The 72,089-nt window shown below is 39.6% G+C and overlaps 1 protein-coding gene and 1 pseudogene across 1 annotated transcript; one reads left to right on the top strand and one right to left on the bottom strand.

Moving 5' to 3' along the window:
* Positions 1 to 11,297: 11,297 nt before the first annotated feature.
* On the top strand, positions 11,298 to 11,439 carry LOC115600493 (annotated as a pseudogene).
* Positions 11,440 to 30,806: 19,367 nt separating this feature from the next.
* On the bottom strand, positions 30,807 to 55,947 carry TMEM47 (transmembrane protein 47). Its single transcript, XM_030459294.1, has 3 exons — positions 55,484 to 55,947; positions 41,341 to 41,481; positions 30,807 to 34,580 (listed from the first exon to the last, which is right to left on the bottom strand). Exons 1-3 carry the CDS (start codon positions 55,707 to 55,709, stop codon positions 34,402 to 34,404), a joined length of 546 nt encoding a protein of 181 aa, XP_030315154.1. The 5' UTR covers positions 55,710 to 55,947; the 3' UTR covers positions 30,807 to 34,401.
* Positions 55,948 to 72,089: the final 16,142 nt, after the last annotated feature.

Raw genomic sequence — 72,089 nt, 5'->3', positions numbered from 1 at the left:
CCCACAATTTCTACTGCAATTACTGACAATTATTATTGCTCATGTCCTGAAAGGTGAGCTGTATGTTAAGTCTTATACATCCCACCAAAGGATATGTAAATGCAATGCAAGTGTATGTATATTCCCTTATTAAATAGGGTTTGGGTTTTTTTTTGTTTGAGGGGACAGTAAACAATCACCTATTAGAGTTCTCCTTAAAAACATTTAAGATAGGGCAATTATATTTTCCGTTTAGGAAAAAGAATGTCAAAGCCTCTAAATAAGGACAATCTGGATGTGAAGACTATAGTAGTTGTGTATCATTTCATACAGAGATCTCAATAGTATGAACCTACTTACTGCCTGCCTTTCAGCCAGCTTAAAGGACTCCATGGTAAAGATGTTCTGTGATGCTTCTTATGTGGTTTTATGACTGCCTTAAAGAGAAAGAGCAGGCATGCAAACCCAGTACAGACGCTTTTTCAAAGGGAACAACTCTGAATAGATTCTTCTCAATATGCATAGACACTCAAAAACAGAAAGAGTAATCTGTGTTGCAGACTCCTGACTCAGAGAGCTCTGGAGAGTGAAGTAATTTCTCTCATTTATATAATTTAAAGAAAAATTATATGGAATTTCTACACAGAAAAGCTCACCTCCCCCTCTCCGTTTATCCATTCACATCTGTGGAGGTACCTGTGAGTCACACAGCAGTTCCCTACATCTTGTGCAGCACCTCACAGAACTGTTTAGCCCAGTTACAGGCAAAATGTTTTCTTCCCACAGACTAGAGAGGGGATAACTTCTCTGAATAAATATGCACGCATGCAAGGCCTTTGCTGTGCTTTCATCTTCCCAAAAGCTTCTGCCCAGTCACAGTCACAAGTGGTGTGGAGAGACAGCCTGTGCATGCACAAACAGGCAAAAGAAAGTGTCATTAAGCTGTATTTACCAAGATAAACTTTGCTTTATGGGTTTCAAGGAAACTTACTGTGGGTATGTGAAAGCTGTCAACATTCTCACAGCTGTCTGCTGGGCTTGGAGTAGGAGCATGTTGGAGAGATGCAAGCAGGGCCACCCTTCTTCTTAGTATTAGTGAGCCACCTTAGAAGTTACACAGGAATGGGTGACTCACTCCACACTTAGATGTCATAGGTGGGATGCATCAGATTAACTATAGAGCTTTACAGCTGAGCTTTAAGGGCATTAGTCCTGAAAAAAAGCCTGAAGTAAAGCAGTTGGCCCCCCAAAATGTCACTTCTTTCCTTTGACTAGAAAGAGAATCTACTTTGTAAACCTCTGAAAAAAGCAAGATTAAGCCTGACTGCTGGCAGTAAGGATATACTTTTTTTGGAAGTTCCTATCCTTCTGTGATCTCACACTTGTTTTTTATAGTTACAGCTGTATAATGCCAAGTGTGATGCTTAGCTGCCTCTGTATATCTTTCTTTGAGCACTGGAGACAGAGTATCTTCATTAGACCTAGGTAATTGCTCAAGTGGTTCAAAAACACAAACTACTAATATAGCTTTAAGGTCAGCAGGTTATGTGGCTATTTCAGGAACCTTCAGCTGCTCTTAGTAAAACACTATACAAGGAACCAATTTTTATTAATGATTTGTGTGTGAAAATTATGATAGAGTTGAAATTATCTTCTGCCTGCATTTGAGGATAATAAAAAATACAACAGCAATTGTGGAGTACTTGAAGTGTTCTCTCTCTGCTCTGTGATTTTTCATTTCACAGACACTTATGAACTACCACAGTTATTTCACAGCTTCAGCACATGTCCTCAGCAACATTAAGAAGGGAATTTAATTTGCAACCTCTCTGTTATCATGGTGGGTACGCTCTTAGAAGGAAGAGGGTTCTAGTTATTCCTTAACATAGTGGTGTAGGGTTAACCTGAAGTACAGGAGTTCAAGAAGCTGCTGGTATACAATAATGCAGCACAGTTGTAGAGGTCCTTTCTCATCAGAAGTGGGCGAGTGTCAGACTCTAACTTAGAAATACCACAATAAAAACATTTCTTCTCAAGTTAATCCAGACCACAGGGCCACTATAGCAGTTTTCTGATTAACTTTTCGGCTGAAATAAATAGACAGGCTCTACTGCAATCCACTCTCCTATGTTTTGTCCTCAGCAGTAGGCCTGGCCCTCATTTCTAGATTAATGTTATATTGTGTAATCAAATTTTTTTATGTATGTAGGAAGCAACATTCCTTTTGTATGAGGAATGTGTAAATCTGACAGCATCACACTGCCACTAGGAGAAAACATATTAGTCCCATAACATCTCAAGCAGAACACCAGCATTCCTGCACTAAGAGCAGGAGGGAATTCATAGAGGGCTAAGATAAAAAAAAAAAGGATGAGCATTGCTAGGATTAGATTTCTGCCAAGATTCACTTCTCCTAAATGAAGGGATTGTAGCAAAGCAGGAAGGAAGATCTTTTTAGCAAAGCCTTTTCTTAGTCTCCCATTAAATTTAGCACAGATGCTTAAAGGTAGCCATTTCCTTTGAAGGTAAGCACAAATGTTCCTAAATCTGCATTTCCTACAGAGCTCACAGTAATTATTTGAAGTTCTTCTTTGGTAAGAAGTAGCTGTGGGAATTTGACAGCTTAGAGCATACTCTTGGGTCTTCATTTGAGCAGCACTGGTTAATATACCTCCTGCTCCCACTTCAGACAACTTCTGATATCACAGCTACAAAAGACCTCATGTGGATCGGTGAAAATATACTTGATCTTGATTAACTCACTAGCCACAAAGATAAAAAAAAACTTCTGCAGAAACTGTTTTTAGATGACTGGTATGATATTTTTGTGAGGCATCTGGAATTTTACTGCTGTGAAAAAAAACAAAAAACAAACAAAAAAAAATCCATAAAAGTCAGGGACACTTTCAGCAATATACAGATGTGCTAAATGAGCCTAGTTGAGTAGAGCCAAAATAAGTATTTTTCAACTGCCTTATTTTGAAAGAGGTTTTACTTAAAAGTCATCGGGGCAGAGATTTCTGAATCATTAAAAGAATGAGAAAAGTTTAAAAATTTCAAATCCTTAGACAACAACAAGAAACACCTAAAGCAAACAGTAAAATTGATCAAGCAATTAAAGCTTTCTGCCTATGCCAAATTACAGGCCAAGTTGAGAGAAGAAGATCTTGTTTGTAATATGGAAAAATAGGCACCCTGGAGCAAAGACAATGGATTTTAGTCAGTTAATTGGAGCAAATATTCCAATATAGCTTTTTTTGTTTGTTTGTTTCCTGAGATTTCTTTACGAAAATATTCTGGAGCTAAAAAATCCCCATACAGCATATGAAATTCAACTTTAGTAGGTATTGCCTAACAATATACAATATACCACTTGAGAAACATTTACCCCGCATTTGAATGAAGCTTGGGAGAACTTACGTTCGTTAAAAGCTCAATTAATTCAGTAAAATGTGACTTCTGCTTCAAAAGCACAACTGCTTGTACTAGAATGAACAAGCTGGCAATTAAGTCCTTACACCTTTGTCAATACAACAGCAGATTATGTTTTACTTTTCTAAAAAACAGGTATTTTCCATAAACATGGAAAATAATCAGACTAAGTACTATGAGGAGAATATAACTCTGGGGAAAAATCTTAATAAGTAATTATCAAAGCAAATTTTCTTTCCAGAACATGAAGTCCACATATATTTCTAGGTACAAAAAGACAGCTCAAGCCTGAAAATTTTGAAAGCAAGTGTATTTTGAAGATGTGACTTACTTCTATAGCTAGAGTCTAATGATTTCCTACTGAAAAAGACTGGACCATGGTGATTCCCAAAGACACTTCACTAGAACTGGAGGTATAGAAAATGTGACCCATTTGTGTTAAAACAAAGACAATGGAAAATAGGTGCCTTCACCTACCTCCTCCTCCTTTTCCACACCATCACTTTCTGAGCTTCTCAAAGAAAGAAAAACACACACAAAATATCATAATGGGAGCCACCGTGAACATCTGGGCAAACTAAAGAGCAACTGTAATGGGAATTATGGACTCTGGCTAAATCTCTACCACCAAATGACCAACTGAGTTACAGATGCAGAGAGTAGAAAAATCACAGTGCAGTCTGGTCTTCTGCTTGTTTTTCCAACCAGTGTGCATGTGTGACCCACCTTTTTGGTAGTCTCCTAAAAGAAAATACCAAACTGAGCATTTAGATAGACTCTGTGCCATATTTACAGAAGCAAAGGTGTCTGTGTTGTCACTACCTGGTATTTTGTTCATCAGGAAGCTGAACATAAGAACATCTGCTGCCTAGAAATGCATCAGTCAGTGAACCTTGCAGACATGCGAGGACATGCAAATGACAGATAAGGCAAAGAGGGAAAAATTATGGTGGGAGCTGGCACCACTTCATGGCACTGACATTGCACGTTTTAGGATAAGCAGCAGAACTTTGTTGCAGCAGCCAAACAGATCCATTTTTTCTCCACTTGGATAAAGTCACTCTAAAATGGCCACACTCTGGTGGGAAACGGGTAATGTGCCAGAACAGAGGGAGGTGAAGGGCTGAAAGTTTCACATCTTTGCCTGCAGATAACCTCAGGCAGGCAAGAAGTGCACTGAATTGGAGAGGAACAGCCAGGGACACAGCAACAGCAGTTCCCAGGTGACAGAGGTTGTCCTGGAGAAGTTGGCAGTGTCAGGCCAGAGTACAGTGTCACCTACTGCTTCTTTCATTTTTCTTCTCAATATCTGGTTATACCATTACTGTCATGTAGACATGGCTGGAAAAAGGATGCTTGCTGAGCAGGTCAGAATAATTCTTGTGAGTTCAACATAATTACCAATCTCATGGAAAAGACTCCTTGGTTTGCAAGAGATTCTGTGCCAAGCATGGCTCACCTTAGGTCCATATCAACATCTGAATCACGGTAGCACAGCTTCCAGTATTAATTACTGATTTTTCAAGTTTTATAATATTCCTAAGCTCTTTACCAGCAACAGTAATTGAAAAAAAAAAACCAACAAAAAACCAAAGCCAACAGCTGTATTGGTCTGGAGAGAGTAAAACTTGACACTAAATAATGTAACTTGACGTGTTATAATTTGAACAATTCAGTGCTATGACAGAAGCTTAACACAAAGAGAAAGTTTTCCTTCACCCCCATTAAACTGGATTGCCAGTCTTGCCCTTGTTTTTTTTCCCTAACAACCTAAGAAGGGCAGGTGAATGAGAGAATGAAGTAGCTTCAGCAGATAAAAGTTGGCTTGTACAATGGTTTCAGGCCTAAGTGAATTATTTATCAGTGACTCAGCACATCTCTTCTATGACATGGAATAGTGCAGCATTTGCAATGAGTATTGCTTCGGTTTTGCATCCAGGAAAAAATATCTGATTAAGATAAGGAAGAAAGAAACAAAGTTATCACCTCCAGCTATAAATAACACCTGCAAATGAACAACTACTGGCAGTGCTTCTTACAGACATTTTTAGATGTCTTACACTATCCCATTTAATCTGATTTGTATTATGCTACAGTACAAAAGTGTACAAAAGGGTTAATAGCATTAACTTCCCTTAAGTTTTCTGATGACCCATTTGCTTTTGTAAGTAAGGCTAGGATATAAACATCCTGTTTAATGTTTAGTGTGTTGTAGAAACAGCATGGATACTACCAAAATAAAGTTTCTTTGAATTTTTCTTTACCCCATAATGCTGAGGCTGTTTGAACACAGGGCAGCACAGAAGTATACAAATGCTCCAACACAAGTCGTTCCTTTCACATGTTAAAATGGAAAGTCTTATTGTTGAGACTTATGGAGGCTTTTAACCATGCTTTTATCTTATCTCACCAAATAAATTATTCACCAGCTAGACAGATATAGTACTTGACCATCCAGACCTAGAATATTTATGAGACTTCCTTAAAATGGCCAAAGATTCTTCTGTTGCATCATTTGCTTCATGAGAAAAACAAACTAGCTTAAGGCATTTGTTTTCCATTTTTTAAATTGTATGACACAGGTATATGACAGTTAAGTGAGGGCCCCAACAAGCTTCTGTGCTACAGAATGGCAAGTAAGGAATTTGCCCACATTCAGATTGGTTTGCCCTGTGGTAGCTGTTTTCCACAGGTCAGGCAGTCAAATGACAGAGAAAAATGTAGCATAGGGAGGTGCCCACATCCTCTGTCACCATTCAAGAATAGCACTTCCCTGTGATAGGTTATACAAACATAGAGGAAAAGAGCATATCTTTTTTCCTGGAAAGCTCATAACCCAAAAACTCAAGACAAAGACAGAGAGAAAAAAAACATGCAGATAGAGATGAAGTGGCTGACACAAAGAAGTGGTAACAGTGTCATTGCCAACATATGTTAAGCTTGTTGATTCTGAGGAGAGACCTGAGGAAACATTTTTATGCCCAAAGCTTGCCCTTTTTCTGGTCAAATAAAGTCTATTTGTAGACTTTTCCGTATAAACCTTGCCCTAATAAAATAGCTAAAACAAGCCAGTGGGGCCAGGCAGGGATTAAAGCTTTTTGGTTTACAGTCTAACACCATTCCATAGCTCCCAGGGTAACAGGGTGTCTTTTAAGACCCTGGACAGATACAACTGTGGATGAATTTATGCTGGGACTTAGACTTTCTTTCAGATAAAACTAACCATCCAAGGGACTCTATGTGTAGGGAAAATGGTTGTTTACATGTCTTAGCATCTGAATTGTAGTGAAATATATTCACTACAACTGTGGACATGAAAGAAAACAGAGCCAAGCTCTGAAACAAGATATCATGACACTCTCAAAGCAGGCAGTGACTACATCTAGTTTTAGGTTGGGCTTTCTCTCCCTCCTGTAGCACCCAGTGGCCCCACAGCTGCTGTTGTGAAGATTGTGTAGCCACACTTTGAACTAGACAGCCTGAGCACAGGCTGGCATCATAATCACAGCAGTAGAGAGCTCAGCATGGGCTCATCTCCCTAGCATTAACCCGACTTCTCAGGTGGGTTTTACAGCAAACTGTGCTCCTTGATCGAGCAGCACAGAAGTATCAGGAGCAGGAAAATTAGCTGAAAGTCAGCCTAGCCCCTAGTACTGTCATTATTGCTTCAGAAAGGAAACTTGATATAAGCTTGAATCATAGAATTTTAGAACCATGGAATTGTTTTGGATGGAAAAGATCTTTGAGATCATCAGGCCCAACCATTAGCCCAGCACTGCCAAGTTCCCCACCAAGCCATGCCCCTAGGCACTACATCTCCACGTCTTTTAAATACCTCCAGGGAACGTAATTTGACAGTTACCCTGGGCAGATTTCAGCAGAAGTTGTTCAGCAAAGGACTGTGAAGAGATGTTTCAGGAGCTCTTAAATCAGCTCTTAAAACCCAAAGTGTTGTAAAATAACAACTAAATACCCCAATAAGAAAGGGGAATGTACAGGGAAGCTGTTGGTGAATTTTTTGTGGAATTTTTTTAAAGCACAGCAGTACCAAACCTCAAAACTGTTGTACATGACAACAATAAACTACAGGCAACAGCAGAGTTGAACAATCCAGACAGAAACAATGACACTGTACAGTAAATTCAATGATTACACCAATGAATCAATAACTTTGTAAGTTACTTAGCAGAGCTGAAAGAAAAACAAGAACATTATGGAGAAATCATTACATTTACTTTTAAGTAATACTTGGGGATACAGCTGGTGAGGCAGGTATCCATAATTAGGCCAGCTCTCCAATTAAGAGCTCATTAAGCCTTGCTAGCAGAAATACTAGAAGAATAATCTAACACAGTGAATTTTGCAAGAATTGCTGGATAAAAATCATATTAAAGCAAAGTGATGAAAAGGGGATTCCCAGAGAAAAAAAACCAACTTTTTGGAGTGTTTTCATTATTGCTATTTTTAAATTCAGAAGAACCAATACATCAATGGAAGGGAGAAAAAAAGCATATGGAGTGATCATGACAGCTACCACTGGCTCAGAGGACAACGCTGTATTGATATACTGTATATTACCTTTTGTTTTATGAACTGGTTTAAAAGATTTGCACAAAATGCTTTAGGATCTACACTGAATTAGGATTGATTTGTTTAATGGCAATAGAAGAGGGAAAAAGAATGAGTCAGACAAATGGAGGATACCACAGACAGAATTACATTTTACAATACCACTTTCTACCTATAGAGTACTCCAACTTGCAGGCAATGCCAGTATTAGGTTTCAATTGATTTTTACAGTCTGATACGCCACTTAGCTATGAAAAGGCACCAGACTACACTGTACCAGACATATTCCCTTATGTGAGATTTGTAATGCTCCCAATTAAGTGAACTGTATTGTGTAGAAAAGTTCTGAGAAGTTATCGCAAATTACAGGAGTATTCCACTCAACAGAAGAGTTGAATGGTAAAGATGGCCTTTGCAAGATCATTCACTAGGAAACATTAATTTACAATATATCATAGGTCTAGCATCATCAAGGAATAAATATTCAGCAGGGACAAGTTACTCACCTGATCTGACAAGCCACAAAAACACTACACCAAAATTCTGGAAATCATTCCCACATTCTCTTCAAAATCCCATTTATTAGATAGGTTTTCAGAAGATTTAAATATTCATGGAAGAAAATAATTAATCTTTAAAAGAGGGAGAGAGAAGAGAGCTTCTCTTTTAAAAGAGGATAAAATTGAAACTGGACAAAGCTGAGTTTTCTTCATTGTGTTTCGTAGTCACTGGCTGCACTCTTCCAACATCACCTCTGTTTTGGGATTTAAAGAAGGAAAAAGTAAGCAAGCACATTTCTTTCAGGCACGTGGTGTTTGTTCAGAATTTAGAAAGACTACATCAGATTCTATAGATCCAACTGAATGTCTTAAGAATGAAATTTTATCCCTGCAACCTCATGGCAAAAGGAAAAAAAGATGGCAAAAAGAAAATGTACCCTTAGAAAAAATCTCTGTCTGGGACCTTGTTTGAGACAAGAGAAACTTTATCACTATCTTTAGGGAAAACACTCTCCTGTGCTACTCTGGAAACACACTAGAAGTCCACTGTCAACATATCTCCCACCGCTGAGACGACATAGAGCATGCTGGAGGGAATGTAAGAACTGTGGAGGAAAGCATACAAAGAGAAGAGTAACAGTGACATATGCTTACAAAGGAAATTTTTGCTAGAAACAGAAGTTCCTCTACACCTCTGCTATTACATTCCTCTTACATACAAACATAAAAGAGATGGAGACTACATGTTTAAATAAATTTACATAGAAAAATTCATCCAATTGTCTCATAAGCAAGCTATGCAATTTTGTTTCTGGTTTTAATTTGATTGTCCAGGCAGCCCATTAAATAGGCCATAAGTAGTTCTGATCTTTCAAAACTATCCCAGAATTCAGTGTTAAAAACGCAGCTGAATGACCAGAAGACCTCTGCCAGCAGTCATAAATATGAATGAAACCTTGTAGTTATTCAGGCATCTGTGTAAAATTTTACCTGATGCAGAGAAGCTCTTAATGAATACTGGCCAGGTGTTGCCATTTCCAGATCATTAGAGGAACTTTTGCTTTCCAGACTAAAGGTTTGCTAATGGTTTGTCAAGTTGGAGTGTTATTCCTGGATATTACATGAACAGTATCCCTTCTGTAGATCACTGCTTCTCTAAAACACTTTAGACCAAAACAAAGAGTTTTCACACTGAGTATTCCTAACAGACTTATGCTATTTTTGATACCCAGCTTGAGATCAGTCAGTGAGTTCCAGAGAAAACCATCTATCACTTTTAAAAGAATGCGTTTTCTTCACATCTCTTCAGCTGGGCTTCTAAGCTTTTACACCTGGAGTCAGTCACCAATGAAAAATTTTCATCCCGAATTTTCAAGAAAGAGTAACTACAGCAAGGATCTACCTATATTAACAGAACAATATACTGGGTTAGTGCAGTGGTGTTTTGGAAGCAGAAGAGACACAGAGTGGCTCCTGTGAGAAACTGCTGCGAACTCCCCTGGTGCCAATCCTGACCCCACCTCTGCACAACTCAACGCAGATAGGGGAAGCTGGATGTGCCTCTGGAGTAACATAGTCAAGAAAACCGAAACAAAACCGAAAAAATATTTAAAAAGAGACCTGCGGAGCAGGGGAGAGGATGAAGAAAGGGAGCATTGCCAGAGCAAAGACACCAGGATCAGTGCAGAGGGAGGAGGAAAGGTGCCCGAGCAGAGGTTTCCCCGCAGCCCGTGGTGAGATGGCAGCTGTGCCCCTGCAGCCCATGAGGAGCGCGGTGGGGCAGTCCCTGGAGGACCACGGGGGGGAAGACGTGCATTTGAAGTGTCACGCGTGGGAAGACATAGAGCCACAGCCCATACAGGCTCACGGGGAGGGTCAGCTGTGTCTATGCAGCCGTGTAGGAGTCCGTGTGAGAGAGAGGAGGTGACTGCTCCCGCAGCAGCCGTGACTCTGTGTGCAGCCCAGGCGGGAGCAGTCTGTGCCTGAGGGACTGCACCTGTGGGAGGGACTCATGTCCCAGGGGTTCCTGAAGGACTCTCCCGGGAGAGGGACCCCGCCTTGGAGCGGGGGAAGAGAGAATGTGAGGAGTCCTCCCCCTGAGGAGGAAGGAGCGGCAGAAACAGCGTGTGGAGAACTGACCCTAAACCCCCCCTGCCCCTCCCTGTGCCCTAAGGGGGAGGCAGCAGGGAAGGGATCCGGGAACGGGGAGAAGGGGGGGGGGAGGGAAGGTGTTCAGGTCTGTTCGTGTTTTCTCCTTCTCCTTGTAGATTAGTTTCTTTTTCCTTCTCAAGTTGAACCTGTCTGGTTTTCACCCGTTACCCTAACAGGGGAATGGAAACCTCCCTGTCCTTGTCTGGATGAAGGAGCCTTTGGGTGGGTTTTCTCCTCCTTGTCCCACAGTGGGGGTGAGGGGTGAGTAAGCAGAGGCCCGATTGGTACCAACTAAACTGTGACATGAGCAAATGTAAGAACTTTCTTATTAGTTCCTTAGACACAAAGAAAATTCACTCTCCTACAGGAAAAGACCATCACACCAGCCAACACAGCTTAAGTGATAAGGAAACACCAGCTGCACCGCTGAGAGGATGCATGGTCCACACTCCTGGATTACTCTCTGCTGAAAAATCTCGTTACAACTAAAGAAGGGGAGGGGAAAGCAAAGAGATGGGATTTGCAGTTGTGTCAATAACTTCATAATTTAACATGAGTTCCATTTAACTGGAACCTAGACAAGAGATGGATTTGTTTTGCTAAGGCCACCGCACAGCCATCTGAATGTAAAGATTTTTTACCACCTCTGACTTGTTTTTGGTATAAATAATTACCAAGCAGGCGATTTTCTCAAGGTGAGGCTCATGTCCTGCACTCCAGGTGTGCTGACCCCTGCAATTTCCCCAAATGTAAGAAACTGGACTGCATAATTTGTGGGCTTTTTTGTTTGCTTCTTTGTTTTTTATATTTTTTGTCTAGAGGGACCTTGACAGGCTTGAGACATGGGCCCATGCCAGCCTCATGAAGCTCAGCAAGCCAAGGGCAAGGTCCTGCACCTGGGTCAGGGCAAGTGCAAACATAGGTTGGGTAGAGAACGAATAGAGAATAGCCCCGAGGAGAACTTTGGGATGCTGGTTGAAGAGAAGCTCAGTGTGAGCTGGCAATATGCACTTGCAGCCCAGAAAGCCAACTCTCATGAGAACACACCTGGAGTACTGTGTCCAGTTCTGGAGCTCTCAGCACAGAAAGGATGTGGAGCTCTTGGGATGAGTCCAGAGGTGGGCCACAAAGATGATCAAAGGGCTGCAGCACCTCACCTATGAGGACAGGCTGAGAGATTTGGGATTGTTCAGCTTGGAGAAAAGAAGGCTCCCGGGAGACTGTGGGCTTTCAGTACCTGATTGGGGTCTACAGAACAGATGGGGAGGGACTTTTTACCAGGGCATGTAGTGATAGGACAAGATATAATGGTTTAAATTGGGAGAAGGTAGATTTAGGTTAGACATTAGGAAGAAATTCTTTAGTTTGAGGGTGGTGAGACACTGGAGCAGGTTGTGTAGGTAAGATATGGATGCCCCCCTCTTGGAAGTGTTCAAGGCCGGATTGGATTGGGCTTTGAACAACATGGTTTAGTGGGAGGTGTCCCTGCTCATGCTGAGGGCTTGAAACTAGATGATCTTTACAGTGCCTTCCAACCAAATCCATTGTGTGATCCTGTGATAAATCAGTGACCTAGTACTGAATGGCTCTGCTTTATGTTAACAAATCTTTGAAACATGCTGTTGCCTCACACCTGCAATTCCTTTCAGTTAGTGGCAATTCTTCACAGTCAGCATTTGCATTCACAGTGGCACTTATTTATGATAACTATAGTGTGTCAGAAGATTGAAGATTTTCTACCTGAAGATGCCTAGAGAGGTAGCAGCAGAGTTATTTTTACCTAAGAGAAATTAAAAAAATGCATTAGTTAAAAAAACACAACAATCTAAACAAGAAATCATTTGCTAATAAGGAAAAAAACCACATGCTCCATAACTGCACATACCTTTTGAATTAAAAACAGCAAGACTGTTCACTGCTATTTCCTAGGCAAGAATTGTATAAACAGATATAAATCCCACTGAACTCTTGTGAATTAGCCTTTAAATTTAGATTAAACATTCATATAATCCATAGAATAAGTCATGCAGGAGTAGAACTGGAGTGCAAAACCTGAAGTAATTCATAAGATGTTCTTTGTACTTCATAAGGTGCAGCTGGCAGAATCGTGTACCACCGTAGCAACTTAAAGAGAAAAGGAAGGGTTTTTGCTTCCACCCAGTCTCTTTTGAATATACTTGCTGCAGAAAGTGGGACTTGTTATCCTGTCCTGGCTTGAGCCAGTATAGAGTTAATTTTCTGTCTTGTAACTATGCTTTCAGCTAAGTCTCTTGTAAGTATCTGCACTTGCTGAAATTAACAGCAAGTTTCTCAGTCAGTGTCTGCTTCTAGGACTGATAATATTCAATGTTTATAGTTACATTTAGGGAATGGTCTGCAGAACCAAGGACACTGATCGGTTCTGAGAAACATCTTGTACTCTGGAAAGAGAAAAGAAGTAAAGAGGTCAGACCTGCAAACTTCCTTTAGGGAGGAGTAGGCAAGATGAATGACCAAATTGACCAGAGTATTCCATCCCATGTGCGTCACATTCGATATAAATTTGAGGGTTCATGAGGGTCAAGCCCTTTCCTCTTTGCCTGCACCCTTTGCCCTTTCCTTTGGCTTTCTTTGCCTGTTCCTGTTTGCTTTGGCATCCTGGGAGGATTCCTTCCATTCGTCTGCCTGTGGGCCTGATCCATGTCCTCCTGAATCCCTGTGTTCCTGCCTTCAGCTCCCGACTGCTGCTGATCCAGGATTCCAGCCTGGATTTTCCCAGTGCTGCCCTGCAGCCTCGGTGGTGACGTGAGAGTTACTGGGGGAAAGGGGAGAGGAAAGTGGTATTGTTTTTCTGTATATTTGTATATATTTATTAATTCTTCCTTTTTGTCATTTCTGTTTCATTAGAGCTGTGTAGTTTAGTTTCCAACCCATAAGTCTCTCTCCCTTATTCTCTCTCCTTTCTTTATCAGGGAGGGGAGGGGTATTAATAGAGCATCTGTCATTCACTTAATTGCTGGCCCAGCATTAAACTGCAACATAAACATATAGCACTGACATTTAAAAAGTAAAGATAATTATAAATAAGGTGAGCAACCCCAGCAAGCAAATGGGAATACTTATAAATTCTTGGTCTTTTTCTTTCATTAAATATGTGTTAGGCAATTTGATGAGTCAGCACAAACAGAAATTATCACCAGAGATATTCACCCAGAGATAACACCATCCAATTTCTGTTTGGTTAGGGGATTTCACTCACAGTAGCAAGCACTTCTCCTGTTTAATTAAAAGAAATATTCATATAAAGAGCATGAAGTTCTGGCATATGAATTTAAAGATAATAGCCTAAGAAAGCAGTTAAGATTAAGAGTGGATTGTAATTCTAAGAGAAATTATATGCAACCCTTACACTTTGGAAAGTTCAATAGCTGTATGGATATAATAAACTTTGAATTGAAGGTACTAGATCTCAGCTAATATAAGCAGTTCAGACCAATCGATAAGATGGCAACTGTACATGTATAAGGAGCCTACATTTATTTATACTGGAGTTGTTGCCAAAGTGTTCAGCTACATCTTTAGTTATATGATTACTTCCACCACAAAACAGCATGCAGTGTTTTGTTATATCCACACTAGCTGGATAAATCTGGCCAGTGCTAAAAGCAAATATGGTTTTACTCTGAAATGGCTCAGTATATTTTCCTGCCTGTGGCAGGAGGGAGTTGGAACTAGATGATCTTTAAGGTCTCTTCCAACCCAAACCATTCTATGACTTGCTCCATCAATATTCATCCATATTTTGTCACTTTGGTACCAGTTTCTCAGATGTCACTAAAATTAAGGTTTCAAGATTTAATTTCTTGTTTGCTTTTAAACATACCAAGATCAAGAAGGTGACTGGGAATAGCCAGATGGAGTTAACAAGATTGAATTGTGCTTGACCAATGTGACTGCCTTCTACCAGTCATTTACCTGTTGTGATGACTGTTACCATGGATGATAGGAGAGTTGTGGATGTTGTTTATCTTAGTAAAGTCTTTGATGTGTTTTCCCAGAGCAGCCTTAAAGCCAAATTAGGGAAATATAGATGAGAAAGACAGTAAATAGGGTGGACAGCCTGGCTCAAAGGTTCATGCCTGGGCTCAGTAGTACAAAGTCCATACATTGTCCAGCAGCTAGTGGCATGTCTTAGGGACAAGTTCTGAAACCAACAATGTTTAGTGATTCTCAGCAAGTCTGTGAATCACACCAAACAACAGTACTGGCAACAGTAAAAGCCTGGAGGGCAGGGGTTAAATTCAGAAGGACCTCAATAGCCTGGAGAATCTCACCAAGTTCAATAAAATCAAAAGCAAAGCCCTGCACCTGGAATGGGAGAGTTCACTGCACTCACTTACAGGATAGGCAATGTCAAGTAGCTTTGCTGAAGAAGACTTTTGGGTTCTGGTGGACAGATTGTGAGCCATCAATGAGTCTTGAATGCCAACAGCATCCTGGACTAGTGGAAGTGCAACCAGCAGGTCCAGAAGCACCTCTGCTTGATGCTTGTGAGACCACATCTAGAGTACTGTGCAGTTCTATGTTCTCCCATACAAGAAAGAAATTGATAGCCTATGGGAGCAAGTCTAGCAAAGAACAACCAGAGTAGTCCAGGGGCTAAAGCACTTGGCATATGGGGACAAACTGAGAGAGTCTTTTTTTTAAGACCAGAGAGAATACAGGTCAAGGGATATAGAGCTGTTTAATGGCAGGATGCAGAGAAGACAAACTCTTCTCAGAGATGAGCATTGTAAAGATGAGAGGCTTTAGGGACAAGTTGGAACACAGGAAATTAAACACAAAGAAAATAGGTGGTCAGACACTGGGACAAGAGTCCAGAGAAGCTGTGGGAACTGTGTCCTTAGAGTTATTCAAATCTCATCTGGACAGTTCTGTGTAGCTGACAATATTTATTGAGGAAGGACTAGACCAGCTGGCCTCCAGAGTACCCTCCAAACTATGTAATGACTTTGATTGTGTGACTCCAGCTGTGCAGATTCAGCAAACATGACAACTGAGGTACCTCTCTACAGATCTCCAATGTGCTTCTGTGTTTCCACCTAAGTGATCTACAGAACTGTTTACTAAAATTCTGGTTGATTTTACCCTTAGAAATGAGCTCTGTCTATCAAAATGATCACTGGATCCTCGCTGGTATCATTATCTGATTATGTCATGTATATCTTATTACAGCTGGTAACTAACCCTACTTAACAGAAAGGTACCAAACCATCATCCCAACAGAAGAATGAGGAAGAGTAATATGAGCAGATTCAGGAATGCTCCCATAATCACAAAAGTAGTTTTGGGGAGATTTGGGAATTCCACATTTAGTCCTTTAAATTTAGAGTAGCCTTGAACTTTAAAGTGTTCTTTCGCCTGTGTTCTGAAGGAAGCAGACATAATTTTACAAAGGTAAAACAACTTCTGAAAAACTCACAGCACTCTCAAATTACCCAAAAATTCGACTGCCTTACCCAGGGTCCAGGGCTAGAAAATGGAAGGTAGAAATAAAAAACCACTGCATAAGTAAAGTGAAAAAAGTGTCAAATGACTCTGCAAACCTGGAAAGTCCCCATACTATGCTTTTATAGAATCAGTTTCTAGACTCTAGCCTCATTCTAAGTATTATATGTTGAATGACCCAGCCAGTCAACGGTGCCATGGACTAAGTGTAATTGTTTTAAAACAGAAGCTATGGGTTTTGATTCTGCCTTTCAGTAGGATGAGCTGGCCCAGCCAAATGCACATACAGCCCCATGAAACAGCCACATCCCTTTCACTATACAAGAAAATGTGAAAAGTGCTTTAATGTATAATACAGTAAAGTTCTAGCTGTTAACTAGCAGTGATAAATGTTTTGAGTGCATTACCTGGAATATATTATCTTCACCCTCTGATTCCCACAATAAATTAAAAATTGAATCAGTTTGAGTTGCATGTATGTGGGGAGCAAGCTCAAAATCAGCAAAGTGTGACTATATTGTAAAGTTAAACGTGTAGGTAGTTCTCATCTTGAAGTTTTATGGGCTTGCAAAGATTGGAGAATATGTCAGAACAGTTAGGAGGGGACTGAGGATCCTATTTGCACTCCTTTTCCAGCAGGCTCACTTCTCAGGCTGAGTTGCTAATAAAGGCAACTCCTAGACCATGGAGAGAACTGCTGAAGCAGAGCAAGGTGTAATGGCCAGCTGCAGCATTAATACCAATTGTGAATTACATATTATTTAGGCCAAGCAGTAATATAGAGAAGGATATTTCCAGGGCTGGCTAAATGGGGAGAGAAAGGAGGACAGTGCTGACTTTAAACATGAGTCTGTATGCTGAAGGAATATTTATCTTCCTCTGAACAACAGGAAAAAAAATACATTTCTTACTAAAATTTATTAACATGAAAAATGCAGATCAAGATCATAATGAGTATCAGGGTGATATATTAAAGAGTAGTGAATTATTTAAAATAAGATGATGTTTTACTAGAAACTCAAGTAAAACAAGACAGAGACAGGGAATGGTGGGAAGTGGAACCAGGCCAAGTACAGAGCTTAGAGCTGTGTTGTCATTTAAATACCAGTAGCATCTATAATCTGTTAGGGTTAGTCATCAGTGTGGGGGCTTGTAATGAGTCCCTTGGCCTTTACAGGGGGACCTGGCCTGTCCAACCCATTCTTGGAGTTAGATCAAACACCATAAACAAGGAAATTAACCTAAGTATACTTCAGTGGTTCACTTTACCCAGGAAACATAAGGCTTCTCTATAGAATATGGTTGTTGCACTATGTAGTATTAGTGAACTTAAGAGACTGCCCATGTACAAAAAGGAATTTGCTCCGGACTTTTATGAAAAAATATTTGCAGCTCTAAGCAAGCAAGATAGCAGAAAAGCTATGGGATAAAGATTTGAAACAGTGCACAAAGCAGCACAAGCTATAAAATCCTAGTTAATATACATGAGAAAATAATTAGTATGCATTGAAGTCTTGGGAAGAAAGCAGATGTGCAAGCATTTTTACTGTAGATAAATGCAGTGTGGCTGCTGCTGAATGTAAAATACTAAAGACAACTTTTTCTTCTTATTCTTCGTCATGCTTGATGATCTTGCAGCAGTTTGGGATGGTAATTAAGTTGCAAACTCATGGAAATTAATGTTTTACCTAGTCCATTTAATCTCATTTCCAAGATGAGCCAGTATGTGATGGAATCAAGTACCCCTGTGGTATCCCTGTTGTCTGAAAGATATTGTTATATGCTGATAAAAGATGCAGATTTCTCCTGATTTAAGATGCAAGAAATTTGTGGGAAGGGTGTGGAAAGTTTATGTACTAAAGATCAGTATGTAGCTCTGGCAGTCATCATCATCATTGTAGAAGGCAATAGTAATATTTATATTAATATATTAATTTTCTTTGCTTTCCCTACTTTCATTGCTCCATTGTACACATTGCTCATTAGCACTCTTTTGAGGGCACAGTTCAGAATCTCGCAGTCTTCTAGCCTTTTGAAAGAAAAGTGGATAAATCACTTTAGCACCATAGAAACCTATGGAGAAGATGATTTCCTCTCCCATCCCCAGAAAATAAATGGGCAGACTACACCAGGAACAGATATTCTGAGCAACTCTTGACATCTTGTTGAGTTTCTTATAGATATTCACAGTATTCGAGGACAGATATAATATTTAACATTTTTCTTAGTTGATCTGCACCTAAAAAGTGATTAAACTGTGGTAGATTGCATCTCCTCTTCTTCTCCACTTACAGAACAGCAAATAGGATTTAGCTTGTTTCACTATTTGAAGTGCAAGAAAGCCATTGTGTATTGTAGTGGTGTGAAATTTTAAAAGTAGATGTAGACCAAAGACGCAGCCTGTGTGGGGGGTGTTGACCCTGGCTGGATGCCAGGTGCTCAGAGCTCTGCTATCACTTTCCTCCTCAGCTGGACTGGGGAGAGAAAATGTAACAAAAGGCTTGTAGGTTGAGGTAAGCATAGGGAACAATTATTGTCATGGGTAAAGCAGACTCAACACAGGGAATTTTTTTCAATTTATTGCCAGTCAAATCAGAGTAGGTTAATGAGAAAGAAAACTAAATCTTAAAAACTTGTGCTCCCCCGACCCCCTTCTTCCTGGGCTCAACTTCATTGTCTACTTCTGTGTCCCCTCCCCCTGAGCAGCATAGGGGGTTGGGGAATGGGGGTTGCAGACAGTTCATCACATTTTCTCTGTCGCTCTTTCCTCCTGAGGGGGAAGAATCCTGATAGTCTTCCCCTGCTCCAGCCTGAACTCCCTTCTATAGGACACAGTCCTCCCTGAACTCCAATGTGAGTCCTTCCCACAGGCTGCAGTTCTTCACAAACTGCTCCAGCCTGGGTTCCCCATGGGGTCACAAGCCTTGCCAGCAAACCTGCTCCAGTCTGGGGTCTCCTTACTATGGGGCCAAAGCTCCTGACAGGAGCTTGCTCCCCTATGGGCTTCCCACAGGGTCACAGCCACCTTTGGGCATCCAACTCCTCCAGTGTAGGGCCTTCCATGGGTTACAAGTAGTTATTTGCTCCACCATTAGCATCCCTGGGCTGCAGCTAGATATCTGCTTCACCATGAACCTCCATGGGCTGCAAAGGGTCTGCCTGTCTTTACCATGGGCTGCAAGGGGTCAGCCTGTCTCACCAGGGTCTTTATCATGGGCTGCAGGGGAATCTCTGCTATGGCAACTGGAGCGTTCCCTCTCTCTCCTTCTTCACTGACCTTGGTCTCTGCAGAGTTATTTCTCACACACATTCTCACTCCTCTCTCCCAGCTGCTGTTTCCCAGCAGTTTTTTTCACCCCTTTTTAAATATGTGATATCAGTGGCACTACCACTGTCACCGATGGGCTCAGCCTTGGCCAGGGGCAGTTCTATCTTGGAGACAGCTGCTATGGGGGAAGCTTCTGGCAGCTTCTCACAGAAACCACCCGTATAGTCCCCCGACTACCAAAAATCTGACAATCAAAACCAGTCCCCTGTGACATAGTGAAATACTTAAGATCTATTTAAGGCTTATTTTTCTGATACATAGAATAAAAAAGATTTGGTCTATTTGTCAGTGTTGAAGAGGCACTAAAGAGGAAGCAAATTTAGGAACATGCTGTAGCCTACATTGGCAATTAATAAATAAACTGTTTGCAAGAGCTTATGTCTAAACCTCAAATAAAGTATTGTGGTGTGGGGCCTTCATAGACTTTCTTGTCTGATGAGGATGTAGAGCATCTACAACACCAAGATGGAAGAAAGGGACCAGCCAGCAGAGTGTTTCTGTATGGGGGAAAAAATTGATAACATAGAGTTACCTGAAAGGCTGTATAAATTTGGCCATATTTCTAATTTCTTAGCAGCCCTGGCAAGTGAGGTAGAATCTTAAGCTGAATAGAGGACACTGCCCTGTCTTCCTGTGAAAAGCTTTGCCAGTGCCACCCACAGTCCCCCTGAAAACGGGCTCTGAAATGCAATCACTTGTCTTGCCAAAAGCATCCTTTTCTCTGCAGTCATCCAAACCTACCTTCCTTCTCTCTCTGTCATTAAGTGAAAATTAAAAGCCCATTCAGCAGTTTCTATTCTTCCCAGAAGCACGTTTCTACCACTGAGTTACATAGCAGAAGTACAAGTAGCCACATGCTCATCAACCATCTTAATTTACACTCCCTCCAAAAATCACACGTATCTGAAACCGCATCAGTTTCTAAAACAAATTACATATCACTTCTGACTTCTATCAAAATAGAAGCAAAGCTCAGCAGGACCCATCATTTGTCAGCAAAGACTAAAGAGTGTAGTGAGAGTTCTAGTGCCTGTTTAAAAGGTTTAAAAATATGCATATGAACACCTTGAACTAACATATTTCATTGTGAGTAACTAAAGGCAAACTGCAGTTGTCAAAATCAAAGAAAAAAGAACATCTTTTTGGTATATTAATGTTCTGTGATAAATTTGCCCCTGATATTTCAGGCCAAATTGTACTCTATCTGTCAGTCGTTGTGCCCCTTCAAGTATTAGGAGAAATCTGTCCTGTTGCTCTGGGATACAGAGAATTTTCCAGTTTCTTGAAGTAAAGGGTAAAAGGGGGAAAGAGGAAAGGAGCTATATCAGGGCCTTTGTGCATATATTGCAAAAAAAGTCTACAATTTTGATTCAAGATACTGTCTCTCAGAATCATGTGCAACTTGAAGCAAGGCTCAGTATCAATGGAAAAAAAAATAAGTAGACCACAGGTATTTAGAATCAGTGTCTCCACAGAGTGATCATTGATTCCCCATTGTCTATACTTTGACATGAAAGGTCTCCAGTTTTAGAGTTACCTGTAGGCTCTTCAAATCCTGATGGAGGAGGCTGAGAAGAAGAAATAGTTTGCCTGTTGGAGATATTCCAACCAGTTCAGTGTTAGGAACAATAGATACTCCTTCTAATGTCCCTCATCTCTTTCCTGGTGTCCAGTGGTTGATATTCCAAAAAGGATGCTCTTCTCTTCAACTATACCCATGAATTCTTCTAATCCAAGGCATAACCGACTGGGTACAATTTGGATTAGCATTTAAGATCACAATAATTTGAGGGTTACACACATGTCTGTCTAGTGTTGTTGTAAAATGAAGGAAAAAAAATCCATCTAACATTTCTTCCCAAAATTTAGCTTTTTAAAGCCATATTCTATAGGTAACCCTGAAAGTCAGGCCAGGAGGGTGTATGCATACACATGTTTCCGTGGGCACACACAGACTGGATGTAACCCTTCCTGTCTGAGAAGACCTGTTAAATTAAAGACCATATTTTTATTCTACATGATTCTATTCAGAGAAGTAAAGGCTAGGAAGTAGCTATGGTTCATTTAGGCCAGACAGAAAATATTCTTTGTGTCAGTTCAGGATTGTGTAACCAATTTACATTTATTGTACAACTTATACTTCACAGATGTAAGTTGCTCTAAAAGCCCCAAAGTCAAAAGAAGTCTTTCCATTGACTTTAGTGGCTTTGAAACCAGCTCATACTCTACAGTACAATCTGTATTTTCCCCTCAGATCAATAAAATGAAACCCAAAATATTCACTATGTAGCGTGATCCATCCTGCCTCAGCAGACAAATGAGGGGCCCGTTATTGAAGCTCACAATGAATAAATGAGACTTTCTGCAAGCTTTATATGTTCATCAATGTTCATTACTTCTCAATTGATTTTCTAAGGTCTGAAATATTCTTCTACCTGCATTTAATATATTCTGTTACTTTAGTTTCTTTGAATGCAGTTGAAAGTATCCTGGCTCTGATTCTGGGCTGGAAGTTCCCTATTTTTTTATGACAGTAAAATGAAATAGTGTTAATTGCATCCTTCACTAAAGAAGGGTGGATAACTTATAATTGATCAAGAATTCATAGTTAAATGAATGACTTTACTGAACTGAGTAGCAATGAACATTTTCAAATCAATATGAGAGAATGTTCACAAGAAACAAAACTTGGATCCAACCTTAGGGCCACATTTTTTAAAAACCCTTTCTGTGAATTATGTGCATTGAATCATGGAATGAAAGTGGCAGCACTATGATTAATTTATCACACAGAGAAATTAAATTATATTGAAATTTCAAAGCCGTGCATTCAGGATGTCTATCTGACTTGCAATTTTCAGACCAGCATACAGTCACAACTATTATTAACTAATTATTTTGAAAGATAATCTAGTTTTCACATTTACATCCAGCATACAGTTTCTGGAGGTCACTAATACAATAGAGTGGCTGAAGAAAATGACAGGTTTCCATATGTAATATGTGAAGCTTTCAGGAGGGTATGTGGAAGCCTGCAGACAGTCACCTCTGGTCTCCAGTTGTGCAACGTTACCTGTGATGTTCCTGCCACAAATTGGAATAACTACAGGCATCCTCTGAACTCCCCATGCTGCTGGTTGTGGAGGGTTGTGTTTCAACCAGTCACCCTCTCAGGGATGCAAAAATTTCACCTGAGGGAAGCACCTGCAAAACACCAGTCTCCACCCCCAGCTGTATTCTGCCACTTCTGGTCCTCCTTTCTGTGACAAAGCTCAGATCTCTAGGACACTCAGGATGGGTTTTCACCCTGGCTTCAGGCCTTGACTCACCTTACACAGGAGCCCTGTGGAAATATGGTGCCTGTGTGTTTCATGCTCACTGGGACTCGGTACGGTGACATTCCAAGTACACAGCGGCATGGATGAGAAGATGTGGGCATACGAGGTGTCTGAACACGTGGCCACTGCTTGCGTGGAATTGACTCTTTGGCAGTAAATGAAGATTTAAGCTGATCATGAGATTACAAGCAAGACAGATGTTGCAAGGGTGACCAAAAGCCACTAGGAGTAACACAGAGGCTGGAGGCACTGCTCAAAGGAGTTAAAATTGCTGCAGAAATTACTGGGGGAGCCTCCTGCATCTCTTAGGCAGTCAGACTGACTGTATCACAGTAGCCAAATCTTACTTTAGATTCTCTGATTTTTGCTTTTTAATATTTTCCTGGGCTTCTGATTTATTTCACCTGGTGCCATGGTTTAGGCCCAGCCAATACTGAAGGACCATGCAGCCACTCGCTCTCCCTTGTCCCACTTCGGGATGGTGAGGAGGAAATCCACCTAAAACCTCATGCATCAAGACAAGGAGGGTTTCATTCACCAGTTATGGTCCCGGTCAAAATAGGCTCAACTTGGGGAAACAAGATCAATTTAATTTTTCATTGATAAAATCAGGGCAAAGAGAAAAAATAAAAATAAAAAAAAGAGCTTAAATACCTTGAACCAACTCTCCCTTCTTCCCAGGCTCAAATGACTTTGGTTGTGATATCTCTGCCTCCTCCTTCCCAGGGAGTGGGGTTTACAGTCTGGACATCACAGGTTGTTTTCTCTCCTTCCTCCTCAAGGAGAAGGACTCCTCACAGTCTGCCCCTGCTCCAACATGGTATTCCTCCTACAGGAGAGAGTCCTTCACGAACCCCTCCACCCTTCTCACCAGGTGCAGCCCCTCAGGAACAGGCTGCTCCAGTGTGGGCTGCCCACAGAATCCTGGCATGGGGTCCTCCATGGATGCAGATCCACTTCTGCTCCATCATGCTTCTCCATGGGCTGCAAGGGGCACAGCTGCCACCTCACCACGGGATGTGAGGAAACCTCTGCTCAGGCACCTTCTCCCCCTCCTTCTTCACTGACTTTGGTATCTCTGCTCCATCACTGCTCTCACTTCTGGCTCTGGTTTCTCCTCCTCTCTTTTGCCTTGAGTTCTTATAGCCACTTGTTTCCCCTTCTTGAATACCTTCAAGAAGCCAAAGGTAAAGCGTAAAATTACAGCCTTGGAAACAAAATCTGTCTAAAGAATTCAAAGACAAGAGATTTATTTTATATATTTTCTCTTTTAATCTAAAAGGAATTTTTCTTTCCAGTGGGTAACTAATTAATGCCAAATAAATGTCAAAAAAGGTAGCTAAAATGCTTTTTGGAGCAGTCAATCCACACACAAGTCACCTTTTTCTTTTCATCAAGAGCTGCTCTAGTTGGAGGGCAAATGTCACTGATCTTTCTTAGAAAGCTCTGACTGAAAACTCCATAATATAGAGGGAATAGAAATTTTCAGGGGCTTGCCTTTGGTGTCAGCTTGGTGCTAGCACACTGGAGCCCAAGACTTGGCTGGAATTCCTAGCTATGATTTGTAATCAAATAGCTATAAAAATATTAATTTCAGTAATAATAGTACCCTTATTCTGCTTGACCTTGATTCAAGTATACAAGTTCCAAAGATACCAGAGGAATATTTAAACGCTCTTTTTAAAACAGTGCTGTATTGTACTGAAAATAGATCTACACAGATCCTAAAAATACATTCAGCCTAAGCCTGTGGCATAATGGTCAACACTTTCTAGCACGGCTTTATGGATAATTATAGCTATGCTGCTGACTCCTAAAAGTGAAATCAAAGTAATTTTAATTTTTCTTCATTTTGCTTGGAACGATTTTTCAGTCTCAGGCTTGGGGTCCTTTGGGGTCCTTCTTTGTTTTTCTTTCTTTCGTTTTTTTTTCTTTTTAGTGCTGCTGTTTCAGGTTTTCCTGGCAAATAGTGCTGAACTCATTCAGTCTGTTTGCCAGAGTTAAGGTCACTGCAGCTTTAGTTTTACAAAGAACACCATTTTTCTGTTTCTCTGTTAATCTTGGCCTGAAAAGACCACACATTACCCTTCCCAACTGAACAGTTTAGCCTTTGTTCTTTTGTTTGGGTTATACTATTAATCTGCTAGGTCGATAGCAAAAATGTGTGAATTGCTGGTGTGCCAGATGATTGACAGGCAATTAGCAGCTTCTAGAGAACCCTGCTTTGAATTCCACAGATATGTGACTGCTCTGGGAGACAGAGGCTGCTGATCTGACTTTTTTGGTAAACTTTTGCTGCAATACAAAAAATGGGATCTTTAAAAGAGCTACTGTAACTATTCTCAGGTGACTCTGCTGCTGGAGACCCACAAAACTGAATAAGAGGGGTAAACTTTAGCTGTAAGCAAACAATTAACATGTACCTATTCAGATCTTTCAGAAAATAAGGTTTGCAGAGCAGCGTTGGCTTGAAACTGTACCTGGTGAGCAAGAAAACTTCCTCACATAAACAGAAAACAAAGAAGTGTTGGTACTAGATGATCTTTAAAGTCCTTTCCAACTCAAACCATTCTGATTCTTCAAATGCCAGTTTTTGTGGATACAGTGTGTGGACCAATGAGTAATGAAATTTTTAGCTTAATAGTGGTTTTTGTGAAATTCTCATTTTTTTCTCTCTGTTCTGAATTTCTTAATAATATGACCACCTGCTTAATCTTCTGTTAAGCTCTGCTAAAAAGTAACAGTGTGAACAGCATTCTAGAATGGTGTCCCTATACTTTCCATTGATATATATTCTGATTTTTTAAGTTCATACATTGAAGGTTTGTTTGATGGTATTCCATTTCCCTGCATATAGAATAAGTCTAGGATAGGAGAGTTACAGATCCTTCCCTGCTAGCATTAAAATATATTTTATTTCCTGAGAAGTTTTTGGCTGTTCAAAAAGCTTCATCACCTTCAGTGTGCAATTGTAGGTCATTTATTACAGAGACACGTGAGCACCAGAGATAGATGGTTACACCTTTATTTATTCACATTTTATGCACAGAAATCTTGACAGACTCAAGCAGGGGAAAAATCAGATAATCCTTAGTTCACAGCTGTTTTGGCAGCATGAGAGCAGCTGGCCAAAGCCCTTCAGTAACAGTAAAGCAGGATTGCACACTCCTCTGATTTGGAGAGCTGGTGCCCAGGTCTGAGTATAACAGCAGGGAGAGAGGGAGAATTTGTGAGAAAATTGAAATGGCTCCCACCCAGCCCCCTGTTCCCACATCTGCTGCAAAGATTTGTTTTGTATAGACACAGAACAGTGGAAACCTTGGGTGTTTACTTTTTCTCCAAGAGACTCAAGAGCTGCAAGATGCAAATGGCATCAAAAACTCTTTGCCAGGATGAAGGCTTGGGCTGAGTGTAGTTTGGATTTGCAAACTTATCTGGCATTTTAAAATCTAAACCACTATGTTGTCACACTCTTACAGCTTTAAAAACAACCATAAAAATAATTGTGTTAGAACTACAAGATGTTTGGTTGGGGATTATAATGGCATGGCACTTTAGTCAGGTAAGGGTTGTTTTTGAACAAATGGAGTGCAATCTGTTCACACTTCTCAGATTCCCCTCGCCTGTTCCTCTTGCAAGTTGCCTGATCTTTTATGTTAAAATGTCCATGTGTTAAAAAATTCAGAATAATTCAGTATTTTTTCTTTTATTCCAACAGCTGCAAAGCTTTTCAGATGTTCTGCAGTGAAAATAATTTTCTTCAGCTAGAGCTTTGTATTTCATTACATGGATCCCTTTTGGCTTCCCCTCAAGCAAATTTTATTGATGTAATAATTTAAGCTGCTTCCAATTAGGCACTGGAAATTAGGTATTCTAAACATTTCCATTAGAAATTCTTGATATTAGTTTAGAAAGCACTTTGTTATACAACTTTAATTCAAAAGCGATAACCAGGACAAATCCTGAAATGAATGTTTTTTTTCTTGTAGCATAAAGGGAAGGAATGGCAACAGATAGAAACAAAGTTTGTATGTTTAGGAAAGAGGGGCCATAGTTCACAGTTGCTATTCATTTCACTTTTTCTTAGACATTTTCATTACTGAGCTATCAGCTGATAGAGCTGAAAATACCAGCCCCAGGTCCTGCTAGTCCAAGATAAGTATAATATTCAGCCTTGCTTCCCTATTCTCTTAAATTCCAAGTGGCTTGAATGTTTCAGCTTCCTTCTTCCTAGTGATGAGAAAAATAGATAAGCACTGGAAAGGAAAAAAAGAAGCCAAAATCTAAAACAGATATAGCAGATAAAAAATTATTTTAGAAGAGTTCTAAATTTCACAACCCGAATATATCTAAGTATTTTAAATAATTCTAATACTATAAAATTCCCTGTGAAAAAACATGACTTGTTCTCAATGAAAATAATTTAAGATAACGGCCCTGATTCTGCCTCCTGCAACAGCTCTTAGAACAGCAACCTGGAGACCAAGGTAAGTATTCAGTCCCACAGCAGCTCTGAGTCACTTGGAAAATATTCTTCTTATTTAGGAAGGCATTTATGAATCCATTCATCATTGTTATATACCAAGGCTTGCCTGCTACAGCAGAAATTCTTTTGTATCCTGCTGTACTGTTCAGATTTATCCCAGTTACAGCTAGTTTCATATTCACCGAGAGGCACAGCTGTCTGCATCTAATCTTGAACTGTGGCAGGAATGAGGACCACCCCAAACCCCACCATCTGTTGCCCAGCTTAAGTTTCATTGCAGAGTGGACTTCATCTCCTTTCAGGACAGGGTTAATTTATGGTTCACAGGACAGTACACGGAGATGCTCAGAACGTATGTAGTGACCAAAGACACCTGCAAGGGCAAAAGCACTGCAGGAAGCTTACCTTTGGCTTGGGCTGGCAAAGGCCTCCAATCCTGCTTTGCTCCTTTCAGGGAGCTGAAACTATATAGATCTTTCAGGAGTCTTGTAGTGTTTGCTACCCTTGAAATCTGGCTCTAGGTCTGTTTCTCCCGCAGGTGGGAAGGTCACTTACTTCTCTCAGGTCCCTCTCACCTTGACATGTGAAAACGGGCTACCTGTTTACTGCTCACTTGTGCTCTTACTCCTCTTATTTTTTTTTTTAACGCTGGACTCCAAAACTGTACCCACAAGAAGCTTGTCTGGTTAACTCCAGGGAAGGGCAGCTTCATTTCAGAAGAGACTAGGTCATTCATTTCAGATTAGATCCCACCCAGAGCACAAAAGTTAAACAGACAACTTCTCTCCCTGCTTTTTTGATGTTCAACCTCTTCAGCATGACATAACATACACAGTACCACTAAACTAACCACAATGGGACACACAAAAATGTTCTGCTGCCTATCCCAGTACTGACCTCCCAGGTGTTTCAGCCACATCATGTTTATGCATCTTTGATAGCCAGATGCTGATTTGCCACCTCTCCTGTCATAGGTAAGGGGGAGGAGACTGCAAAGCAGAAGATCTGCTGTGCAGTTGGGAACAGAACTCAGCTTGGTTCCTGAAACAAGGAAGTCACCATTCATCTGTCCTAGAATACCCTATTTCCACCAAGATGAACCCATCGTCAGCATTAACATGCTCCTGGCATTTGTCTGACATGGAAAACTGACATGGACAACACTGTTTAGCTGTGTGTAGTTAGATATTCTCTTACAGTGGCAGGCCTAACATATTCATTATTTTACATATCAACTCTTCTAGTTCAATAATACGATATCATGAGTCTGAAAAAACAAAAGAAATTGGACCAAGAAAGGAAGGCAGGAGAAATAAAATAAACAATAAAAGACATTATTGAATATACTTTTTGTGATTTTGCTATTAGAATTCATAACTTAGTTGGATGTTTGTATTTCACTCACTAACAAATCATACATTCATCACATAAAATATGGTTTTCTATATACCAATATAACAAGTTGCTCTAAGAGTAGGAAATGGTCTACTGGATTGCAGACCCATTTAATTTATGTGGAAGGAACCATGCTTTTAATGAGACACTGAGCTACTGTTTTCCTCCTGGTTGCCTTTATCCAGTGTTTGTCCTCACAAATCAAAAAAGTTGGTCTAAGTATTAACCGAACAAAAGAAAAGTCACAGAACTCAGCCTTCCTGTAGGTTGTAATGCTTGTTGCATCAAATTCTAGACAAATACTTGGCTTTTCTAGATAACCTGGAAGATTTAAAGTCCTCTCTGAAGCTACTGGCTGGTGAAAAAAAACAAGAGTACTGCTTTCCATCAAGAGACTGCCAGGAAGTCACTAACACATCAGGAAAAAAAATCTTATGTGTCTTCAAATTCCCATGGGACCTATACATTTAACACAAATACTGACTTGGGAAAAACTCCTTCAAGGTACAGAAATAAGCAAGAAGTACAACTCCCTGTCCACAGACAAAACAGCAAAATACCAATTTAAAGGAAGATTTTTTTCAAGTCCCAAAGACTTCTGCTTTGGCTACATTTGCCTGTCTTTATATGCTTGAGTTTTCAGCACCGTTTGCAGACCTCAAATAATTTGTTTCCACCAAATGCTCTGTGACTTATGTTCAAACTACAATTTGGTAGAAATACACTTGGGCTCATGTACCATCTTCCACACCTTTTCTATTGTTCATCACATGCCATACATCCAGCCACACTGCATCTGGTTCAGCAGTACAGTGAAGTACTGCATTGAAGCACAGCAGTACTCTTATGGTGGATACCAAATACATTCTGAAATGATACTTTGTGAAAAGACTTTTAGGTCTGCTGGGACATCTTTGGTACACCAAGGGCATGCCAGCTTATCCCAAGGCAGTTCTCTGAGCATCCAGCATGTTTGGATAGACAAGGGTGGAGTAAAGCACCTTCATCCTACACTCAGCTTCTTCCCCTGGTAAGCCAGTTGGCCCCCCTGACTCTATGCCAACATACAGGCAGCCCACAGAGGACCTAAAATAAGAGCATTATACCTCGGGCAATATATCTCCTGAAGCTACACCCACTACAACCATAATTTTAAAGCAAATTTCAAGAAATATGTGACCCGTCACCACCAGCTTGCTCCCTGGTGGCTGTGGGTCCACAGTCCCTATGAACTTCCTTCCTCATTATATGTACAGCTCAAAAGGAAACAAACCTTCAGACACCTCCATCCTTTCCCCCCTCCTGGCTGCCCATACATGTCCCTGCTCTGAATTCCTTTTCCATTACTTGATTTCCACCCTGTGCACCCCACCCTTCTGCCTGTTCTTGCTCATTGCAACAGCCTGCTGAAGCTTCTGCCCTCAAGTCTCCTTTCATTTTGCTGGCAACCTCCTCTTCAGGCTGCTGCTTGCTCATGTGAGAGGTACCCAGTGATGCAGAGGATTACAGTATTTTACAAACAGTAGAAACACCATAGTATCACCTCTCCAGTGTTTTTAACATGCTTTTCCATTTTTTTCAATACCACTTTTAGGTTCAATAACAGTATATGTATTTTTTTTCCCCAGGGTGAAAAGTAACCTGTCATTCAGAATCAAAATGGAAAAAAAGTTTCCATATTTTTGAAATGTGAAAAAGAAATGTGTGTGTGTATATCTATCTATATATATAATGAATAAACTCCTCCATTGGAATACAGCACTCAGTCTGGATTCTTCCAGTTTCAACACATGGCTTTGTGATTTGCCATATTGAAAGCAATTTGGTTTTCTGGTGTTACAATAATTGCATTTTCATTTTTACAAAGGCATTATATGGGCTGTCTGATACGCAGACACCTACCTTGTGCCATGCAGTCTATGGCCAGGAGAGATGGAGGGGTTACATGAACATGATCCTTCATCTCTCCCTCTCTCTTCCCTCTGTGTATTTTGAGAAGTCTCCTTTACTGTGGTAATTCACTACCAGGTATATTCATCACCCTAACCAGACTGTTCCTTCTCAGCCTGCCCAACAGAAAACCAGGCCAGTTTCAGTTGTATACATGTATATTCCACTTGGAGCAACACAGGCACGCTCACTTAGTGTAACAATTTTTTTTTTATTTCAGTTACTTTCTCACATATAACTTTATGTAAGCTACAAAAATCGTGAAATGCAGAAACGGTATTAAAACTGCAAATGTAGTCTTGATTAAAAAAAAAACACGTGTCTTTCCCTGCTAACAATGACCACATAAAATGACCCATATTTATGGATTCACTTAATAAACATACCATACACTTCTCAAAAATAAATAAAGACCAACATCAGAAAAAACATCAACAACATGGAGCATTTAGTTGTCTTTTTTTTTTTTTCTTTTTCTTTTTAAGACAGAAATGAAATTTCTAGGCACAGTTTTAGGCATTATAGAGGACACAGAGGCAACAGGTTAGTGTGCACTGCTCTGTACAAAAATACAGTCTGAATAAATTACATTGCTAGCCATAAGATTAGACTTCACTTACCAGTCAGATCATTGCATGTTTAATAATATACAGTTACATGCTAATCCATATATATCATTTATATTTCAAACACATAGGTCTCTCTATATTTGTTTTTAAAATTTACAAAAGCTAAATGAAGTTGTGCAAGAAATCCAGAAGAAATGCTAGGTACTTACCAGCACCGGACGGTATACTTTAAGCTTAAAAAATACAAATAACTAGCCCTGCTTGCAAGTTTGCTATATATATTTATTCATATCTATTTGGAAGAAAAACAATAGATTTGTCATGTGAAAGAATCATTCTGCCAGTGAGGTAAAGCCAAACAACTGAAATAATGGTGGCATGACAAAACCACAAGATACAAAATGACTTACTTGTCATACACACACTCAAGACAGACTTGTATCCTTTTTGTGGCCAAGAACAAAAAAAAGTCAGCAAAATGTTGTATTTACTTTTAGTTCAGTGCTGCAAAGCAGAATGCTTGCCAAAACTGGCAGTACTAAGGGGAAAAAAAAAATAGCAATAGCAACATAAGCTAAAGGTAGGTACTAAAACCCATACAGTAGACTCCCAAATGCAAAGGACCTGAGGATTTTAAGAGGTGTGTCCTAATAGACTGCATTATCTTCAAGAGGAAAAATAAACGTTGAGACTGAAAATCAGATCCCTGACTCAAATATGAATGAAGAAGCTTGTCTTTAGGCATTCGTGTTAGCAGACTTTTTTGTCTGAACATCTTTCAAATTAAGAGCCGGGTGACTTTCAGAGCTGATGCCATTAATTTGCATATATGCCTTAGGCCTGGCAGTTTTTGCTCAAACTGTACACAAAGAAAAATTACTTGATAAATTAGTGGATACGATATGGGTTTAGCACCACACCTTCTTGTCAGCATTGGCAATGTGCCATGCAATGTCAGCACCAAATCATGGTTCTCTTAGGGAGGTACAGAAATATTCTCACAGTGGGCTTCTCTATGTTAACCTTATTCCCATGCCAAGCTACAATGTTCTCCATGCTGCTAAATAAAAGCAGAACTAGACAGCTTTTCAGAAAAATACAGAGTTCATTGTATACTGAATATCTGCCTTAAGTCAGTCTCAGGAAAAAAGCAAGAGTTACAAATGCTCTCTGGTGCCTGTTAAACAATTTTTTCTCCCATCCTTTTTATTCTTCAAGCATTGCCCTACAATCCCTTCCAAGTCAAGTTATCATTTTTCTCCATCTAATCTAATCAATCACCACTAGGTTCTGGAAAATTGCTGATATGGAATATTCTGCCACAGTAGTAAAGATTTAACTCCAGAGAGTCACAGCTTTTTAAACCACCTCTGTATATCAGCAACACTTTCATAACAACCTCCAAAAAGCAGCCCTGTGGTCCCACAGTCACTGCAGAACTTCTGCACCCTGCCAGTGGTGGCATTAACACTGTAGATGCAGTCATAACATCAAATAATTCAGCAGTCTTTCCTGTGGACCTAGAAAAACTATTTGTATAGAGATGGATGTGCAACCTCAGCATATCTGCTTTGGCAGAGGCCCACACAGAATATATTTCAAACTTCTCCATTAAAAAAAATAGTTCTTTTTAAAGTTTAGAATTGTATAAAAATATGCTCATAATTAATTGAAAATATCCAAATAATCAAATTGTAAATAAAATAAAAGTGATGCAGATTAAATTCATGTAAATTATGTCCCTATTTTACCTTGAGTTTCAGTTCACATGTACAGTCTCTGCACGCTTTGAGTGGGAAACATACTAAGCAAGGAGTAATTAGATGTACATAATCATCAGGCAGTCCATTGTAAAATCAGCTTTTAAAAACAAGAGATTACCTCCTGCAGTGCTAATGTTTTAATATGGACATGATGGGGTCTCAGCGGTATTCTTGATGATCAGAGACACTCATAACCTAACTAGATTTTAAAAAATGGCAGTTTTTTCATTGCAATAACCTTAGAAAATGATTTTTAATAAGTATTAGATTACACATGGAATAGCAAATAGTTATGTCATCCAGTTCTACCTTAACTTGATGTGAACTTTTAAGCATTTCCCATAAGACAAGTCTGTACAAGGGCATATACAGAAGACAAACCATTTTATGTTTATTTTGTAACAGCAGCCAAAATTATGGGTACCAATCCAAGACTCTCAAGAATGTGTACAAAGTTAGTATTTTAACCACTGCATCACAGCTCATATTACAATTTTAAGACAGATCATCTCTCTCCTTCTGCATTTATATTTGTATTATATATATTCATTTATACTAACAAATATCTTCCAAAAATATAACTGAACTTGTGCCATACGCATTCTTCTCGTGAAGTTAAATGGGTACTTAGGATAACTGCAATTCATTCATGCATTTTATATGCCTCAGGGACAGATGAGGTCTTTTTCTACTCCCCTTCTCTCTACCCTCCCAGCAAAATACTCAGAGCTGAAACAACTTCCAGCTACACAGGCAGAAGCACATGTCTCTGGGTTTGGACTTCCTTCAACAATCTGCTACAGCTGGCACAGTGATGTCGATTACCAATTCATGAAATCCTGTATAGATAGTGGCTTGTTTTTGTTGAGCTGTTTGGTGTTTTTTGTTTTAATTATTCTCACAGGAGCCTGTTGAATGCAGATATTAGACAAGTCATTAACCAGTTACATTCGGTGCCCTCAACAGTCACTTGCAACTAATTCCTTAAGAGCTTTTCTGAGCAAGTAACAAGGGGCCAAGCCTATTGTACAAGATGCCATTGCCTGCTTATCAGACACGTGAATCCTCTATGATACAGGGAAACTTCTAAATGGAGCCCATACCAGCTGCTCCCCTGAAGGCAACAGCAGATGCTGGCATTGCATTCTCATTCCAACTAGTTTCCTCACAATGATCGCTGTCATGTAGATCCTTTTGCTTGTTGTCAGGAAAAATGAAGCTTATGTATCAGCAGCTTGCAGCATCTGCCTATGTAAGATCAGCATTCCTAGTGTTTGCAGTTCTTTGAAATGGTTGGAAAAGCTGGTAACAGTGTTCACACCCAAAAGGCAAAGGCTATTTTATCAACAGAGCAGACTGTTTGGTGCTCCACAAGTGTTCTAAAAAAACTGTGAGTTAGAAAAGATGGGGTAATCCTTTTGTTTTGTTTTTATTTTGCTTTTCCTTAAACGATTCTAGTAATAGTCTTCATAGTTCTTAGGGTTCAGGCAATAAAGAATGGCACCCCCAAATGAAAATATTGTTGCACCCCAAGCCAGGCCATAGCCCCAGTTGAACTCATGGTATATTTTCAAGCTGACTGTTTCGATGAACTTGATTGGGTAAAGGACTAAGCTGCACACCTGAAGAACAACTGAAAGAGAAAAAAAACACAGATGTCAGAGGAATACTTAATTTCCATAAAACAAGGGAAAAAAAAACCAAACAAACCAAAACTAAAAATCACATTTAAAATTATCTTGGTGCATTTTTATCTTGTAAGTACTGCTCTTTTTGGAAAAAAAAAATATCACCTTAATTTCATCTACAGAAGACAGAGCAGTTCTTTCATCCCTCACTGATAAACAAATCTTCCTGCTATAGTATAACAGTGATCCTTCAGCTGTCCAAAAAAGAAACAGAGAAAGCAATCTTTTCCCAATTCTTTTCTGCCTCTCCTTTGTGTTTCAGTTTGCAGTTATTACTCCCTTCCATAATAGCAAACTAAGATAATTTGCTGTGTAGCTAATTATAAGGAAGTCAAAACAATGAGAAGCAAGAATAAATAACTATTATGAAATATAGCTCAGAATAAAATAATTTCTTTAGCCTAGAAATAATTCATTGCAGTACGTGATACATATTTATGTTCAGTGGAGATCCAGAGAATTATATATTTCATATGCATTACTCTGCACTGTAATCAGAATTAATGATATTGTTACACAGAATACCAAGTAATCTATAAAGTTTGATCAGTCACTAAACTTCCTACTGGAAAAACATTGCTTTATATTACGAATTTAGGGATTGAGTCCTAAATGTTTCATGATGTAAAAAAGCTAGTTAAATAGATCAAATCCAGGGCAGTAAAAAGCTTAAAAATCATTCCTTTCTACAAAACTGTCTCTGAGAGCTAGATCTCCTGCAGCTTGAGCCACATGTCCACAGCAGAATTCAGCAAACCTGTTAATTATTATACGGCATCAAAAAGATCCACATACAATAACATAAAAAGGAAAAGAAGAAACTCAATTGTCACAAGAAGATTTCAGTTTCATCACCATTCATTCTTTTTTAAATTCAGGGGCACTGTTAACAGAAAACTGGGACAACAGTTTCCAGGGTAAGCAGGTGAAAATTACACTTAGTTTGAAGACAAGAACAAGCTGTATGATGTTCAGGCCTCTGGTTCTGCCAGCCACAAAAGACTCAACATCAAAGGAATGCACACAACATCCTTTTTGCCCCTCAAATATGACCTTATTTCCAGCAGTTAACACTGTCATTTTTTTAAGACTTCAGCAGGTGACTGCCCCTGCCAGCTACCCCAGCCCCTGCCTGAACTTGGGGTGGGTGCAGCCACACCATTCAGCATGGCCCCAAATATTTGCAGGCCAGAGACATACTCTGATGAAAGATCAGTTGTATGCAATGTAATGTCATCATAACTTGAACATTGAACATTGACTGAACATTGACTGAACATTGAACATTGACTGAACATTGACTGAACTTGAACATTGACTGGGTCATTTTTTACAGTTTATTAGGTGATGTAAGAAGAATGACTTCCTTATTTAAGGGACTGATATAAAGCCAGCACCAATGGAAAATGCCAGTGGGTAACAGAAAGAAAGACTCCTTTGGGCTACAGAAGCCCTTCTGAAATTACATTGAGAAATTACAGAAAAAGAAAATAACATTAATTATCTTTTCCTACTGCTTGAACACTTTATACACTGAAAATCTGTCATTTGTCTCACATCCACTCCTGCATGCTGTCAAACTGGCACCTTTCATTAGCTCTGGAGATGCACACTCACATGTCCTCTGAATGGGGGCTGGTATGGGGAAATTATTTCCAATGTTCATTACATGCTTTTGGTGATAACACTTCCCAAAACACTCACTGAAGTTTTATCTCCCTGTCCATGTAGCCTACAGACTAGTCTGTGGACTCTCACTTGAGACTGACAGTCTGAATAATGTTTGGATAGTAGATTTTCTGATGTGGATACCAAAATCCACAGGATTTTTTAAATCCTGAAGTTATTGAAGTCTTACTTTATGTTATTCCATTTTAATATAACTTTTGTCAGTCAGCTCACAAAACACTGTGCAACACTGGGGAAATTTTGACAGGCTACACTAGGGGAAGTGCCTACTCTTATGAAAAAATTATGCATTCCAATTCTGTATAACATCATTACACCAAAAAACTCTCAACATATGCTCAGCTTTCAGACACATCTTCAAGATCATTCAAAGTCAAAATGGATTTCCTAAGATGAATGGATATACACAATGTCTTCAGTAGCTTCCCAAACTGGGGTTGCAGCATCTCTGCTGAGTCACTGCAGGAATTGCTCTGTTGTGTGGGTGTCAAGTGATAACCAAGGAAACTCTTCACTTTCCATCAATCTAAGATCTGAAGGATGCTGAATTTTAATCTGCTGATTAGACTTGTAAAAAAAAACAAAACAAAAAAAGTGATTCTGTTGGAACAGGAATGTGGCTAAAGGAGCAACACACATACCAAGCACTTTAGACATTTTTGTAGTGAAGGTTCCTGCTTTTGCTACTACTGGTCCAGCCATGCTATTGACAGTGCTGGCACTGACTTGCCAGTGGAAAGACCCACACTGCTCAATGCTGCCATCACTTTGCACTATTTTTGCCTCCCATAACTGCTGCTGCCTACACTGCTGTGTAGGCTGGAAAAACAGTGAAGTTGTAAAAAAATTATTATCATGACCCAAAAAGGTAGTAAAACCAATGTTTGCAACATCCTATCTGCTTCCAATGAATTAAAGAACTCCAAGCTAGTGGGAAGTGTATGTACTACCTTTCTTCAGAAGCTCTAGTCTTTTCCTGTAGGGAAAAAAAAAAAAGAAAAAAAAAAGGAAGGCTAAAAGTAAAAAATCCACTAAACTACAGGGTGGTCAGCCTCAACTCAATCCCTGGAGACATTATGGAGTACATCCTCTTGGAGTCCATCTCTAAGCATTTGCAGAGCAAAGGGGAAATTGGTAGTGAATTCATCAACCAAAGGACAAGGGTCCAGAGGGCTGCCAAGATAATCAGAAGCCCAGAGCAAATAATTGTTAAGAGGAGGATGAGAGAGACTCATGAAGAGGAGTAATTTCAAAGCAGCCTACAGTTACCTGAAAATGTAGCTATAGCAATGACAGCAAAAACCCCTCTCTTCTTTGTAGTGCCAGGTGACCTAAGACCATGGCAATGGACAGGAATCTCAGTTTCAGAAGCTCAGGATGGACATCAGGAAAGCAAAAAATACCAAAAGGAGGCTAGTATGGCACCATGCAAACATGCTTGGAGAGGCTGTGGAATCTTCATCCTTCAAATTCTTCAAGACTGTTCCAGAGAAAGCTTCAGCTGATGGACCTAGTGTTAGTGGTTGTCTTGTCCTAACAAGAAGACTGGACAACATGACCTGCAGAATATCTTTCCTATCCTTATTTCTTTCATGCTATGACTCTTTTTGCTACCTCGCAGTGCTAACATCCAACTGAGCTCACTCCTACTTTTTCAGACCATGAATTTCTGAAAATCAAATTCAGTTCTCCAATGTATCGAGCTTCACTGTAAAATTTGACTAGTAGACTTTTATTCTATACTCCACATCATTATGAAAACAGATAATAGCACAAAAAGTGGGACACAATCCAGGCAGACTGTGCTCTGACTGTCAGAATAAAAAGATACATCATAGAATGGCTTGTGTTGGAAGGGACCTTAATGTTCATCTAGTTCCTACTTGCCTGCATGGGCAGGAACACCTCCCACCAGACCAGGTTGCTCAAAGCTCCATCCAACCTGGCCTTGAACACTGCCAGAATGGGGGCATCCACAACCTCCTTGGGCAACCTGTTCTAGTGTCTCACCACCCTCACACTTAACTTCTTCCTAATGTCTAACCTAAATCTAAACTCTTTCAGTTCAAACCCCTACCCTTTGTTTTATCACTACACACTCTTGTAAAAAGTCCCTCCTCAGCTTTCTTGTAAGCTCTGTTCTCTAAGTATTCTCTAAATATTTTCTGCTGTCATTTTTTCACTCCCTCACCTATAATACTTTCATTTAGCCACTGTTTCCCTAGCTGACAGGTAAAAGCATCCTGTGAATTGTGTTAAAGCTTACTAACATAAACAGACTACTCTTCTAAACATTTTTTTAAAACAGATCCAGAAGGAAAACTTCTTTTAAATTACCTTTTGTGTTTGCTTTTATGAACTTCCAACAATTACACTTTCTACTCCTAAGTTAAGACTCAGTTAACACAGTTACCTGGTAGCCATATCATGAGACTCCTACACTGAGAAGTTTGTGACCTTGAACTTTGAGGACACAGCTTTCAGGGCCATATTAGTTCATGAGCACTAAGACAACCCATAAGTATATAAGCTAGTCACCTCTAGCTTACCTAGACCAAAAATGCAGGTAAGAGCTGAATGAGCCAAGGTGGCTCCATGCAAGAGTGCCCTACAACTGCCTCTCTGTATGCACCATGTTTTTCCATTAACTGAGGCATTCCTGTTCCTCTCCCCATTACGCAGATTTGAAAGTATGTATTTTAAACACATCCACATCTGTTGATCATTTGCTGGCTTATTCTCGGTATCTAGGTTGCATTATTTTTGTCCCTTTGCTTTCTGCAGTCCTAGTCAGTCACTCTTCTCCCTCACCTACAGAGTAGTTAGATGAAAAAAAAAGAAAAGAAAAACATATAAAACCAAATCAAAACTTAAAGAAAAAAATGCCTGGAGCCAACTGTTTGGACACTAAAGTGCCTGAAAACCACTTCTGTCCTTTCTCCCACACAGTGACACCCACATAGATCATTAAATGTCTCTGGGCAATTTATCTTGTCTTTCTTCCAGAGGCAGCTGGTAGACTCCTAACAAGAGTCATACAGAATATTTGGTCCTGTCAGCAGAATCACATGTCAGTGTGAGGTTTATCCTCAAAGATTGCCTGTGAAATCCACAGATGAAAGTTTGCATACGTAGACAAGTTGCATAAGGCAAAAAGTCCACTGTGCTGAAGTCTTAACTTTCCCCCCTCTAGAAAGGGGATTTTTTCCATAATTCTTACAGGATATGCCAGTCCACATTCACCTCTAAAAATAACTGACATCAAAGATGATATCTGTAGGAAATCACACTAACAGTGTCAGCATCAAATCCCAAAGGGACTCTGCTCAGTTTTGCTAGATAATGAAGAAGATTGAGGCAGGCTGTCTTGGCTTCATCATCTCTTCTCTTATATGCTTCAGATCATGGCTATTTAAAATGCAAAGGAAAGAGGTGAACACTGTTCATAACCTAAAGCACCATGGTATTTTCCTTTTTTTCATGTAAGCGAAACACTAAATCTCCCTTCCCCCCAGCTTTTACAGTAAAGACTAGAACTAATTTTATGCAGAGGAAAACAGATTAAGCTTTAAGCCAAACAGTAGGATTGGGAGGGGGGGTAGGGTTGGCTTTTTCTTTTGTTGTTGTTGGTTTGGTTTTGGGTTGTTTTTTTAATACAAACGTAACTATACACTAAATGAACAATATGGCAAGACAGGCAGTGAATAGCTGAACAATTACTCAGTTACTACACAGTGAGAAATTAGGTCAGCATCTAAGTAAGAAACCCCTGCAGAAATTCAATAACCCTGTCTGCTTCAAACTTAACTGCCCAGCATCCTTTATAATCTTGGAAGTAATACTAAATTTTGAAATAATGGTAACAGTGCCTTTATTCATTCAACCAGCCAAGCTGTGAAACAAAAAGAACAAAAGTGTATGATTTCTGCTCAGGAAATCTGATCCTAGGTTGCATTCATCTCTTTAAAGCAAGTGAAATATAACCTACCAATATCCCTAGAGCAAATACAAATGCATCTTAAAGTGCTGTGGCTCAATCAAGGTATCATTAGCAGCAGGGGGCAGCAGGAGCCTTCCCCAGAGGTTTGCTTCATTCCTGTACACCCTGTAAATTCTGCGCTCATCTTTCCATAAACTTGTAAGTGGATTTTTTTTTCATTTTTTTTTTTTTAATACATCCCAAAGACGACATTCTGTCATCCTCTTCATTACAGTCTATCAGGAGGGGCTTAAGCTGCTGGCTCCAGTGCAAGCATGAGTGACAGCATGAAGGAAAACCATGCCCGGTGAATCTCAGGAGAAACAGAAACATCCGTGCCGACTAAGCCCCAGAACACCACAATGTACAGAAGGAGATTATTTGATAGTGTAATTATACCTCACTGGACCAGCATCATGGACAATTCAGATTTATAAGTCTCCCTTAAGATTTTGTTATAGCCTATATATAAACTGTTCCATTTCCATGTTTTTAAAACTAAACAGTGACTGCACTGTGACAGCTTGTTAAATTAAAAACTAAGTAAGCAGGCTGACACAATGGAATTAATTCTTCTTGGCACAAGGGTATATTTAAACACCTTGAAACATAATCCTATTTATTTTCACACACAGGGCTTCGAGGGTTCACATTTGAGCATTAATTTTCCTGTTTTAAAATTGTAAAAGGAAGAACATTAACAGAAGTAGCTTCGCATGAATAATAAAAAAAGCAGCACAAAGTTAAAGACTAAAAATGGTACTTTGAGATTCATCCTCTGTACTGGATTCCCCTGTTGCACAGATTGCACAAAATAGTAAATATAACACAAACAAATAATTGTTTATAAGCCAATAATAGTGCAACTGCAAAAACGATTAATGCCGTGCAGAACCGGGATCCTGGAAAGCCTTACTGGAGTTAAGGCAGAAGTAAACCAAATGCCTCGGAATTAGTATGCAGAAGGAGACATCTTCCTTCACAAAAGTGAAGCTGCTCTCATGAAATTTTCATCACAGTGCTGGTAATCTGCTTACCTGCAGCAAAGAGCATGACCGCCACTGGTCTGTAGAACCGCCTCCGAGATCCCACGCAGATAGAGATCAACCCAACCAGGAAAGCGATGAGAATGATGGCAGCACCACCCAGCAGCAAGGCAAGAGTAGCTATCTGCCAGTCTAGGAGGGAAAAGAGAGGGGGGAAACAAAAATAATTATACAGTTTCAGTAAAACAAGCCCATAGGCTTGGCAGAAAGAGGAGAGTATGAGGGAGCACGGAGCCTGCACTGAGATTTGGGTAAATAAACAACTCTGGCTTTTGATTTCTTTTCTCCCAATTAGTGAAACACCTTTAGACAACAGAGTCAGCTCAGGAGCAAAGTGCCTCAACCTCCCCCACTTTTCCACTCTTAGTTGGCCTCGTTGGGATTTTGACTCAAGCAAGACTGAATAATTTGGTTCTCTGGATTTGACCAATTTAGAATGAGAAATTGAGGCTGGGTCAGGATTAGGTAGTGTGTGTTAGCTGCCCTCCAGTCTGTCGTAACTTTCTCACAGAAGAAAGTGAAAGTCAAACCTTTGCTTGAACTGATTAGGGTGACATAGGAAGGGAAATGCATTGAGGCTGATCGTATACACCTGCCACTTGGGAATTACCGAGGCCAAGTAATAGGAAAAACAAAAGTAAGGTAAAAGGAAGAAGATGCTTAAAGGAGTAAAAAAATAATAATAAAAAAAAAAATATTCAACACTAAAACAAAAGGTGGAAGTTAAGCCTTTCAAAAGGCAATAGTGGTCATTAGATGCATACCCAGTCAAATCTTAGTCCATTTAAAAATACCAGTTATCTGTAATGTCAGCTTTTCTTTTCTTTCTCCAAAAGCAACTTCTGTATTTGGCTTAGCATATTTTCTAATTATTTTTGCACATAATGGATGCAGGTACAACAGACATCCTTGCACTCAAATCACAGAAAATAAAATCCATTTGCAAGCTGATGATTATCTAACTTAAGAAATCCTGGAGGATTTTAGAAAGGCATGGGCTTTGTGCTGTCTCACTTAACAAATGAGTATATAAAAACTTGTCTCTCTCCAATAAGTGGCATTAAGAAAAAGAATCAAATCACTATTTACTGCTTATCACTACTATTTACTAGTTCAAGGAAGATGATCTAAAATCAGCTTGTGGGAAAAGGACCTGTGGATCCAATGCACCTCATTATTTTGAAAACATTAGCACTCATATGGCACTCAGAATAAGCATCCACAGTTCAAAGAAAACAAGACTAATTATTTCCAAAATAAATTCTGAGATCTTATGGTTGCTAAAATAAGAACAAAACAAAGCTAAAAAATACACATTCTCTTTTTGAGAAGAGCCAAATTCAGTGTTTCAAAAAAGAATACATCTGTTTTCAAGAGGGCTTCAATCTGCTGAAGGTACTGACTGCAGCCATGGGGTTTGGGAATGGGAGGCTGGCAGCTATTATCACCAAAAAGCCTTCATATTTTATATGAAAATGGATGAAGGAGATTAAGACAAGAAAGCAAATAGAAGATTGATTTTTTGCTAAAAAAGGAAGTTATTTTAAAAGTGTGTTGGTGCAAGTGCACACAGTTATTTTCATTCTTCTTTTGAAATCCAGACATGCTGTTTACAAATTACTAAGTACTCAACATTCCAAGCTCTTTTACTCCTTTTTTTTTTTTTTTTTTTTTTTTTTTCCTGTACTGGACCAAAGCCCAAGACTGAGGGAAATCTCTCAATCTACCTTCAGCAAGCAATCTGCAGTGTCAGTTTGCTGTGCATTCCACTGCTTTATTATTATTGTGATGGAAATACAACTGCAGTTATGGATGGGGATGTTGTGAAGAGTGGTTTTTAATGTTAACATGATCCTTCAGAAACACCAAGTGGTTAATGTACTGATGATTCACAGAGTATTCTTCCAGTATCAGAGTGCATTACAGATATAAAATACAGAAATAAATAAACAGAATGGACCACTTTGGAACAACATGAAAGCAATCCTTGCACTAAAGTTTACAGAGACACAAAGACTAGACACATAAATCCATATCATCCTAAAGTTAAAAGCCATAGAAAATTGATAAAATAAATCAAAGTTCTAGATGGAAGGACTCAGAAACTGCAAATAATACACTACAAATAATAAACCACTACAAATAATGAAATATTAAACATTATTTTTGCATTGCTCACATGCCAAAGTATAATGAAAATGAAAGGCATGCAACACTGGGATAGCCACCAAATGGAAAAAAAAAAAACAAAACCCACCTAAAAACAAAATCCTATTGCTTTCTAAAACCACATTGGCAAGACCACCAGACAAGTGAAAATAACTAAGGCAAAGGTGATATATGTGTGGGGTTAGAACATAGTTTAACTTCTACGAGAGTATAGCTACGGATTTTGCAAAGGTTAAAAAATAAACAAACCACCTCACTATAGTACTACAGTGGGAGGTAAAAGGACAGTCAGTGTTGGAAGACACCCACACTCCCAACTAAAAAAGACCTTAGTTAAATAAAATTAATACTGAGTAAAATAATCTACTTAGTGATGCTGATTGTAAGAAAAAACAAAGGCTCCTGATGTTCCTCACTCCCAGCTAAGGATCAGTTACTGAATGTCATACTCCGGGCCACAATGTCTGGAACTGACTCTTTTATTTTAGCTCACAGAATCACACAGTGCTACTGCCTTCACCTTGAGCTTCATCTGAGAGGGACTCTGGTTCATTAACATCATGAAGGGTCAGACATCAGTGCACAAAGAATACTGGGCTGAGATTTCCACTATTTCCTAGCGTGGAAATTGCATGTTTAAATCTTTGTCACATTTCAATTCCAAAAGACATTTGATCTGGTGGCAAACTAAAATTTGTGTTGGATTAAGGAAGAAAAGCATTCTGCATAAGCCTTCTACTTAGCTACAATTATTTTTAAGAAAAAATCCAGGCCACTGGACCTCATACAAAAGAAAAGACACATACAAAGAAAATGTAATCACTACTGCTGTAGGAATAACACCCTGTAAGTCAGATAGCTACAATATAACCACAGAAAGCACACACAGCTTTCTACAATGACAATCTGTAGTTTTCCTGGGACTACCCAGGAGTAATTTATAACACACAGCATCAAGATGGGAACAGCAGATTGCTCTTTTACATAGTGTTACCAGTACACGTAACATCATAAGCCTACTTCAAAGCATCAAACGTCTGCTTGCACCATTTCTAGGCATTAATCAATCTTGCAAATAAGTTACTATAAGTTCAGGAGCCTCAGCAATTCAGGGAGACTGCTGCTTCTCAAAGAGATAGAAACGTCCATAGACGTGAGCAAAATGTGACTTCACGAATTATTATTATTAGTTTCCTGAAGTCACTCTCCAATTTGTTTATACTTATATATATATACTTATACTTGGGAGGGTTGGTCTCTTTTGCCAGACGACTTTCAACAAGACAAGAGGGCATGGTCTTAAGTTGTGCCAGGGGAAGTTTAGGTTAGATATTAGGAAGAATTTCTTTATGGAGAGGGTGATCAGGCATTGGAATGGGCTGCCCAGGGAAGTAGTGGATTCTCTGTCCCTGGAGATATTTAAAAAGAGACTGGATGTGGCACTCAGTGCCATGGTCTGGTAACTGCAGCAGTAGTGGATCAAGGATTGGACTTGATGATCTCTGAGGTCCCTTCCAACCCAGCCAATTCTATGATTCTATGATTAAGAATGTACATCAGTATTTTTCACTGCATATCAGTACAATTTATTTACACTACACATCCACTGTCTAAGAAAGACGTTAGGAACTAGTAAATACACACTCCCACAAATCTTAAGTTTTAGATTTTTAAAAGATCTACAATCCGAGTCATGTCAAATGAAGTTGCTTTGTTGATTTGCAACTGTAGACTCAACAGAAAGCATAACTTCAGATTTTTTGTCTTCATAGCATTGTTAAGAATTACACTGATAATGCCACCTATCCTACCCAAACAACTAGAAATCTTTAAAATCCTTAAATAACTGAAGACAAATTTCTTAGGACAAGCTAATGTGTTTCAGGTGTAAAATGCAGGTGTAAAAAAAGCTAATGTGTAATTTCAGGTTTGAAAACGCAGACTTGCTTTTTTCCTGCACAAGAAGCCTCACAATGTCTATAATAATGGGAAATGTGTACTGCTGATCTGATGGTGATGACAGTGTTTCCATAATTTTTATTATAACAATTTGCCTAATAATATAAGGATATGGATTTCAGTATTTGGAAATAAATATAACTATTAACCTAGGTACTTGACACATATTTCAAAGTACAGATGGTGTAAAATTTATAAAAATTACCATTTCATTTTAAAAATTACAACCCCCAAACCCTGATGATAGTATTTCTTTTCAGTTAATTCCTCATATATAAGCCAGTGCTTTTTTTTAAGAACAGCTTGGTCTTATTGCTTTTTGGAAATTTTGACTCATAATGATATGGAATCAGAATGTTAATTGCACAATGAAAAGTGTAACTCTTCCCTCTTCTTCCCCCAAAATGAAATGACCTAAGGCTTTAAGCTGTATATTCATTTTTAATTAAGAGCAGTTCTATCTGCTCTATTTCTTGGGTAAAATAGTACTTTAGTACTAGGATAAAATCAGAAGGAGTCATAAAAGAAGAAAACATCTCAAGTTCTGAAATGTTTGTTTTAATAAATAGGCCATTTATTAAGACAAGAAAGAACAATGAAAGAGGTTAGAATTCTAATAGATTTCATGTTTCAGCAAAACAAAATGAGTATATTATCTACATGATATTCTACAGTAAAAGAAGTGGAGAAAAAAAATATTGTGGAATATGTAAAACATTTGTATATGTGGCTCTTTCCAGATAATGCAAGTGAAACAAAATAATCTCTCAACAAACAAGTATTCATTTCTTTCATACAATGGTTTTCCACTGAGTCCTTTCATAGAGGCTAAAGAAAGAACATGCACACAGCTGTTACATGAGGAAGGTAATGACTGACCACCTTCTAGTACTAGAAAATTCTTGATAAGAAACAAAACAGAAAAATGCTTATCAATAAGTTTTTCTGATTCACTGCAAAGCTTCCACTTATCATGTACCTGACCTCAAGCAATAAATATTCTCAGAAATTGCTATAGCACTTAATTTCAAGAATAATGAATATGAAAAAGTGTGACAAGTAAAGCATAAAAAGTTGAGGCACACACATAAGAAATTAAACATAATCCACTGAATGTCATAACAATCAAGTAAGACAAATAATATAGCTAGAGATATTGCTTCGTATTCAGAATGACTTCTAAGTTTATAAACACTCATCAGCTTGGCCATCAAACAGCCAGGAAAGGTTTAGTAAGCGTTGTGATTATGGAAAAGCACAAAGGTAGAAAGTAGTTTCCTAAAGCACATTCATCACAGGATCAGTAAGGTTTCCTCTTTCTTCAGCACCATCAGGTGTGCAGACTTCTGTAGGAGGCCAAACTCCATTGAATTCAGAGGAAATACAGTCATAAAATTAGTAATGCAATCACCATTAAGTTCTCACATAAAATTATTCTGCAGAGAAGTCAGCCCTCTGGAGTTTCACCTGAGACAAAATGATGTTATTTTAAGGAGCTGTTCAGATGAATTCTGAGCATTCTCTGGATGAAGGGAACACTGGCTAAAGCTGGGAAGCCCAGTGTCCAAAAGTTATTCCTCTGCTCTGGTACAGCTGGTACCACAAGTACAGTCTTTTGAACCTCTGCAGCATTTTGCACACCTCAGAAGGATGCCCTTGCTGGCAGGATCCATAGCTAACCTCCAGCAAGTTGCTCTTGCCAAAGCTCCCAACAGTAGAACCTTGTACAAAAATCACAATAAATAAATATTTTCTGCTCACTGTCAGTTTGTGTAGTATGCTTATTACTACAAGCTGGTCCACAGACATTCTGGCTTTTACATTTTATTTTATGGACTGAGATTTTTTTAAAGTGTGAAGGTGTCTTGTGTGTGGATCCTCAGCTCACTTTGACACCTACAAAGCATTACCTGCCAGCTGTGGCCAAACACAATTTAAGACAAAACTCAACCATGCCACACCAGAGCTTTAATTCTGAAAGCCATGAATTTGAAGACTTGAAATAACTATTTTAGAGACCTTATAGCAGCCTCCAGTACCTGAAGAGGGTCTACAAGAAAGCTGGGGAGAGGCTTTTCACAAGGGCATGTAGTGATAGGACAAGAAGAATGGCCTAAACTAGAGGAAGGTAGACTTAGATTAGATATTATGAAGATATTAATTACTGTGAAGGTGGTGAGACACTGGGACAGGTCATCCAGGAAGGCTGTGGATGCCCCCTCCCTGGAAGGCCAGGGTATCCTTCTCGATGGGGCTTTGAGCTACCTAGTCTGGTGGGAGCTGTCCCTGCCCATGGCAGGGAGGTTGGAACTATATGATCTTTAAGGTCCCTTCCAATCCAAACCATTCTGTAATTCTGATTCCATGAGGGATTAGAGATATGTTGAAATGCCGTTCATGGAAGAGATGAAGCGGCAGAAAATTGTTTTGTCAACAGACGTATATATTGAGCTACTCCTTAAGAAAGGAGTTTGCATGCACACACAGAATCATGAGGGAAAAAGACATCAATAAATCAAGTATTGCACAACACAGATTGATTTAACAGTGATGACCTCTCATAGTTTTAATTCACCAGTATTTTGAAAACACCCAACCAGAAATATGAGCATTTTTTTTGCTGAGTACCAAAATCTGTAAATGCCTCCTAAAGATAACTCAAAGGCTCCACATAAGGCATCAGTCACTTTCCATTTACCACACAAGACACTTGCAGGATGATTTAGTGTTTCTGACACTGAGTGGAGACTCATTTAGAGCCAGTCAAAGAAAAAGAGAGACATTTTCAAAAAAATAGCTAACTAGGCAAACCTGGGTACAACTGTGTCTTGCCAAGACATACAATGCTGATAGCTAATAATGGCACCTGACTTAATGAAGGAGGAAAGGGAAGAACCTCCTTAGTTGCAATATACCAAAGTCTAAAGGACTTCTCAGGCACTGCAAGGCATTTGCTTCCCAACTCTGGCTCCAGACTCAAATGTCTGCTTCCATCTCCCAGAAGAATTTCTTAGCCATGAGAGTAGACTAAACTGCTCCCCTCTTCCATCTGCTAAACCCAGGCTGGAAAACAATGAAATGTAGAGATCTGCAGAGTCTGTGACTAAACAGTCATTTGTTCAATGTGAAGTGAATTTGTTCAAGTGTGTGTAAACAGACAGACATTGGAGCAGGTTGTCCAGAGAAGCTGTGGATTCCTACTCCCAGGAAGAGTTCAAGGCCAGGTTGGATGGGGCTCTGAGCAACCTGGTTTAGGGGGAGGTGTCCCTGCCCATGCAGGAACTATATTATCTCTAAGGTCCTTTCCAACTCAACTATTTTATGATGGTCTGTTTAACACTCTTGTAAAAGATTTGGTCTGCATTCGTCTGTTTTCCATCTCCACTTCAGCTGCCATGTTAATCAGACTACGTGTGGTCCTGAGGGACTGCTGGACTCAAAACTTTGCATGCTTCAACACCAACACAAGTTTTATCTCCCATCTCTACAGGAAATCAGACTGAACAACAAAAGCAATAAAAATATGGTAAGCAACACTGCTGTTGTGCAAAGGAGACAGATTTTGCAAGACAACAAGACACACTAATGCCTGAGGGGAGTTAGAGATGCATGAGCAACCTGAAACATAGCGGTGCTGCTCATCTCCCAATGACATAAATCCCTCCTGAAGATTAAAGCTTTCATTCCTCATACACACAAAATATCTACACTTTGGTGTATGTATGTGTGTACAGCTGCTCTGAGCTGTGGCCTCAATCACAGTGCAAAATCCTTTAAATGAGTGCATCTTCAGAAAAAGAGTTAAGTGCTGCCATTAAATAGATCTTTATTTTATTATTTAAAGGCCACATGCATTGCACATCACTTTTGCCAACAGAAGACTTTGAGACAAGCACAGCATTACAGAAAATCATGTAATCTATAATTCATTCACAGAATAGAACAGCATGTACTCAGCCATTTCTTCCACTGGATACATGGTATTCTTCTGAGATTAGCTCACTACTATGCCATTGTAATTACAGGATACTCAGTCAATAAGAACCCAAAACACACACACCCACAACTCCAAGAACCTCACTAAAACCTGGAAATCTTAGCATTATGTCATTAGGAGAGAAGTGTGGGATATGTGTTATACAAGCTTTTCAAGAAAAGGTCACCTTTTCTGACCTCCTCCATATATACTACTACATTTTAGCAGTCTGAAGAAGGAGGAAGAACACTTTCTGTCGTAACAGGAATGTAATTATTTCCCACCCTTGCTGATGTTCTTCTAATTGGCAACCTTTAGCAATTTTCAAAATTCGCTCTTCTGCTCCTTATGAAAAACAATTAGCATTTAAAACATCTCTAAGAGTAAAGCAAAATGATGGCCTTTGTCCTACAGACCTGGAACAAGTTAAAAAAACAAAGCAACACAGATGAACAGACTTTACCCTCCACTTGCATTTGTTACCTTGAAACTTATGGGATCATCTTTGGCCACAAATCAGTAGCAGAAGCAAGGTTACTGTCTTTGTGATTCTAAATATAAAATCTTATCAAATATTTAAACCACTTATATTACCCCTAACACAAAGAACATCTTTTAACTTACTGGTGCCAGACTTCTTTATTAAATAAACAAGACTGAAAGCAACAGGACACATCACTGACTTTAAAATGTCAATGAACAGCAGCAGTAAAAACAACCCACTAAGACTAGAAGTCTTCCTTTTAAATTTATTTATTTATTTTTAAAAAATATTAAGGTGTACGGTTGTCTTGATTTGATTGAATAAACTAACACAAACTTCATGCATTGCACGTAACTGTTCTATAACCATGTCCCTTAGCTGGCTGGCGATGGATGGCTAAAATGGAAGCCCCCATCATACTAAAATGTCTGTACTACTGAACAGGCATCTTAGATATGCTGCTCCCAAAGCCTTGGGAAGTCGGAGGGAGGTTTAAGTAATTGGTCACTTTGTGAAAAAGAGGAACTGTACCTCTGGGGCTATGATGAAGAGTACTAAATAATTTCAAGGCATTTTTAACACAGTGAAGGAGCCAGGTGGACATCAGGCATAAGACTACCAGTCTTCATAGAAAAAAAAAATAATTTAGTTGGGAAGAGCTTCGAGATCATCTAGTCTGCTCCCTGTGGAAAGCAAGGCCAATCTACAAGTCAGACTCAACATCAAAGTTACATCAGCTTGCTCAGGGTCTTGGAGAACTTGTGAGTTTGAAGTAGCATGGATTTTTATTTTATATCCACCACAGATAAAGTATTCTGGTTGATTATTAAAGAGAGTAACAGGCAAAATGACAGACTACAGTTTTCAAAACCAGAAGGAATGTTTTATTAATTCCTCCTTACATTGTATGAGCCATTTTCTTCAGAGTTAGTAAAATTACATTTGTTGTTCTTACATTAAATTATAGCAAATTATCAGCCTTGCTGGTCTTTTTATAAAGATCTGTCAACACCAACTTGGAGCAATGATCCAGATCTTCTGATGAGAAAGCTGCTTCTGAGCTAGCAATTTCCCCTTGGAACAACTCCTTAGATTCAAAACAAGCAGATACCATCCAAGACCACTGAGCCATGTTAATTCAGATATCTGCATCTAATGTATAATTAAGGTTAAACCCCTTCCACTGCTACCAAATGAGCAGCCTCTGATGCTTTTTTAAAAGTTATTTTAAGAACAAATTAGAAGAAAAAATTCTAAGCATAAAACAAGACTCAAGTTGTTTTTCTGCCCTATGCTATAAGTTATGTTTCCTTTTATGATTTGATCAATGCTGAGTTTAAACATGAACAGAGACTCTGTTACACTTACTTCCTTCAGATTGTTTTCTTTCAAACACCCGTGGACAGCTCTTAAGAGCATAATGACTGCATAGAAGACTGAACTTTGGGTAAGAAAATATACAGGTTGAGAAGTAAAAAAGTCATATGTGCCTCATAAACCAGAATGAATAGTTAACCAGTATGAAACCATTCAAATGTGTTTTTATGTATGCTATTTTCACAATAAACTCAAAATGCTGTGAAGGAGCCATTGTTTTCTATGAATAGCATATACACGTATTGAAGCTGAAACACACAACCTTTACCTGTAGATCAGATTCTGTGAAAGGACTTATGTCTTCCACATCATATTTGCATATCTTTGATTTAAGGAATTATAATGGCTGCAGTCTATCACATAAATTCAAGTTTACTGTTACTAATTCTGCAGGAAGATGATGACTACCTGTACAGGCACAGACATACCATGCAGCTGTACATAAGATGCATTTTAGATGCTGTGGTAGAAATAAATATTCATGCATACCTCTTAACTCCTGATAAATCTGCAAATGAACCATTACAAATGAGACATAATCCACTTCAAATAAAGTCTAAAAAAAAATTGTTTCAAGACATGAAAAGAATACTCCAAACCCTGTAAGCTCCTGGTTTTTTTAGTTTAGCACAGGGGCTTAAAATACAGATGACTTAAAGACAAGTTGTACATTAGCCCTGTTAAGATTTGATCATAGAAAATAATTTTATGCACAGACTGCTGGTGAATCCAGCATTGCTGGATCTCAAGATTTTTATCACAAAGCTTTTCACACTGGCAACTTCCTTTGTTTTTCATCTCCTGAAGTTGTTATTACTAGGAATTTCAGAATTTCATCAAGGGAGATAGGGGATATGCAAAAATATATCTTTCTAGCTCCTGTAATTACAGGGAAAAAAATGAACAGGTGATTTACATAGACCCTAAAGACTCAGGAAGACTATAACATATCTCAATTTAATTTTAATCTTCAGATTTCTAAAAGTTTGTTTGACTCATTATTTTAAATACTTGAACCAGCAATATTGTGAAGTACTTGCACAACTTGAAAAGCATCATAAGAGCAAAGGATTGCCAGCAAGCTGTGCAGCAAAAAAAAAACCCACCCTCAAAACAGTGAATGAATGAATGAATGCAAGAGCACATACTCCAAGCACTAGCAATGCTGAATCCAAAAAAGATTATTTCCTGCTCTAACAGCCAATGCAATCATGCTCTGTACATTTCCTTCTGCTCTCTACTACTAAGTTGCCCTTTTGATAGCAGTCAGGGGTACTACATCTAATTACAACAAAGATTTTTAATTAAACCTCGAATATGCTTTAACAGCTTCTAGCATGATCTTGCCCTTGATGATGCCACTTGAGGTGCTCTCCTTCAAGGGATGATGAAGTAAATCTCTTAAAACCATGGGTGAAGATGCCTTTCTCCTGTGTGTACTACTGCTCTTCACAGCTAGCCAGCTGCAAAGCTGCTTGCACTGGTACCAAGCTAAAAGAGCTTCCCCTGTGGGAGCTCTCCACTATCTCCAAAATATACTGCTTGATAGATTTATGGTGTTGGAGGAAAGTGCATTTAAAATATTAAAGCAAGCACACAAACTGTGCTCAAAAATGAGCCCAGTTCAACTTGGTGAACTTACTGGGAGCCTCCTTATTGACTTCAATGGGAACTGTAACACACTAGCAGAGGGTGAAAGGAAAACAGTCCAGTTTCTCGTATTTCAGGTCTCCTCAGAATGCAGCATTGTGTGCCAAACATGAGGAAAATGAAAGGTTTATTCCAGTCACCTCCAATAAAACAATAATTCACTTCTTCCCCAGTAGCTTGTGAAACCTGGCTCCACCAGACTGGAAAGTATCTAAGAAAAATTAGTAAAGCCCTTTCAAGGTGCTTGAATAAAACTGGACAGGCAGGAATTTTTGCACAGGGTATAAGAAAGCAGCAAGAGAGGGCAAATTTTCAACACACAGCATCCAACAAAACCATGTTTCATTCCTATCCACGCTCACCGTTCATCTTCCACCTTCCCACAGACAGGTGACCAATGAAGCAACAAGAGAGATTACTGTCCTTTTGTGCTGTTCCATAAGCTGTCCTGCTTTTTTTAATGTCCCACTTTTTTTTTTTTTTTTTTTTTTTTTTTTTTCTTTCCATGCGTGGCAGGGAGATGGATTGAGAGGGGAGCCCAATAAAGTGTGTGAGGTGGTGGGGGGTGGGTCTGAAGCAGGTTCTCATTCAAGCCATCTGAAAAGTCTTTCTGCAATCAAGGGGATACTATTTCAGGAGACAGGGAGAAGGGGCAAAGGATTCACGTTGCTAAGGAGACATATAGAAGCTGACATTCCTACATAAATTTCCATTTATAGTGACTGGGGAAGGAAAAGAAAGCTCTCCAAAGTTTGTGTAGGTACTGCAGTGATTGATTGAAACAGACATTTCTTTACAATTCTTTTGGCATTACATGATTTAAAACAAAACCCCAAACAACACTCAAACCCTCAAATATTACTCCACAGAATGAAAAAAAAAAAAAATCCACACAGCAACAAAAGAATGTGTGCAATTTCTACTCAAGCAGAGATCAGTTATTTCCCAAAATCTCTACAAGGATTTCTGAGAAGTGAGAAAAAAAGAAAGCATCTAAAATATACAGTCAGTCCCTTGACTTCTTTCCCAAAACAAACATCTTGTCCCTGTACGATTTACCCAATCGGAGAGCACAGCGAGCCAAATGGATGATTTAGCAATACAAGCGTGTGTGGGGAGGACGGGGATGGGGACGAAAACGGGGCGGGGGGGGGGGGGGGGGGGGGGCGGGAAGAGGCTGGTTTCATTTGTCAATTGTTTCTATTGGAACTCCAGAAGTAACTATCAGCCATAAAGTAAATAAAGCAACCCATGAAAACCTAAACAATTATAGTATTAAAAAAGAATTTGCTGAAAAACATTCAACAGGCAGTTAGTTTATAACACCCGCACCCCGTTTTTTAAGTATTCCAAGCAACAGTGAAACGCCATTAAAAAAAATAAAATAAAAATATCTATGATCAAAGACCTAGAAAGGTAAGGACAGAATGAGCGTCGAGAAATCAAAACAGGGAGTGTGGCAAGAAGGCAAAGGAGTATGAAAGACGACAGAAGATCAGTACCTGCTAGAGAAAGACACCCACAAGAGCACCCCGGGATTCGGAGGGAGAGCCAGAGCCCAGACCTCCTCACTCGGGACAAAATAACAATTGGTTTTGGTTCGGAAGCCCCAGTTTCCCACGACTAGTGACTTCGGGGGATGAGAAGGACGGGTAGAAGTATAAGATCCCTGATCCCCAAGAGCTTCTCATTGTATGAGAACAACTGCCACACGGGAAAATAATCAAAAGTAGCCCAAACTCGGGATCTTTCGTGGAAACACAAAGGCAGATAGTCAACCCTTTCGCTCACAGAAGCTAACCCCACATCTCTCCTGCACCTTAAAACCATCAAGCGGGCAGAGGGACGAGCCGAGCTCGGGCTGGCAGTGCCCCCCGCTCCAGCACACGCTATTTACAGAGACAAGCGCTGCCGCCTGCGCCCCAAGCCGCAAGCCGGGAGAAGCCGAGTCGGGTCAGGGAGGCCGGCAGCAGGGACGGCGGCCCAGGGAGGGCGAGGCAGGGAGGAGGATGAGGATACAGGGCAGAACGGTTCGGGAACGGGAGGTGTGCGGAAGGAGAAAGAACAAAGGTGTCGGGGACTTCTCTCGGCGGCGGCCGAAACGTGGAGCCGGGCGGGAAGCAGGGGCGGCAGCGGGCGACGCGAAGAGCCCGGAGGGGGGGCGGGAATGGCGGGGCAGGACCCCGGGTCCAAAAGGGAGCCGGCCCCGGGAAGGATCCGAAACGTGGTCCCGCAGGACCACGTAAGGGTGACGGAGAGACGGCTCGGGGGATGCTGCCAGGGCAGCCAGGGCACGGAGGTGTGGGGGAAGAGGGCTAAGTCCCAGCGCCAGGGGTGCGGCCGGGGGAGCCGGAGGCGGCCGAGGTGTGGAGAGGGGGGCAGAAAGGGCTGAAGGACGGGGCAGGGGTCAGGGAGAGGGGCTGCTGCGGGGTCGGGATACCGCCGGCGGGAAGGAGTGGAGCCGAGATGGGGTCTGTGGGGAGGCGGCCGGGGCGAACACCGGGGCAGCCGTATCTCACCGCTGTGCAGCGTCGACTCGCAGAGCCAGCTGTCCAAGTTGCCGGGCTTGCGGCAGGACTCCCAAAGGGACAGGTAGTACTGGTGGTCCGCCGTCACCCAGGCGGGGCTGAGCACGGCTCCCAGGTCCAGACACAACGCCAGGAAGATGCACACCAGCCCCACTAGTTTGAGTGGGGTCAGCACCGAGACGCGCACCTCCTCCATACCGGTGCCGGACGAAGCCATGGGAGCCGGGGGGGAAGGAGGAGGAGGACGCGCTACCGCCGGCCCCGAGGGGAACAGGAGCTAGAGCCCAGGTCCGCGCTGAAGGGGCGGGAGGAGGGAGAAACAGGGAGCCCAGCGCTGACTAACGGCGGGGAGAGGCGTTCACAAGCGGTGGGCAGCGCCGCTCCCGCTCCGGTGTATCAGGTGCAGCAGCTCCCCCTAGTTCCCCCGGAGCCGCCCGGCCCGGCCCGACGCGCTCCTCCCCCTGCCCGCCCCTGTCGGGGGAGGTGGCGGCCGCGGCGGGGCCCGGTCCGGCCCGCACTCCGCCGGGGAAAGGGCGGGGGCTGCGGCGCCGTGTGCGCCGCGGCCGGGAGCTGGTCGGGGGCGCGGCTCTTGCTGGCTCCGCTCCGCCCCATCTGCACCGGGGAGAAGTTTGGGGAACTTTTCCCCCCACTCCGCAGTCGTCGGTGAGAGGTGTTCGTCCCGCTGCCCGACCCAGCCCGCCGCCCTCAGCGGCCTCCTCCATCGCGGGGCCCGGCTGCCGTCCCTCCGTGTCGGGGCCGGGAACCCGGGATCATGCGCGCCGTAACCTCACGGGTGTGGCCGGGCCTCACGCGTAGAAGCAAAGGATGTGTGGCCGGGCCGGGTCGGGTCGAGGAGATGAGGGCAGCGAGGGCTCTGCTGCCAGCTCCGCGCTAAAGCGCTGCTACGGTGAGGAACCCAGGGAGAAACCAGAGGCTGTCTCGGATGCTGGCTTGGCAGTGTCTGACCTTGGTTTCTTTTCTGAAGTGACCTTTAAATCAGAAGTTGTTAGTGGAAGGTTTAAAAAAAAAAAAATAACGCAGCATTTTTATTTTTTTAGCACGCGTGGATGTGCTTGCGAATCCTGCTTCCCTCTCCCCTTCAGTGGCATTTCTGATCCTAAATTAAATCTTGAGGAAGGATGGGTACTTTGCCTGGTTTTCATTTCATCTCTGTTTATTTTTCTTAATTAGGATTATGGTGCTGAGAATGTCAAGGGCAAATGTTTTGGTTAGCTATTAAACATGGGTGCTAGAATAATTCAACGTATAAAGCAGCTCTCCTGAGACAAAAACATAACACAGACGCAAAGGTAAAGTGTAACGTCCATTAAGGATTATCAGAAAAGAAGGAAGATTAAACCCACAGAACTGACAGCCAATGCTGCTGCTTACATTTGAGGCAGAACTATAAAATGTGAACAGAGGATCAAGCTAGAAAAGGTATCATCTAGTGAAGAAACAGAAAAATCTGCCTCATAAGTCCTGATTATTATATATCTATATATATATAGCTTTTTTTTTTTTTAGCTATTTTTTTCCCAAAAGGTCAATTTTCTGTCTTAAAATCTCCATCTTTCTCCTAACTGTGGGAACATTTTCATCAGATCCAAGAGTGCAGGATTAAATCCTAATGGTTTACACAACTTACTGCCAAGTTTTATTTCCCTCTGTTGGTAATCTTTTAAAGCAGAAACAAAGAATCTTATTTTTGTTGCAAGCTTGGTGGAGCACAAGCAGCTTTGCTCTTGCATCTGTTTACAGGATTTAGCATATGAGGTCTAGTCCTGGTTTTACAGTGGTGTTACATTAGACAACACCTGGATGTCACTTAGATGTATTGCAACAATTTCTCCTTTTCTTAGGTATTTGTGTGCCACCTCTGTTAAAAACACAACAACCAAAGCTCAGTGCTCTGATACTCTAGTGGGTGTATCAGAGTGCTTGTGAAAACTGTGATGTTAGCAGAAGTTGGGTATGTTTCTAAGGGCTCTAAACCTTAGGTGTCTGTTAAATCAAGTAATACCAGTCTGCCATTAATCTTACAGAAGAAATACATTTCCTTGACCTGTCACTGCTAGAACTTAAAAGGGAAATAGGTAATTGGGTTTTGGATGGGAGGTTGTGGGGTTTTGTGTTTTTTGGTTGGTTTTTTTTTTTTTTTTTAATGTGTGCTATAGCTTAAGTAGGTTTGTGCTAGGCATTAGTATGTTAGACAATTAGTTTGAGACATGTTTCTATTGCCTCCCAATTCTAAGATGTTAATTATTGGAAGAACATCACATATAAATAAATGAGAAAGGATTTAAAAATTGATAAGAGTATTGGTGTGCCAAGCTAAACACACTGTCTCAAAACTGTATGAAATGCAGAATCATGGTTCTGTTCTGGTATTTCATGTACCAGAGGAGGAGAAAATGTCAAAGGTTTACTGGTATATTTGAAAACTTAGGATATTATATACAGAAATAGCACTGGTGCTGTATAGTTAATGTTGCCAGCACTTTCTGTACGAGACTCAATTAATTTTTACTTTATTATAAACATTTGCTATTTGAGCTCAAATTGCAAGATACCTGTCTCCAGATGATTTTTCTTTTTTATTTTGTTATGTTTTGGTTTTGTTTTAATTCCAGCTAAAGTTCAGACGAATGGAGTCTGAAAAATACACATTTTCACTATCAACACAAAAAACCCCCAACACAGCTACAGCAAGTTTCTCACTGAGAAGCAGAAAGTTAACATACATTCCCCCCCCCCATAAAAACCTGTGCACTACTCTGCAGTTTGCTATGCTCAAGAGAGATGTGTTTGCATCTTAAGTTCTCCAAGGATTTGATCTGTACTGAGTGTGCTGTTTCCATTTACAGCTTCTGTGTCTAGATGAATGGTGTATCAGCAAATGGATGCTTGGGCATGCTCCAGCCACTGTCTTCTGGCTTTCCATGGAATAAGCATGTGAGAAGCAGCCCAAGTATAAGGCACCATCAGACATCAAGGGTTCAAGGGTTGGGAAAGTAGTCTGTGCTTCACAGAGGGCAAGGAGAGCTAGAAAGGAGGCAGAGACAGTAGAAATATACAAGCAAAAATGAAGTGAATACAGGCAAAATGGGAAAAGACAGCAAGGAAAAATAGAAATAGCAGAGCTCATAACAAAATAAAAAGCACCACTGCTTCAGAAATTTGCCTTTGACTTAAGGACTATCTTTTTTTTTCCTCTAGTGGAGGGATATGAAATCAACTGGAAAAGTCTCTGTCCTGTCTCCCTGGGGGTCAGTCCATGGAGGGAACAGCTACTGAAGCTATTAGTTCAAGCAATAAGGGTCTCCTCTGTGTCACTACAAAGACCTGACCTTAGCTGATGACATAAGATGTGGGTCAGTGTAATTTCACACAGTGTGCACTTCCACCATACCAATCGTGTTTTTGAAATGTCTGAATGGCTTACCTGGATTCAGGTTTGGAGCTCATATTGACAAAATCAAGTACAAGGATGTTTTTAACATATAAGCTTGTGAAATATTCCCAAATACCATGTCCAAAGCTCCCAAATTTCTCTTAGACATCAGTGGGCAGTTTCAATGAATCTTGATCAGTCTGTACATGAAATTCCTCTCAGGAAACAGAAAACATATACCATCTCCAAATCTGACATTTTCTTTACTGTTTATGGGAACTGAGAAGCCAAAATTCAGGGGAAAGCACTCCACAAATGGTTTTGTAAGTACTGAACAGAGTGGAGGATCACCCTCCTGGACTTGCTGGCTACATATTCACTAAGATGCACCTTTGATGCATGGGTCATTGCTGGCTCTTGTTTAGCTTGCTGCCCACCTGGACTACCAGGTCTTGTGCAGAGCTGCTTTCTAGCTGGGCAGCCCCTGCCCAGATTGTATTGGTGCATCAGATATTTCTCCCCTGGGACAAGGTATTAATTTGCATTCTTGAGCTTGGTGTGGTCCCTTCCAGACCATTACTCCAGCCTGACCTGGTGCTTCAGAATCACAGTCCTTCCCTTAAGTGCATTGACTGCTCCCCCTCCATCTGCAAATCTGCAGAGTACTGGAGTGTAACTCACAGCTGCATCTGCATCCGAGTCAAAGAGCTTAAGAAATTGACCTCAACATGGTAGTCTCTGCATAAGAAAAAGAGATGGAAACAAGCTTTTCTCCCTTCAGTCTTGGAGGAAATTTTACGTGTGAGCAGTAACAGATGAAGCCCAGTCCCATACAAACCAAGCTGCCTGCTACCTCTGATGTCAATTCTTTGCTGAGTCAGTAAGGAAGAGCTGTGAGGCCAAAGTCCCCTGAGAAGGTTCCAGCCTTGTAACTTTTAAACAACTGTCCGTGCATGCAAGATGCTGAGTTTTGGGGGACTTCTTCCATTATGCTTAGTATGAGAGGACTAGACCCTTCTGTAACAGCAGTAGCAGTGAGGCAGCAGTTGGGTTATCTTTCTCTGAAGTGGGTTGGGATCTGAATTATGCATTAAGCTAGCATGCTTGGGTTGAAATTAGATTCTAAAGCCCAAACTGGGAAGTACATCACCCCTAAGAGTTACTGCATTCTCCTTAACCACACTGAACCTCTCACTGAGCTGCAGAAGAAAGGTTTTAGTTCCTATGTAGTGGGTTAGAACTGGCTGTGCCACAAAGTGCACAGTCACTGAGAAAAAAAAGGCAGATACTGAAAAAGCATTGGAAAAGTTTGTCTTAGTAGGAGTAGAAAAGAGTTTTATTTCCATACAGGGGGAAAAAAGCCATTAGAAGACTGTGATGAAGCTGGATATGACATGTTAAAGATAAAATCAAGTTAGGTAGAAATTATTCTTTTCAACAGGTGGTTGATATACAAAAAAATATATACCAAAAGCTAGTGGCACACAGAAAATTCAATGTGACCAATTTATTCAAAACTAAGATGAGCATCATTACTGCAAGTTTTAATATCCTTTTTTTCTGTTATATCCTGATATAGTGTCACTTCATATGGTCAAATGAGCTACTGCAAAACCTCCAGACATCATATCCGAGAAAGTATATTTGTTCTGCTTGTTGATGCCTGTTGGAATTTCTTTCACAATGTTTTGAATCTTTCTCCAAATCGTTGTCATTTGTACATCTGACTGAGTGCATTTCCTCACTCATATATTTTAACACTTCTCATATGCCCTTAAGCATCAACAGAAATGCATTTTTCATTGGCTGGATTGATGTTGCTGGGTTTTTTTCACTGAATTTGTAATGTGATGTTTGGTTTTGTTTTGTTTTGTGTGCTTTTTTCCCCTCCTAGTACTCCACTTAAAATGGCAAAGTATTTAGAAGGAGAGCAAGCTGATTCATTTTATTTTTTGTATTAGGAGAATGCTTCTAACTGCAATGTTAGTGCTAATCTAAGTAGAATTAATGACAAAACTCAGCCCTGGAAAAAAGAGATATATGAGAAGCATATACAGCAAGAAGTCAGGATTTGCACTGTGTCTATGCACCTTAATTACATTGGTTAGTGTGAAGGGCACCTAGCAACCCATTCCTACCCAGCGTCTATGGATCTAGCTCTCCTGCTATGGCTAAGGCTGGAAGTTTTGCTGCTATTCCAGGTGTGAGACTAATCCCAGGTCCATGCTCCCTCAGATATTTACCTTCTTGTGGTCCATTTGGCATGGCAAATACTAGGCACAAGTCATTGTGCCTAGTACAATGCTCAGCATTGTACATACAAAGCTCAGCAACAGTCTTGCAGTTGCCTCTCGCTAAGCTCCAGTCCTTTTGTTTCCTTACATTTCCTCTCTTTCTACATCGTCCTTAAGTAGAAATGCAGATGGGGAAGGGCAGCTAGTGCTTGTTGAGGACAATCCTGGAGGCTAATTTAAAATATCTAATTTATTTTTTTTCCTATTAGTAGTCTGGCAAAACTATTGTTTTATTATTATGTGGGAGAATTACAGTCATACCCTTTGCTCTGCCTTCAATGAATTGTTCAGATGTTTCTCCTAAGTGAGGGGAAGGGCTGTCACATAGCTGTGTTTTTTTTCAATCCCTTGGCTGTTTTTTTGGATACCCTGAGAAGCTATAGCAGGTGTGTTCTACCCATTGTATTTTTTGTAACCTTCTATCAGATTAAATTCATGCATGTTTAACATTTAAGAGAAAGAAAATTGAGACCTGGCAGTTCCCTTTCCTCATGCTCCCTCCTCCACAGTGTACACTCACCACTTGTTTTTAGCCAAGAAGCTCTACAGCTCCCGTTGCTATGTTGTTCGTATTAAGACTGCCAGTAAAAGATTTTCATTTGGTTTCTCTCAGTCATTTAAGAAGTGGTAAAAATAAAAATAAAAGGAAACTTGCAATCAGAAATACAGCCAACAAAGCCTTGCAGTGAGCAGTCTTAAGAATTTAAGGGAATTAAATCCTTCAAAAAGGGGCACATTTTTAGAAGACTTAGAAAATAGTGGATGTTAATGAGGACATTTTTCTAGATCTATTTTAAAGAGTTTTCTTCATCTAAATGCTTCATTTTCATAAAGAAACAATACACAAAAAATCAAGTTTCCAAATTGATTTAAAACAAAAAAATTATCTAAGTTTGAGCAAAAAAAAAAAAAAAAAAATCTTGTGGAAGACAACTATTTTCTTTTAATGTGAGCATCTCTCTGCAGGCTATTTACGTCAATTTCTTATTCCCTTAGTCCACTTAATCTGGGCAATGGAAATCTTCTGGTAACATTACTGCAAAAACAATGAGTCACTTTTCCTAAGTGTTTCTTCCTTCATTGGATGGCTCTACATTAAGGAATATGGAGAATGAAGGAGGCTGTCATGGTCTATTGGGAGATGTCAAGGTACCTTTTTTGTCTTCAAGATCCATGATCCCTTGAAGCAAAGCATTAGTTACAAAATGAGGGACCCGGGAGCTAGTGAAGAATGTGAAATGAGTAGAAACAATAGTACAATACAATTTACAAAAATTAAATTTGTCATTCAAAAGACAAAAATAGCTCACACTGATGTCCAGAGTATAAAGTTTTCCTTCGCTGAAGCACCGAACATGTACCAGTCAATTACTGATTGAAAGAAAAGCTAAATGTCAAATACAGTATATGATAAATTGAAGAAAAATCACTTTGACTAGCATGAAAATTAAACCCAGTCCCAGATTCTTTGCATACTACAAACTGCTATTGATTTGAGTAAATTAATATGTTAGGAATGCAGACCAGGTGCAGAACAAGCTTTGGGAATAAATATCCCATACCTTTTCACAGTATAATTTCATTCCCCTTTCTCCCCTCTGCATCCCCTTCAAATATTTGTGTTCTGTTATTGCTTTTAAAAAATCAATAAACAAAAAAAAAGTTCAAGTTCCTTTTAGTTTTCAGGAGTGCAATGAGAGTTTTCCCTTTTCTTTTAGAAATCCTTATATAATCCCACCCAGCTTTATGTCCTTCTGGAACCACAGTGGGATGACATCCAGTTCCTGGTTTGGCTCTGCTTCTGGAGCCTTGGCTGTAGGCAGTGTACGCAGGAGTGCGCTCAGCACAAGATCCCTGTGGTACTCTCTCTGTTTTGAAATGAACCTTTACAGACCTTCAGCACTCTCCAAAATGTGTGTCAGGAAGTGTTTTAGTCGGATTCAGCTGTTTGAAGAGCCTCATCAGTGTCAAGAATGAAGGAGCTGATTCACAAAGGGATGCAGCCTGGGTGTTGACCAGGAGCATCGGGAAGCGGAGGAGCCACGCGCTGGGTGCTCGCCTTGGCAGGAAAACATCTGCAGGTTGGCAGCACAGTTTGGGGGGGCTGAGGAGAGCAGGTTCCTTGCCTGTGTTGCATCCTGTGTTGGCTCTTCAAAAATGACATCTGGGATCCAAATACTGACCAGAAGCTATGGCACTAAACTGAAAACAAATTAATTCCCAGCATTGTGGAAGAAGGGTTTGAGGCAGCAACTGGTTGGAAGAGTTTGTTCTTTTTCCCTACATCAACTTGCATCCCACTCCCCTGCCTCCCCCATGAAATAGTGTGCCTGAAAGGGAGGAGTTCTGTGTGAATTCAATGATTTTACAGCTGTGTAGGGTTGGACTCTCATCTACAGCGATTTACATTGTTTTGATAGAGTTTAGCGACATAAAGACATCCTGATACAAAAAGAAATAATGTCTGGACTTCTTTGTGCTTAATAACACCAATTCCCACACTGGACAAAGTATTTATGTGGTTTAAGTTAGATATGTATTCAGTGCCCTGGCACACACAGGCAGATGTTTCCCTCTCTATTCTCCATCTGCCAGAGAACAGAGCTGGAAACAGCCTCACAGACTGCCAGAAGAAAGTTAGCAGAAACCACAAACTTTTAAACATTGCAAAATTTGGCCTATTTCCAATGAAAACTGGAATTATTTTCAAAGCATTTGCCCATAATTCTCCACTCCTTGCTATTTTAAGTGAGTTACTCCATTTTTTTTGTCTACAACTACCTAAAGTTTTAAATTTATGGTTTTCTTCTTTCTTTGGATTTTTTTTTAAATTTTCAGCTTTATGGAAACTGTGTGACATCCTTGAGGGTTGGGATCAGATCCAAACTGTGCAATAATTTTTTTCAAACCTTGCTGAATTGTGTGACAACTTTAGCTTAACTCCAGTATTTCTCTTCAGCACGTAAGCATGAGATGGTGCTGTGTGTGAACAAGTGTACATGGACATGATGAACTACCATTACATATTGACTTGGAGTGACTCCATGTCCCTGGATTCAATACTATGTAAATTAAGGTTTGCCATACTGAATTTGTCTCCTCTCCCAAGGCCAAGAAAAAAGGAAGAATGTGAATTTAAAAATGTGGTAGCAAAATGTGTTGTTATTTTCCAAATTGATTTCTTAATTAAAATGAATGAATTCTGTAGCAAGAATAGTACTTCCCAGTGGGGGGAGGACACAAAGGACTATTTTTAGAATTAGACACACAGTTTGGAGACAGTACTTTCTGTCAAATATTCAGTGGCTTTCCTATCTCAAAGCACTTTAAAATTATGACTCTGACTTCTATTCTATGCATTGCTTTATTTCTTGTATTAATGAGCCATTTGCATTTTTTTCTTGCTTTTGGTAGCTGTTATATTTGCATTTGGGAACTTTAAAAGACAATGGAATGTGTAGCAGGAGTTTAATAAGGTTTTCTGAAAGCTCCTAGATCAGGCTAACCTTTCATACTTAGGAGGCTGGGAACTCTGCCTTTCCTTTGCTTCAGAACTATGTTTTTTTTCTTCAGAAAAAGACTACAGAGAAATCTTTAAAAAAATACAAAATCCTTCTGAATCCCTTTGCACTGCTAGCTATGAGGAAAGCTGATGAAAAGGTGGAGAAGTAATAGGGAGAAATGCAATGGGAAGTTAAGAAGGCTGCAGTGGAAGCTGAAGGATGGGGATTAAATGTCAAGGATCTTGAACAGAAATCGTAAAAATAAATTAAAAAAAAAAAAAAGAGCACTAGGAATACCCACAAAATTATAAAAAGGATGATTATGTACAAGGGGGTATTCAAAATGTGCAAGAAGCAGCTGCAAAGTTGAGCTGCTACACTGAAACTGCAGAAGTGTCAATGAAATAAAATAGAATTTGTAATCCCTATGACAGTGTTACAAATAATCAGTTGTGGAGTCTCAGATACACTCATGTGAATTCAAAGGTTTGGATACTGACAATTTATGGAATTATCTATGGCTGACATGGAAAAGACGGATTACACGTAAAGACAAAAAAAAATTTGTGCTCATTTAATAGGCATACCCTATTAAAAAGGTAAGATTTAAAGGAGAATGGAAAGAGCAAAAGGAAACACATGGAGTTTATTTTAAAGTGAGTTCATAGTGTGATCACACTGTGAGTACAGGGCTTTAAGAAGAAGATAGGCTAGGATAGATTAAAGATGCAAGGCATCCTAAGTTGTCAGAGCAAAGTCTAATACTAGCAAAAAGCTAAAGCACAATTCAAAGCATAAAAAAAACCAACCAAAAAAAAAAAACAAAAAAAAACCAAAAAAACAACCAAACCAGCACTAGAATGGATGTGTTAGCATCAGTGAAGATACCAAATCCAATAACACTGATATTGCAAATATGAGAATGACGAAACTGAGAGAAGCAATGGAACTAAACTCATGTCATTACAATAAAGATCCATGAAGTGGAATGGCCAAGTATATTTATAGGAGGAAAGACATAAAAAACTGCAAAAGATATGGGAAGACACCAATCTGCAGTTTAAATAATTTGTATGTGGACCAAAAGAGGCAGAATGAAGGAGATGAAATACCACTCAATAAAGCATCCAAGTCACCTAGAAACCCACTGAACAGTCTTGAACAAAATGCTATTACTGGGGGATTACTCCATATTTCTTGATGTGGTGTAGCCAATAAAGAAGGATGACAAAATTGAGTCTGTATTTAGGTAAAGGTGATTGCTTTTTATTTTAAATATAAAATTGTAATTGGAACTGGTGCTATTACTATTAAATATACCAGCACATAAGGAAGAAAATATACAGAAACCCAGTGTGACTATTCACTGGCCCATGAACACATTCTTTTTAATTGTTTTTTTTTTTTTGGTCCAGCTTTCAGAATTGTCTATACGATTATCAGCCACATAAATTCTTCACATATCTACCAAATAATCTAAAAGACAGTACAAAGCAAACTACCCAAGGGAGATATTTTCAAATCTGTCAAGGCTCCAAAAGCACAAGTATAAAACAGGTGATGCTTCTAGAACAGTCTTTGCTTTAAACTTCCTTGATGTTCAGATTAAAGGTGCTTACAATAGCAGTTTGGTACTAAAAAATTAAATATCTTTAAATTTTCAATTAATTTCAATGCATTCTCATGTCAAATAACTTAAAAAAGAGAAAATTATATGCCGGATTAAAATGAAATTATAAAACTCAAGGGTCTTCAGGGCCTTTAAAGATAATTTAGTATTGGTAGACATTGACATTAAGGCACAGGAAGGATCCCATTCCAAAAATAGGATGTTTCTTTCTCAGGGGTACAACAGCTATGAGAATGAGGCCAAGAAATAAGGACCAGCATCTTAGAAGAAGAGTCATCTCACTGAAGCAACCAAAGAAGGATAATAAGAAGCATGGAATATTGGTACCAGCATTCTGTATGTTGCATATGCCAAATTTCTGGAAAGCACATTTAGGATCCCTTTCTATGTGCTGTAGATCAGTGTAATGAATACTTGATTTCCTTTTGGAGAGACTATGAAGTCTAAATGACATTTTTACCCATCTTATATCTCAAGCTGATAAAGTTTCTGACAGTAGCCATCTAGATGATGAATTGCTAGATTCTAAAATACTGTAATTGAAACAATATACATTTTATACAGCCAGATTATAGGATAATGCAGCAGAAATGTTTAATTATGATTTTTTTATTATATTAACAACCTGTTTGAGTAATTGTGGGTTCTTACATTTCATAACATGAGACTGCTATATTATACATATTCTGCTATATTATCCATTTTACCACTGTCAAAAAAATACAGTAACCATATCCAATGCTGATTAGTTAGCCCTAAATCATTCCACAGCAGATCATGCACTGTTTCTACAAGAAGGATGTTGACTCTGGTCTAAAAAGGAGGCTTGCAAAAATCCTCAGTAATTACGTATTTCTTCTACTGATTGTATACTCTAACAAGCTCATGTTTGTTATTTACTGATACCTGCATAATGAATAATTAAACTCAATAAATTGCTTCCTGCTATGCCTTTCTCAGATGGCTGGATAAGATTAGTCACAGCAGAAGGTACCTTCATCCTTTTAAAAAGGGAATCTATTTTTCCAGAAACATAGGCATTCGTTTAGATGAAGGAACTTCCTGATAGTCTATATTGAGTTTCATTTGGTTTTTTAATCACCTTCTCATGTACCTATTGGTTGTGGAAAGAACTGCAAATAAAGGAAAATTTCGTATTTCATGGTTTTACTTTACCTTGAAATGTATGTACACACATACAGAACACATACAACATACATATGCTTAAATATAATCTGCTTTTAACACATTTGAACACTACACGTGTTAAGCGGAGGAAGAAAAGACTAACTGTGAAAAATTAATATCCTTCTGTGTTGGTAAAGGCCCAGATGTATGCATAATGCAGAAATAATGTGAATAGTATTGATCCCCACTGTTTCCTTTGATTTACTTTGTTGTGCAGAATCAAACATTGAATTTAAACACTGGTAAAAACTAATGTCTGCACTTGAGCAGGGAACTTCTAGTACAGCAATATGTACCCAGCATCGGGACCCGCTGAAAGCTTCCATTTAACTACATGTCAAATTTTTGGTAATTGCATTTCACAGGCAATGAGATTAAGTATTCCCTATTATGCTTGATGCAGCTCAGGATAAATCAGAAGACACAGGCTTGTATATAAGTGAAAGAACTTTTCATGACTGACTATATAGCTTTCTGTCTTAATATGGAACTTCTAAACCAAGTAAATTCAGATACCTTAAGCACTTCAAAATGCCTAAGGTGAACCTTTTTTTAAAGGTGTGGGATTACAAGCACATCCCATGCGGCAAGCTGAGTGGGACTTCAGAACCTTAAATAAATCACTAATATGTATTCCTGTGAATACCTTGTTACTCTGGGCCCACTCAGGTAAATTTAGCCACATGAACTACAACTATGAGCAGGAATCCTGGTATAGCTGTCTTCTCTCAGTCATTGTCAGCCAAACTTCCTTAGTAAAACTTGGTCTAATAGTTCCAGATTTGAGTGTTGTGCATAGATTGCTACCAAAAGGTTATAATGAAGAAATAAATTACAGTGCTTAGTCATTAAATTTGATGTAGAAAAGGCTGATGTTTATGTTGAGCACCAGCCTCTGAAACATTTGCATCTCTCAGACCAGAATGCTTCACCCCTGCAAGAATTCAGTAATTCAAAGATATAACAAGAAGCATTTTGGTGCTTTCGAAGGTAAAAAGGGTTCCAGCATTGGCTCACCAGCAATTTTTTTTTATTTTTTTTTTTTAATGGCAGTGCAAAGAGAGTGTGTATATGTTTTTATGTACCAGTGATAGCTACATAACTACCAGTGTTGGGCTTATTAATGTATGTGGTCAATATTTATAATGTGGTAAATCTTCTAGCTTTTGCCATTTGATTAAAAAAACCAATAAACCCCCCCCACAAAACCAAACACTTACCAGAGGAGTATTGCATTCTTTCATCCCCCAATGTTAATGATCTCTTCAGACATTTACCTTGTCGAAAGCCAAGGTTGGACAATGCTACATCCATTTTCAGTACTCTGCAGTTGGTTTGGGTTGGTTTTTTTAGCTGACTGGATACCTGACATCTGCAGCTCATTTGTGTTCTTTTATCTAGTCGTCATCAACCCACCCTGCAATTATACACTTAAAGCCTCGAGAAGCAAATTCATTTCCAGTCTCCAGCTAGGACTGAGCTTAGGCAATCTCTGAGTATCTCACTTTAAAATCATTTGGTTGGGTGTCAAATATTCATTCATATAGTTGAAGACTCTTAAAAATGTTACTTAAATTCTCTCTTGTAGATATGCACAACTAAACTCATGGTAGTTAGAGGCCCAAGTCTGCTCAAGCTAACTTGAATGCAAAACCTCAGTTAACATCACTGGGAAGAATACAAAGTCCTGATGGCTTTGCTAGCACCTATATATATACACACACAGGAAATGCTTCATCCATCACTGATGCTCAGCTGTCACTGTCTGTCTGGAATGGCATCATCACCAGTAGAATGTTGGTTTTTTATTTGCCTTTCAGACCAATCCCCAGACGTCTTGCTGGATTTGTGGTTGCTGTTTTATTTTCAGTGTTGTAATGGCTTTAAGTGTTCATCTTCCAATTTGGCGTATGCTGCTTTCTCTGGATAAAATAAAGTAAAATTAATCTCTTCTGGAGAAAGAATGCTATTTTATTTCAGTGGATAAAAATAAATACAAATAAAGTAACCATGTCTGACTGCATGAACCCTAATGCTGGCAGACAAGGGCTCTATTTGGTTCCCTGTGGAATGAGGATAAATATAGTCAAAGGCTTTGCTCTTAACATCATCTACATGTTGAAGTTCTCCTTAAACTGTGGAAGAAACAATTCTCCATCATCCCTCCGAGAAGCTTTACAATTATGGATTTAGACTTGTATTGAAGAGGAAAGAGGAAAAATGTCCCAGGGATGCTGCCAGATGAAGGCATCCCCATCTGGCCATGCAGACTGCTGTTATTTATGGGAGAGGGTGCAGGTCCTGGTTATCTGACCTGGTGGCTGTGGCTGAAGCCTCTGGAATGGTTCGGTATTGCACATGTGAAGGGGGCATCAATCCACTTTGCCCTTGCTAGAGCTGGCGTTTTGTTGGAGGGAAGACCAATGTGTTTAAACATCCTGCAACATCAGTGTGAGGAGATGTGTGCCTCACATGTGAACCACAACATAAGGCTCTTGGGCAGATGCCCCAGCTGCAGGGATGCAGCTCACGGGGAAGCATTCAGCATCGCATGGGTTGCAGGGTTGGAGCTTTGACAGCCACAGACAGGACTTTGACTGCTTGGAAAGGAAGATCTGTTTTATTATTTCATCTATGACCAAAAGAAAGAGGCGTTTATGGTCACTTATCTGCTGTCTCAATTATTGTGTTGCAACGTTTCCTGTTATTTTTTTGACTTTGAGCCTTGCTGTGTAATAATTACCCTTCATCTGAAAATTGGAAAGGAGCTTTTAAGCTCTTAACCTCAGCTCCATGGGTTAGGCATTACCACTTAACTGTTCTGACCTCTATTTCAAATGTTTCTTTTTTTTCTTTTAAACTTTCCTTCTTTCCAACCCAAGGAGACATTTTTGTCTTTATTTTTCCCCCCACTAAATGAAAAGAAACACATATAAAATTAACTGCATGTGAGGTCAGGCAGAGCAGCCAGCATTCCCATGACTTTGGACACCAGATGGTCTTTAGGAAAATATTATGACTTACTGGTGCATTTTAGTCCCAACTATAATGAGTTTAGAGAAAATAGTGTGATATAAACCTGGGACTTAATAGGAGAGCAGAGTAGTGTATGAACAACCATAGTGGCTGTTGACATCAGACAGTGTTCATAATCAGTCACTGACATGGGAATTTGCCATTCTCTTCAGCAGAAAAACTCAATTTCCTGCCTATCTTTTAAAATGTTTCTTGCAAAAGTTTGAACTTGCAACCCAATGAAATCAAGTTATGAAAGATACTTATTATTTCCTGATTTGATGTCGTATATGACTTGCTATTTACAATACATGTTTCAAAGGCTCAATTCAGGATTTTTATTAAAGGTTGGTTATACATTTTCTAATTCCTGCATTTGGGAATTGTAATAGTTGCAGGTAGCATTAAAATGAACTTGAGGGCTTATCATGGGATTTTGTGCTAATAAATTTAATTCACAGTATGTGCTTCAGTGTAAATATAGATTTCCAATATTTTGTCTGTCATTGTGTTTTGAAAGCATCCACTCATATCTAACAAAAAATAAATGTATCTGTCACATCAGTAGGAAATGAATTATTTATGAAAGGCTGGGTTTGATTCCTGTGTCTAACAGCTTAGATTTTGCTACTCAAATATTTTTAAGCCTTTTTAAAAATTATTTATTTATAAACCAAATGCCTATCTAAGTTTCCTTGGGTTTTTTTGGTCTTATTTGAAATAAAGTAATGACAAAGTTGATTATCATATATTATGGAGCACTAAATTGGCATTACTTAATTGCCTTTGAAACTATTTATCAGTTTCTTGCATCCAAAGAAAAAGATAAAGGAATAGCTGTCTTGTTTTCTTTTTAGAAATGAAATCAGAATTAATAGTGTAAAATTAAAATATAGGAATTAGATAAAAGGAAGCATTTTTTAGCAGACAAGCAATTAGATAATGGAAAAATGTTTTCTAGTGATGAATCCGAGTGTCCTTAATGATTTTCAAAAATGAATTAGATACATTTCTTATTGGCTTACTGTACAGGAATATCATTCTACACACAGGAGGTCTCACCACATGATCTGAGAGATCTTCATCTGAATAATCAAAAGTTTTACAAGAAACAGAAACCATTACAGATCAGTGATTTTTTTTCATTACTTTTCAACATGAGTATAGTGTTTTGCCATAAATAATATTTAAAATAATCTCAGCATCTCTTATTAAGCTAAATAACAGCTTTTCCAGTTCTTATACATGAGCTCACTGGCTTCACCAAGATTCCTGACATGAATAGGAATCTCAGACTGTGTTGTATGTCTTCCACTGGTGGTACAGAGCCAGTTCAGGAATGGAAAATGTCTTTCCTGACATGGAAAGACTCACCATGCTCCATGCTGCCTGCCCCCATCACTGCTTATCATGGTGAGACTTTGCAAAAGTGTCTGCAAAGGGATTACAGCTTAGATGTAATATTTGGGTGATGGTAAAAAGTGCTATAATGTATTTATTAATAGTCTACACATTTCCGCACATTTGGAAATAAATATGTACATTTAAGAAAGGAAAAAAACCCAACAGAGTA

This window comes from Calypte anna, chromosome 1 (assembly GCF_003957555.1).
Source record: "Calypte anna isolate BGI_N300 chromosome 1, bCalAnn1_v1.p, whole genome shotgun sequence".
Lineage (NCBI taxonomy): Eukaryota > Metazoa > Chordata > Aves > Apodiformes > Trochilidae > Calypte > Calypte anna.
Note: the sequence above shows the minus strand (reverse complement) of the source record. Positions and strands in the feature narration are given on the sequence as shown.

Coding starts and splice junctions, on each gene's coding strand:
- TMEM47 (XM_030459294.1), bottom strand. CDS start 55,709: ATGGCTTCGTCCGGCACCGGTATGGAGGAGGTGCGCGTCTCGGTGCTG. Junction 41,482..55,483: donor CGAGTCGACGCTGCACAGCG/GTGAGATACGGC, acceptor TTTCCCTCCTAG/ACTGGCAGATAGCTACTCTT. Junction 34,581..41,340: donor GGTCATGCTCTTTGCTGCAG/GTAAGCAGATTA, acceptor TTTCTCTTTCAG/TTGTTCTTCAGGTGTGCAGC.